Source organism: Amblyomma maculatum, chromosome 5 (assembly GCF_055883805.1).
Source record: "Amblyomma maculatum isolate TAMU_Amacu chromosome 5, ASM5588380v1, whole genome shotgun sequence".
Lineage (NCBI taxonomy): Eukaryota > Metazoa > Arthropoda > Arachnida > Ixodida > Ixodidae > Amblyomma > Amblyomma maculatum.
Genome location: NC_139348.1, coordinates 50,558,548 through 50,630,476, shown reverse-complemented (window position 1 = coordinate 50,630,476; position 71,929 = coordinate 50,558,548). Strand labels below are relative to the sequence as shown.

Below are 71,929 nucleotides of genomic sequence, written 5' to 3'. Positions count from 1 at the left end.
ACCCCGGGAGCCCCTCTGCTTCCATGGACTACCGGATGAAGATGCGGGAGATTGGATGGACCTTTTCGACCGTGTGGCAGATTTCAACGGCTGGAACGACGCTGCGAAACTCAGGCAGGTCTACTTTGTTCTTCAAGGACATGCCCGAGTTTGGTTCGAAAATCATGAGGCAACTATGAAGGATTGGGAGACTTTCAAGGAAGCGTTTCTGACTGCCTTTTCAAGCATCGTCCGAAAGGAAAGCGCTCAGGCCCTCCTTCAGTCAAGACTGCAACTTCCTAACGAGTCTGTCCTGGCGTACGTTGAGGAGATGAAGCGCCTCTTTCGCCGCGCCGACCCTAACATAACTGAGGGATAGAGAGTCAAACTTTTAATGCGAGGCGTCAAAGAATCGCTTTTTGGAAATCTTGTCCGAAATCCGCCAAAAACTGTGGCGGAATTTGAAACGGAAGCGTCTGCCATCGAGAAGACGTTGTATACCCGGATGCGCCACTACGAGCGGCCACTTCAGCCAGACTACTCAAGCCACTACCCCAGCGCATCTGCAAGTGGAGAGAACCTTCGTGACCTCATTCGGGAGATCGTGCGAGAAGAGCTCCGCCGAATGCAGCCATCATCGCAACAACCCCAGGTGGCGACGCTCGCGGACGTCGTCCGTGAAGACGTCCAGCAGGCGCTGGGCGTTCCTGAAGCGACGGCTGCGACTGTTCCAGCACAAGAGGCAACAGCGATGAACTACGCTGGTGCATTACGTCGCCCTCGGCCCCGACGTGATGACTTTCGAAGCCCTCGCCGCTACCAGCCTGTTCCTGAAAACCGCCCCTTGGCTCCCGCCCGCCAAGCCTACCAACGACCAACAAGCCCCAGGAAGTGCGACGCATGGAGGACAGCGAACAACCGGCCATTATGCTTCCACTGCGGTGAGGCCGGCCACATTCTGCGCCACTGCCCGTACCGACGAATCGGTCTCCGCGGATTTGCAGTCGACGCTCCACGACCACACCCAGGTGAACGACCGCAAGAAATCGACAACTATCTGCGTAGCGGTGAGATTGCGCCACCAAGCCGTCGATTCAGGTGTCCATCGCCGTACAGGGCCCGCTTTGCGTCGCCAGGACGTAACTATGATGATAGTGTGCGCGGAAGGTCCCCAAGCCCCCGTAGGGGAAACTAAAGGCAGCAACCTTTGGAGGTGAGGTTGCTCAACGGCGAAAAGACTAAGATCCTCCACCGCCGACGACCACTAACGACGACGCAGCCGTTTCTCCGCCGCTCCAGACGACGTCATCGACGACAACATGACCAAAGTGCAAGCAGACACCGCCGCCCAGCGAAGTAACAACGGTATGCCCCGGCCATGACCTGAAGAAACGACGGAGCCGAGATCGGACACTAAGGCCCACGTGCAATGCGAGGACGCGAACAAGTGACCTTGAAGTTGATGTCGACGGTCGCAGAGTCACTGCCCTAGTAGACACCGGAGCTGACTATTCAGTCATTAGTGGACCGTTAGCCTCTCAGCTAAGAAAAGTTACCACCGCTTGGGATGGCCCGCTGGTTCGCACAGCAGGTGGCAACCTGAACCGTAAATGGGCGTACTTACCCCACCAGCTTCGTGGTCTTGCAGCTGTGCTCCCGCGACGTGATTTTAGGCATGGACTTCCTAAATGAACATAGGGCTATCATCGACCTGCGATCCAAGCTCATCAAGCTCTCTGCAGACAAAGCCATTCCTGCTACGACGACGTCGATGCAACACATCCCTCTAAACATCCTCAACGAAGAATTGAACGTCCCGCCCCGATCAAGTATTGCAGTCTGCGTAGGTAGCGCCAACATCGAAACCGCTGAAGGCATCGTCGAAGGAAATATCAAATTGCTCTTAGAACGAAGTGTCGGCATCGCAAGAGGCATCACGAAATTCCGGAGAGGTCAAGCTCAGCTTCTGGTAACAAACTTCACCGAAGAATACCGGCACCTCAACAAGGGCACGACGATCGCCTTTTTCGACAAATTAGCGGACCTCAAAGATGTATTCACCTTCCACGACCAAACGCTGGAAGACGCACCGGACCTATTCCGTCAGCCCACATTTGACATCAACCCGGCATTGACCCACAACAGGAAAGACCAGATTCTCAGTCTGCTTCGAAGCTACGGGGAGTGCTTCTCATCGTCATCGAAGGTACGACAAACACCACTGGCCAAGCATCGCATAATAACGGACGAACACGCCCGACCTCTGCGCCAAAGCCCTTATCGTGTATCGCCGCGAGAACGCCAGGCCATTCGCGATCAAGTTGAGGAAATGCTGCGTGATGACGTAATCCAGCCATCGAACAGCCCCTGGGCAGCACCAGTCGTTTTGGTCAAGAAGAAAGACAGCACACTTCGCTTCTGCGTTGATTACCGCCGCTTGAATAGCGTAACGAAGAAGGATGTCTACCCGCTTCCCCGCATCGACGACACTCTCGACCGGCTCTGCAATGCAAGGTACTTCTCATCGATGGACCTGAAGAGCGGATATTGGCAAATTGAGGTCGACGAAAGAGATCGCGAGAAGACCGCATTCATCACACCGGACGGCCTTTATGAATTTAAGGTGATGCCATTTGGCCTCTGCTCCACACCAGCCAGGTTTCAACGAGTAATGGACACAGTCCTGGCAGGCTTGAAGTGGCAAATTTGTTTGGTATATTTGGACGACGTTGTTGTCTTCTCGTCAAACTTTGAAGACCACCTAAAACGACTACAGACAATGCTGGAAGCCATCAAGTCATCGGGGCTAACGCTAAAAGCACAGAATTGTCACTTCTCCAACGAAGAACTCCGATTCCTAGGTCACATCGTTAGCAAGGACGGTATTCGCCCAGACCTGGAGAAAACAGCTGCAATCGCACAATTCCCACCGCCTGCCGACAACAAAGCTGTGCACCGATTCCTGGGGCTGTGCGCTTATTATCGACGATTTGTCAGAAACTTTTCGCGGATCGGCGAACCGTTGACGCAGCTTACAAAAGCTGACGTACCTTTTAAATGGGAAGCGCCGCAAGGAGAAGCCTTTGGCGAACTTAAGCGCCGCCTGCAATGCCCTCCTGTACTTGGCCACTTTGATGAAAACGCCGAGACCGAAATTCACATCGACGCGAGCAGTGTAGGCCTAGGAGCCATTCTCGTCCAGAAGACTGCCGGACAGGAAAAAGTAATAGCCTACGCTAGCAGGTCTCTCACAAAAGCGGAAGTAAATTACTCAACGACCGAGAAGGAGTGCCTTGCGATCATCTGGGTTACTTCTACGTTTCGTCCATACCTATACGGCCGACCATTCAAGGTGGTAAGCGACCATCACGCGCTCTGCTGGCTGGCTAATTTGAAAGATCCTTCCGGCCGCCTTGCCAGATGGAGCCTACGACTTCAAAAATTTGACATGACTGTAGTCTATAAGTCGGGCCGGAAGCATTCCGACGCAGACTGCTTATCCCGCGCTCCCGTCGATTCTCCCCCGAAGGACGATGACGATGACGCCTTTTTGGGACCGGTAAGCGCCAGCAGTTTCGCAGAACAACAGCGATCAGACCCTGAGCTGAAAGCGCTAGCCGATTACTTGGAAGGAAAGACCGCTTCCCCTCCTGGTGTGTTCAGGCGACATTTATCATCCTTCACGTTAAACAATGGCCTCCTCGTGAAGAAGAACTTCGCACCCAACAAGACCGCACAGCTTCTCGTAGTGCCTAAAACCCTTCGGCAAGAAATTCTGCAGGCGTTGCACGATGAGCCCACAGCAGGCCACCTCGGATTTGCGCGCACGTTGCGTCGAAACCAGGAGAAGTATTACTGGCCGCGACTGCCTGCCCAAGTTTCCCACTACGTGAAGACGTGTCGTGAGTGCCAACGACGCAAGACGCCGCCGATCAGACCAGCAGCACTACTAAACCCGATTCCGCCCCCAATCCTGCCCTTTCAACAAATTGGGATGGATCTCCTCGGTCCCTTTCCATCTTCGTCTATGGGTAACAAGTGGATCATCGTGGCCACTGACTACCTTACCCGTTACGCCGAATCAAGAGCACTACCAAATGGTACCGCGGCAGAAGTCGCCAAATTTTTTGTCGAACAAATTCTCTTGCGACACGGCGCCCCAGAAGTGCTCATCACGGACAGGGGAACGGCGTTTACGGCAGAGTTGACGCAAGCCATCCTGGAATACAGTCACACAAGCCATCGACGAACAACTGCGTACCATCCCCAGACCAATGGCCTTACGGAGCGCATGAACAAAACGATCGCGGACATGATCGCTATGTACGTCGACGCTGAACACAAGACCTGGGACGCCATCTTGCCGTACGTGATCTTCGCGTATAACACGGCAGTCCAGGAGACGACCAGAGCGACCCCGTTTAAGCTTGTGTACGGCAGGGAGCCCACGATGACGCTCGACGCAGTGCTGCCGCACGTAACCAACGAGGACAGCCTTGACGTCGCCGCCTACCTGCAGCGTGCAGAGGAAGCCCTACGACTCGCACGGCTGCGTATTAAGGACCAACAGCGCACCGACAGCCGACGATACAATTTACGACGACTCCACGCAGAGTACAATCCAGGAGACCAAGTGTGGATTTGGACACCAATTCACCGTCGCGGATTAAGTGAAAAGTTGTTGCGTCGATACTTTGGGCCGTACAAAATCCTTCGCCGCGTCGGACCACTGGACTGTGAAGTCATTCCCGACGGAACGTCAGCATCGCAACGGCGACGCGCACACCCAGAAATTGTGCATGTTGTGCGACTGAAGCCATATTACGCGCGTTAAAGAATCTGTGGTGTTTAAACTTTGCAGTGTTTATGTTTAAGTTTCTTTGTTCTGGAACATCGAGGCCATGTTTTTTTAAGGGGGGAGTAATGCCGCGAAACCTTCAAAACGGTAATTGTTGTTTTTTAACAGCCGCCGGCATACAGGCTTATCACTCTGATTCTGGACCGTGTATCAGTTCCGTAATCTTTGTTTGTTAATGCTCGATGTCGCGAGTCACGCCTTTATCAGTTTTGTTGCAGCGCAAGATGCACCGAGATCTGTCTCGAAGGTTCCGGCCACTTGGGTGTCTTTCCACAATGTTCCAGCCCGTGCTGGAAGCTGTTTGCGACGTTATCTAGATTGTTCTGTGCAGCCTTTAAATTGAGCGTTGCCGAGTGTGACGGGCATTCTTTGTTCGACGATCGACGAGCACGTTTGTTTCTATCGCCGCCGCTGAGTTGCTTAGCTCTTTTGCGGGCGCAAGTCAGCCCAATAAAGCGTTAATTTCAGTACCATCAGGTCTGTGTCTTCTTTTGGTGTCAACGGCCTTGTCACCACTACGTGACAATATTTGTGCACTTCTCCCTTGCATGGTAAGCACTTGCACTCGCATTATTTGAAGGAGTGAGCAGAGGTAAACTTCCCTTTCTAAGTAAACTCTCGAATGTGAAGTTGACTTCAAGATGTCTCAGGGAGACATGTCAAAAATGTACAATGGTTGAATACCACTCATTCATATGTAAAAAAGAGGATGAAAGGGGTGGAGATTGTCCAGGGCCTTGCTGCTCCAGTGTGACTGGTTTCGGCCCATTCGTCGCGCTCCCTCCCTGTCTCACTTTCGCGAATCGCCAGCATGAATGCGCAATTGAAAGGCTTCTGCCACTTTTCGTTTCAACAAAGACTGCGAGGGTGGAGTCTGGGAACAAGACCTTTTGGTTGGAAAACAAGCCTTGGAAAACAAACTCCCTCCCCCTATGTAAAAGCTTCAATTGACATTATTGCAGTAGGGCAACTGTTTTGCGACCGCCAAGAAGAGTATGCGTGACAGGACGGGTTACAGAGAAAATGCGCACAAATTCGTTTTCCAAGCAGTCGTTGAGTGCAGGGCCTCCAAAAAGTTTGCGGAGGGGGCTCGCAGTGGTGATGGAAACGCTGAACACAATTTCCAAAATTCATTGCCTGTCGAAACAACTTCTTTCGGCAGCAGATCCGGTTTCAAACACTCTACAGAGGAAGAATTTTGACAACTCTCTCACATGATGCAGAGGCTACAATTCATGATCTATAGGAAAGCAGAGAGTGTCAGTGGATTGAAAGGAATGAATGAATACCTGGAAGCCCCACTCCATCGAGGACGTGGTGCGAAAAGCCCGAGATACCACTGATACTTAGCACAAGAAGACCATCCACTCAAAAGTGACAACACAAACAGTCCATTAGGGAAGGACGGCGGAGTGAAAGTTCTTTTAGGTGATAAGACATGACACGCACGCTGCGTGCACGTGTTTCGCGCATACACTGTGGTTTATGCGGGGGCTATTCTCGCGCACGAAGATCCTGAACCGCATCACCCTTTGCACCTCTGCATTGTGTGCGAACAGTGGACGCTAGCCTGCAGTGCTAAGCCGCTAACCTTCACGCGCAATCTCTCGGGAGCTGCGCGCCGTTTCGTGCTTTCCTGTACTGGCCCTGTACTTTCTTTCTCAAGCATTCATATTTCGCTACCAGGCTCGGACAGCAAGTGACACGGCTAGCAAAAACCAAACAGAATGCGCAGAATCTTCCGGTAAATTTACATGACTCGGGTGTGCTTTTAGGCTGGCGAATTTATCAAAATGAAGACATGCCTTGACAGATTGCAGATTGCTTCCTCGAGGTTCTTCATCCGTGCGCGTGCTTGGTAGCCAGTGGTATTTGTCGCAAAATATAGACATTATGTGTTTGACAGCGAGTGCTACGGATGTCGCCACATTATGCTGCATGGTGTGCTGGCAAAAGGCTCGCACGTGACATCACGATACGCCAGCTTGCATACCACGCGTATGATCCACCGCTTAGATGTTATGTGCGTCATGCGACTTTCAAATATTTGTTCAAAAAGGAATAGGACAGTGGGTCACAAGAAATAGTTTCGGCAAGCGGTATCGAGCTGTTGTCTCCTTTCCATCTTCGTTGGTGCGTGCTGTTCCCTAGAGCTTTCAGTGGAACACGTGCGCCTGTAACTGTCCTCTCGGATAGCACCGTTTTGAATGCAGCTTCGCAGCCGCTACAAGAAAATCGACTGCAAAAAGACGACTGCAAATGCCTAAGAAACAAAGAAAGAAAGAGAGTACAGATGAAAAAAAAAAGAAAAACGAAAGGATTCACGCTGCTGAACCGAATGTCGAGCGTTAGCTGAAGCGAGAATAGGCACTGTATTGGCTTATTTTCCCATTTATTTTATACGTGCATGATGTCTCGCCCTCTTCCTAGCCAATTCCGTTTCGTGAAGTGTTCTGTCCCATGGATTGGTCGGAAGCATTGCGGCATCCATGGTGAACCATACCTGCACGGGACCGAAAAGCTGGTTCGGGGTCCATTTTTTTCATAATACCAAGTGCCCATAGCACCGCGTGGCCTCCGCGCTTAGCCGCAACGACGACAGCTGTTGACGCGTGAGGAGCACTTGGTATAGTTTGTCTGGGCACGATGACGAAGATGACGATGTTTGCTGCACAGCGCGAGAGTGTGTTGAAATTTGACAAGAGCTTTACCGGCGATAGCATAGCCACCACAGAAAATATTTTGCAAATTCTGAAGCAGCACGGGGTACCCCCCTAAAAGCAAAAGTCTTCTCCAGTGTTTGGCAGAAAACGGTTTGCATGACTTTCTTTAGTATGCTTTATGGAAATTTAGCGAAATAAACAAAAAAATGAGCACCCCCCCCCCTCCCCCCTTTCTCGCTGGCAATGACTGCCGAATGAGCACTGAAACATCAATAAAAAAACGATAATTGAGCAGTATGTTGTGACAGTAGGTATAAGCACGCGCCCTGGATGCCTCATGCCCACACGCAGTGACGCGGGTGAGGGTAAGTGGGTGCACATAAGCGAAACGTCTCTAGTAATACGTACGTCTCCGATACGCGAACAGAGTCCGTAACAGTATTAATAAGCAAAAATAGTTTCCATGTACATAATTAAGTCCTCATTGGTCGCTGCACTATGGGACAGGATCAAAAATTAGAATAGGCATTCGTGTATACGAAAAAATTCTGCCATTGTACGCTCTCTTTCTCTCTCTCTCTCTCTCTCTCTCTCACTATTTCTAGTGCGTGTGTGTTTTCTTGATTTGCAGGACTATCGGCTGAAGATTTATAGAATGACATCTTGGAAGAAGGCCGCAGAGCAGGCAACAAAACAGAAGAGGCACACACAGACACAAGAAAAATATTGGTTGGTTGGTTTGTGGGGTTAAACGTCCCAAAGCAACTCAGGCTATGAGAGACGCTGTAGTGGAGGACTCCGGAAATTTCGACCACCTGGGGTTCTTTAACGTGCACTGACATCGCACAGCACGCGGGCGCCTTGCTTTTCTCCTCCATCGAAAAGCGGCCCCGAGGCAGACACAAGGAAAACGCTAACCCGCACATGTTAGACCAGCTAGCTCAACGTTCTACTCTATTATTATAGAATGAGAGTATCAGGTGCTTCTTGCACGGATATTCCGATACAGGGCTTTGGACATTCGAGGATTGTGGCACCGGGAAATCGTTACGCAGGCATTGCGAAGCTGATATAACAACGTGGGGTTTTGTGGACGGGTGTCTTCCATATGGGGCATTCGTGGTACAACAACCAGTATTTGTGTTCTAATTTCTTAACAGTGGTTTCATACATGTCCTTTTATTGACACTGCAACACACGGCGAAAGAGTGGGGAAAAAAGGCGCATGGAATTGTGCGTAGGAGTTATGAGCGCTGCTCCTGATATCTGCCCCAGAATTGTCCATGCCGTCGTGATAAAAGGGTTCTCGCTCTGCAAACTAACAGACTACTACTTTCGAATTTTTGCAGACGACCAAATCAGCAATTAAATATAACCGCCAAAGATAATTTTCTTTTGGTGTTTCATTGAATCACTAGTCATGTATAAAAGACATATCTCCGCTTGAAACAGGTGAGCCGAATGGAGAACACAGCCGTGCGAGGTGACGCGCTCAGCTACCGAACAAGCGAGGGCATTGAGACAGGCTATAGACGAGTTGCAAAACCTACAAGTTAGCTTCCCTGTGAGGCAGGAATTCCTGCACAATGGCGGCTTAGACTTACTTTGGAATAATAGTTGGGAGCAGGGCTGGCACAGCGACTGGCGGCAGAGTAACTCCCGCACCCCTTGCCCATTCGTCACAGCATTCCGCACGTGGGTCGCCAATTCTAAAACTCCTTTCCTCACCCAGTGTGGCAGTGCTCTCCCTTCCTTTATGCCCGCGTCAAGAATGTTCGAAAACCTGTTCTCGCATAATGGCGTGTGCGACGGGGACTGCATCCGAAGCTGCGTGGACTGTAGTAGATGCATGCACTGGACCTAACTATTGCCGCGGAGTCAGGTTCTGCCGCAATTGTGCATAATTTTCTGCCTCACAGGGAAGCTGACTTGTAGGTTTTGCAACTCGTCTATAGCGCACCGAGTGCCAGTGCGCTCCCAGAGACGCATCTACTGGGAGTAAATTGAAAATGCTATGACCTTTTGTATCCGGTAGAGCACAGAGTGCAAACAGGAGCGGTCGATATTAGAGAGATTTAGCTTACCGTGATCCGCGATACGCCACCGTGGCTCTCTACCGCGCGTGGGCGGGGGCGGTCAAGCTGATTGGTCCCGGCGCGGCAGGTCTTTGTGCCGACATCCAGTATGTGGCGCCATCTGTCAGCAGCAAGGGGGGTCTGGGCATGCGCAGTGGAACGCGCGGTGGCGGATCCCAGTAGCGGATCGCGGATCACGGTAAGCTAAAACTCTCTATTGGCATGCATACCGCGTACCGTTCTCACGTGCTCGTTCTGGATAAGGTGGTAATTATGCTTTGCTTCCGTACTCAAAAGCGTTTGGAGTGGAGGGAACATGACACAGCACACGTGTATTCATAAAAATACTTAGTCTGAATTCACATAACGATTAAAAACGAAAGGTTTGAGCAACATGCAGAAGTGAAAAATGAACTTGTATTCATACGTCCGGTGAACGTTATCGGGTACTGGAACGCCTATTAGTACGCGCTGAAAAGTCCGGCCCGACACGCGGTAGAAAGAAATATCGAAGTAAATAAACGAAACACAAACGTGCGTGTTTCGTATGCGCACCCACAGGACAAGCATTCTTGCAATTTTTTTCACTGCCTCCATGCCAAGTGTAGCCTAAATTTTCAAAAAAAATATTCGCTGAAGAAGCTGTAGAAAAGCGCAACATCAATTTCTTCAATCGCTGTTTTTTTTTAGGGGGGGGGGGGTGGCACTGCTTTTGCATATGGTTATGAACGGTATAAATTACGTTCTCAGCAGATCATCAGAAGTGCCGGAATTCGCTTTTCTTATTTTTATTTTGATTACTTACAACACTCAGCTTCTATGGTCAACTTTGCAGAAATGCTGCCATGGACCGTACTGCACTGCGTGGAAATAACAGTTTCGAATGCAGACAACATAACATAAGCAAAAGCGACGCCGCTGAGAGAACAGCTGGGAGCATTTCAGTGCGATAATAAAAAGACAGCATAGCAGAGAAGCGCTTGCCTAGAAGTAAACAGAATTACCGGATTCCTTCGGCCCACACGCAGTGGCAGTGATGGGGCTGTGTGTGTGTGTTTGGGAAGGGGGGAGGGGGGTTGATGTATACAAGAAAATCGCGCAGCAAAGTACGTGGTGAGTAAAGCTTCTCGGACTGCAGTTGCAAGACTTTTGAGTCACTTTGATTCTTTTTGTGAAAAGGTGCTGTCATACTGACCATTTCCTATTATGCGCATGCTCAAGAAATTTTCAGCTCCCATACTTGCTCACCATTCCAGGCGAGAATGGAGAAGTTCCCTTCAAGAGCTTTTTACGAAACGTTTCCTTGATCATCGCGCTGACAAGTTGCTGGAGAATAATTAGGTGCAGCGAAAGTCCATTCCAGGCTTTCAGAAATGCACATCGGGTCTCTCTGCCTGTACTTCTCAAGCCAGAATGCCTGGTCAGGTTTGCCAGTGTCCTTTTGTGCCAGAATAACATATAGCGCGAAAGTGGTCTAAGTTGGGTCCGCAGATATCTCACATGCCTGTGCGCACTCTAAATACTGGCTGGCAGGTTTTCGTGCCTCTGCAGCTGAAGGTAGGCAGGCGAAGGGAGACATGCCTTTGTCACACTGCCATGGGAGGCATTGTTCGGAGTAGCGGTCGGGTGGGGTGAAAGGGGGACTTGAATGAGGAGAACCTGTCAGAAAAGGACGAAGAGAAGAGATGTACACAAGGACGACTGAGGTAGCCCATTGTCCACGGGCAGAGACTGAGGCCAATGACCTTCGCCAAGCCCACCGCCCCTTTGTAAATGAATTTTCGCCAAGGTGAGCTTGGGCAATACAGCCGGGCAAGCGCATTTTGTAGTGTGTTTTATTGACTAGTCTATCCACCTCAGGAACAAAGTGATGCGCCGAAGCAAAATCTTCCCGAGGCAGGATAAGCAGATCAACAAAATTACTCATCATCATCATGACTATAAACAATACACAGGAGAAGTCTCTGATATCCTTCAGACATAATAATTTGCCATCTGCATCAAAACGAGGGTGCATAGCCCTCAGGACGAAGCGGCAGTTTGAGCCAGTTGGTAATACAAATGAAAACAGAACATAATAGGAACACAGTGGTTGTCTTGTGTGCCTTTCATGCCCTTGTTCCTTTTGAGCTAAAACTCCCTCTAAACATAATTCATCAAGCAGGCATGTTTAGCCGCATTCGTGCTACAAAATGTGTCAAAACGCGCTCTGAGAAATGTCATTGTTTTTGTGAGTGGACAAACTTCTAATAATTTCAAGCTGATCAGATTGTTGACGAGACTGCTCCTTCCAAAATCTACCACCTGTGGCAGGCTGAGATAAAACTTATGCATATGCATGTAATGTTTCGTTTTTTCTTTCTTTTTTTTTGCAGTACGAAAGCAAAACCTTCATAATTCAACCTCACAGAACCGCGCACCATGTGCTCGTACAGCGCAATGGTCGCCGATAGCCTACATAATGTCCTTGTTTTCGGTAAAAGGAGCCTGGCAAACTGGAAATTTCTTGCTTGTTTTGGTAGGGTATGTCCACACCACTAACCAGGCCGGCTTACTCTTTTCAACTCTGTCCAGGAGACGGTCACAGGCGCTAAGGCTAACGCAGGCACGCCTCGGCGCGTTTTTGCGTGCTTTTGTTGTGCAGGGTTTTACTGAGTTTTATCAGAAAATCCTTTTCCGTTGTTTGAAAGAGTACTGAACAAGGGTAGAGAGGGAGCCTCAGTTCGCAAGAGCAGCCCATGTTCCCACAGGTAGACTTGTGCAAAAAATCATTAGTACTTTACACATTTTTTTTTTCATAGGGATAGGAGCAGTGCGTTCCCCAATGGTGCAAATCTTTTGTTAGTATAAGTATAGTATACAAGGGCCACAGAAATATTTTCCATCATATCGCACCTTTCTATTTTTGGTATCCACTTGAGCTATCGTGAATGTATGTCGACGATGTATCATCAACTCGCTCAAGCTTCCACTCTATCAAGAACAGTGAACAACAATAAAACGAGGTGACGATCAACGTACTTTTCATTTACGTTACGCACATGCGGTCATGGCCGAATCGAGCGGCGGCGGTCCGCGTCGCTGCTCAAGGTCAGCTCTGGTAAGGGAAGCTAGCACCCCGCAATCCTGCTATCCGCTGTAGTCTAGCTAAGAACAGGTTAACCCTTCCCCCTGCGCACGAGGGGAGAAGAATGGGGCTTTGAAAACCCACCCTCCAACAAAAGAAAGTTGCTCTACAAAACAAAGGTTGGGTCGCTCGGCCAACTGGGGGCAAGGCCGGTAGGCTCTTTCTCAGTCCTGAAGCAGTGGCATAGCCTGGTGACTGGATTTGAACACATACCAAGATGGCCGCCGTGGGACCCCCGCCTTAACCCACGGCCGGTCTCGAGAAAGAGCGCGCTCTCTCCCTCGAGACCGGCCGTGCTTAACCATGCTACTTGACAAGCTGTGTTCCGCAGAGGACCTCCTTTACGCTCTACTTCCCTCCGTCTTCTTTAAGGCCGCTGTACGGTCACTATTTGGGCGCTGCGCCCGTCCGCTCGAGGACGCATCCGCCAGGTCCTAACAATGGGGCGGACGGAGGCATGCGTCCTCCGCCCGGCTGCCGCACAGAGTTCGTCAACTTCAACTTTTGTCGCATGCGTTCTGGAGGCGCATCGCAAGCTCCTCCTACTTTTTCAAAGATGGCCGCCGGCCGACCGAGCGTAGGCGAAGCCAACGTTAATAGGGGCGAAGCAAGGCCTAGGCGGGCGGTGCCTGTCGATGAAAGATAGACCATGTCGCTATTGCTCGTTTATTACGATTATTCAAAGCGACTTGGAAGTTTGCCTTGCCATGTGCATAAGCATCGAGTGACAGTTCCCCCAGTGGAGTTGGCCTGCACCGAGTTGACGAGTGGCCGACAAACCTACGGAAGATGTACTACTGCTACACAGTTGCGGTGCCTCGACGTGTTTATTTGGAGCCGTTTGTGATTGCTGCAGGATTTTCACGGACAGCATCAAGAAGCAGTTCCCCGCAGTGAATTAATTCCCTGTGCGCGTATCCAGTTTCATAGCAACAACAATTAGTGGGAGTGTAGCGAAAGTGATACGTTCGGAACGACTGCTGTTTTGCCAAGTTGGTGAAATCGCCTGCAAGTATATCTGTTACGAGTGAAAAGCTCACTGCACACGCTTTGTTTTGCGAATGTTGATATGAATTTTGAGCTGTGCTAGACGCATTCATTCGTCTGCGTGCAGCGATCGCGAGCAATCACTGATATCAATCGTGTTTCGTGTATGTGCTGTGCTTCAGAACTGCCGTGGGTGTGAAGTGCCCTTTCTGAAAACTGTGTTTTACGTGCGCGAAACGATTTTGGCTGCACGGAGAAGCGTCGGGAAGCCGGCACCAATCTGCGGCTTGATGCTTCGTGAAGTATGTTTGCGATGGTTGCTTGTTATCGTTGCTTCGTGTGATGTCTTGACAGATGTGTTTATTGGGTTTAATTGTTGTACTCCGAATGCTCTCATTACAACCGTGCGCGGACGGCATTGTTGTTAGTGTTCTTGGCCTCTTTATATATAGGTATGAGTTGTGGGCACACAACCACGGCGGGCTTGTAACCAAGTTTTAGTGCCGAGAAAAAAAAACAAACAAAACACAACGCATTCTTGTTCTGTGAATGGAACGATTACCTTAGAAATGGCTGAGAAAGCTAAGAGGGTGTGTAAGAATTTTTAGGACAAGTGTAATAGATTGGGCAGTGTTATATGGTACAGGAAGAAAAGTACAGACACAATCTGAAATGAAATGCCATCTTATGTGTTATTCAGTTTGCCCATTTAAGCATTATAAGGTTAGAAGGATGGACGTTTTCTGCACATTGTGCAGGACAGTCCTCATGATATTCGCATAAAAAAAAAATCTCGCACTGTAAGCCATAATAATAGAGTAAGAGTACCTGCAAGCAAGATCTCAGTAGAAAACCACCTGCACGAAAGTGTATAAGGCTCCATGGATTAAGCTTTATCATGCGGCTCACAGAGCATAGTGTGAACCTTGGGGTGCAAATACATGGCACAAGACAAATGTTTACATCTGGCATGCCTTAAGCTGCATGCAGTAACACTTCATGAGAGTGATGAATGCTGGTACTCTCAAGTATGACTCAAGGAGCAAAGATTTTAGGGATATAGCAGAAATTAATGAGTAGAAGGTATGTAACACGGTCACACAAACACTTGCGGTCCTTACTGAACTCGATCTGCATTCAGCTCGTGCAGTCGTGCCCGAGCCTGCTTGGATCGAAGCTGTTTCTAAGCGCTCTTGAGTTTTGAAGCACATCCGAGAGCGGGTGTCGCCACCCTCGATGTCACGTAACGGACACGAAGGAAGCTTCTCAGTGGTCATTCAAAATGGCCGTGCAGCACCGGATGCTTCAATGCTTCCTGAAAACCTCAATGCGGATCACAAGCGTTCGCGTCGCAGAGGTATAAGAAGGAGCAGGTAATTTCAGACTGAGTTTGCTAAGAAATGGGCTGCTACCACAGTTCTTTCAAGTGCATTACAATGAAAAACCAAATGTATATGCAGAAAATAGCATCTCATAAGCTTTTGTACTCTCAAGACAGGCAGTTTGCACATGTAAGCACTTCAGACGTCACGTGAAATCCTGTGAACAGCTGACCAGCGGCATTTCCCTCATTGTTTTATGAACAGCCAAAAACAACAATGCTTTTCATAATGGCAATAACATGCACCTATTATTTACTGCAGATTTCCTGCTCTCATTGATTCATTTCTTTTTTTTTAATATTTACTTCTTAATTATTTCGTGGTTGAAATTGCCTACAAGTATTTGATTCGTTTGAAAAGCTCACTACACATATCTTGCATTCTGAATGCTGAAATAAAGTTCGATCTGTGCAGGTAGTCGCGTTTGTTCTTCCCCCTGTAGTGACCGTGCATGCACGGCTTTTTCCCTGCAACGTGTCCATCATAAATATTGATTGTGGCTCATGTGTACTGTGCCTGAAAACAGCCTTGGGTGCGATGTGATCTTTCTGGAAACTATTTTGTATTAATGAAATGATCTCCACTGTCTGCTTTCTGATGTGACTACAGAAGCATCGGCACCACTCAGTGGCTTGATTCTTCATGAAGTATAATTCTTGCAATTATAGCTAGATTATAGCAAGCCTGTCTTGTTCTGATTAATCGTTATGTTGTGGGTGCTGGGCATCATGATGGTGTGCCGACAAAACTGTTAATTTTCTTGTCTCTCTAAAAAGGGTACATATCTATGATGGGTACCGAAGGTTTGGTGCTGAGCCAAAAACAAGAGGAGAGATTCATGTCCCGATAGAGCACATGCCGTGTAATCAACTTCTGTCGTTCTATCCTTGGCTCAACAGAGCAAGATGCCACCAAATGAATGGCTAAGAAAGATGGTAAGGCCCATTATAAGACTGTAATGAATTGGGCAATATTATGGTGCAGAATTAAAAAAAAAATGTACAATCTGAAAGGAATTTTCAACTTGTCTAAACATTCTTCCAGTTGCAATGATACAACAATATACAGGTACTTGCACACTTTTACCAGGGCAAGGCCCTTGATCACACTGAGGGGAAGACGAATTCAAATAACGAGTTGCAACTGAGCAAGACGAATTTTCAAACAAGTTTCCTTGAGACTAAACCGTGAAGGTTTAGTCTCGGGTAAAATCCATTACCTTCCATTACAACTACATTACCTTGCATTGCCTTGAGCTGCATAAAGTGATGCTTCTTTAGAATGTTAAATGCTGCTGCTTAGTGTAGCAAGAAAATGAAAATTACTTGGCAAGAACCAAATGTTGTGGAGAACCAGAATGGGGAGGATAAACATTTATTTTCTGGCTTCAAAGACCACTATACCGGTAACAGATGCAAGATGCTACAACTGGGGATATGCATATAACAGCTTAAGTTTGCTGCTACAGACAGGCAATATTCATTTTTTGTTCATGGTATAGCATGCAGAAATCTGGATAAAATATCCTTTGCTTTGTTGAATTTCCTGGCTTCATCCAGAGCAGTGCAGCATTACTATCAGGCAACACAAACAGCTTGAAATCTCAAAAAAAGCCATGTTACATACACCTAAAATCACTGGAGTGCTTCTAAGTACTCCACAGATATGGTTGTCAAGTGAAAATGCATGCAGTTGTGCCAGCATGTACCTAATTAGCAATCTCGGACTGACCGAAAGCTTAGTGCGCTTCACGACTCTGGAACACAGCACCTTACAGCATGTTATGTGTCCTCTCAGGGCAATGTACTTCTCTTTCCCTGTTGAGCTCAGTGGCTATTTTTATAATGTCCTCCTAAATGAAGCTGTCACTGTATACACCCATTGCAAGGACCCTTTTGTATTTAAAATTCCACAGAGCCTGTCTCCACATGTGACACTGCACAAGTGTGAAGAAGTGAGACTACAGTACAAGGCTGCATGCTTGAGGAAAACACAATTGTAATGAATGAGCAAGAGTAGTGCTTTGCCAACTTATCTATTTATTCAATTTGTCGGGGTGGCGCAGTGGTTGCGGCGCTCAACTACTGTTCCCAAAGACGCGGGATCAAATCCCGGCCTCAGCGGCACCTTTTCGATTCAGGCAAAAAGCAAGGCGCCCGTGTGCTGTGCGATGTCAGTGCACATTAAAGAACCCCAGGTGGTCAAAATTTCCGGAGTCCTCCGCTACGGCGTCTCTCATAGCCTGAGTTGCTTTGAGACGTTAAACCCCACAAACCAACCAACCAACCAATTTGTGATAGAAAAGAACCCAGCAATATAGTCATCCACACTGCTCAAAGGCAAAACAGCATTGTCTGCTAGTCTACAAGGTGGGATCATCACTATATGTTGTGCATACCACTGTGTATCACTGCTGCATTACAACAGTACCCCCCCCCCCCCCTTCTCGTTTACTTGGGGACTACGCATTAAAGCAGACAGGATCTCCCAAGTGTGAAACTGCATGAACTAGTTTCTATCCAGATTTAAGGGGAACAAAGTGGAAACGAAAAGCACAAAAATAAGGCGCACAAGAATCCGTAGTGTTGGCCAATGTTATTCGACGCAGCCCAAAGGCCTGGAGAGTGAATGAAGGGAAATGACAATGGCAGAGAAGGAAATGAACACAGTACAGCGCAGGTAGGAACGCATCCACAAAGCTTCACAGGAATTTGTGCATGATCCTGGAAACATCTAAAAAGTAACATTGAAACACAGACAAAAAAAAATAAAATCAGGAATGCATATAGAAACCTACACGCATCATCTAACACGGGACAGGATGATGTATCATGCAGCATGAGCTCTTCAGGCGAGCAGAATCTGGTGGGGCGATCTAAACTAAGGGCTATTGAACCATTCACAGACTAGAACCTTGCAGTGGCAGTGAAGCGAGGGCGCTGTTACGCATTCGAGAAATAGTAACCCAGCATAACATGATCAATAAAACGGCAAAAGAACACGATTACAGGGAAAGAAGAGTGATTGAAAGGCGCTCTTTCTTTCCATCTTTTCCTGTGATCATGTCCTTGCGCCGCTCAAATGGTCAGTGTGAACCAACTATAGCATTACAGCAAGTACTACAAGCATAAAATGGTCAGCACATGTAGCATCCTAGTGGCATGTTTCCATTGCAAGGCAGATGCTGTTTGAGTTACTAAATGGCCCGTATGGATGAGTTGCGAATGATTATTGCATATGCATGCATCCTCTGGTAAGTATGCAAAGCCTCACTGGTCCATACATTTACATTCAATGCTTTTGTAGAGACAGACTCCCTAACGAAGGATCCTGCAGCGGTTGACCAAAGCATGAAATGTGTTTTTTTACGGTACACCTGCTGCTTGGTGATATTGTAAAATGACCCAGAAGCCTCCATATGTGCCTGTAAATACACAAAATTCAGTGAGATGAGCAATCCAAAACACAAAGCTACATTAGATGGGTTTTTAAGCATAGGTAGCATTGAGGAAAAAAAACACTGCCAGTTTCAGTTGATTAAGGAAATAAGTAAGTATACAAAATGCAACCATAATTTCAAACGGTTCGATGGTGCGCATAGCCAGAATTTTTTTAATCAGTTTCAAACAGGCCAGGTGATTGTAAACAGTCAATAAAAGCATTTTTCTTGGATTGACAAGATTATCCAGCAGCTTTCTCACTATATGCAATTATAATATTGACCTAGTAAACATCTTGCAGTTCAGTGCTGCTTTCCTTGCCTCTCTGTCTTAGCATTCGTTCCTTGTTACACGAGCCACCGAGTATAAAACATCTGGGTTTGCAAGGCATTTAGCCTACCGTGGCAAGGATGCCTAACATCCACACACACTCGCTTTCTTCCATTTTTCTTTTATTTGATAGTTCAGAGTTCCAAGCACAGTTTTCTTTCTTATAAGAGTATTGAATTCTCAGAGGGGACATTTTATTCGATATCACAAGGTGCAGTTTTGTCGCGACTCTTTTGGAAAACCACTGTGTTTACATGCCACTACAATTGGTTTCTGTTCTTTGAATTGAATGAGGATCTGTGTATTCACTCCACGATGAATTTGATGTATGGGCTTGCAGGATATTTATGTAAACAAAGCAAAGGACTCGGGTAGGTAAGTACACTAGTCATAGAAGTACAGTATTTCATGTTCACAGACAAGTCAAAATTCCGTCAAGTCTGCATGCTGTCCTGGCAACTAAGTAACATGCTATTACACTTGGTCACTGTTTTACAATTAGCCCCTAGACAGTTTTTCTCTACAAGTGGGGACCCTTAGCTAATGCAAGGCAGTGGCCGCTAAGTATTTCTTGATCCCAACTGACCACTCCGGCCATGCACTATTACTCTGTCGTGCAGGGACGTGACTTTTCAGTGCTTACTCTTAGCTGTATTGTTTTTAAGTATGAGAAACAGTGAAATAAAACTACAACAGAAGAATAAAACACTCATTCCACACAAAACATCCAATATATACATATTTGTACTTAGAATAGTCATTTCATATCATGCAATGTTTCGAAAACTTTATGGACTCTTCCTCAGCAGCAGCACAATTGGGCCATAATTCTTGTTTATTTGTGCTCGGCACTAACTGTACAAATATTTCACTTGAAATTTGACTAGTAGAGGCTGTCTCAATTGGTAACAATTCTTTTCAGTACATGCTGCAGCTGAGTAGCTTGAGCTGTGTTGCATGTTAACACTCAATTGCCAGATTTCATTTGCTACTTTCTGTGTCTAAAATGACAAAAGCAGTGCATACACATGAAACCTAGGAAGACCAAATGGCATAGGTCAAGAAAAGGAAGTGTATGCTGCACTTGACATGAAGGCACTTATTAATATAGGCAGCATTGAGCACAGAGATGGAGAAACTAGTATTACGTACTGGGGGGCATGCGAATTGTAGTTTTGCCAACCAAACCGATTATGAATAGCATAGTCTTGCTGCTGAATCAAATATGAATAGTGCTGAAAACCAAACTGAATACAAATAAACTAGTTGAGCAGCTATTTTAAATGTGTTTGAAGAAGTAAACACATTGAATTTTAGAGATAATTTGAACATGCACTGTTTGAATCATTTGCTATGGCATGGATACCATAACAAATGATTCCATGCACTTTTAAAGATTTGTTACTGTCATGAACCTCGACACATTTTCTGCGTGCAAATGCATCTCGTATGCAACACCACAGCTGTACGTTGCAGCCAGAAATGAGGATTACGTGGCGAAATGTACGCCACTAAGAGATTGTTACCACCGGGGAGAACCGCACGGAAAACAGTGCTTCTGTACATGTTACAAATGATGTGCATGTTAGTTTATGCTTTGCAATCTATTTTCTCACAGTAAAACAGGTGTGTTGTAAAATGTGTTTAGGCTGTGATTTCGGATGAAAACATTAAATGACCAGCTCCTGTATCTTTGCCGCGAGTGCTATACCGAAGTGAACGCGCGAACACAGGCAGGGGAGATATGAATATATACATTTTACATTTAAATGTATACGTCTGGGAGTACTACGCTGTTGCTGGATGATTGCATCGCCGGCGACTTAATCGCTCTACTAATGGTCAGTTCATACTGTTTGTGCTGTATATGCGGGGGCTCAATTACTCTACAGCTAGGGCGCAAATTAATTTGATAGCCGACGATCGAGAGCCACCGTGAAGAGGAAAAGTTTCCCGAAACCAGCGCCGCAGCCGTCATATGCAGCGTTTCGACGTTCGAAGCAGCGCGCGCCGGGCGCGCCAATCAGAGCGCTGGAGAAATCCGCCACCCAAAAGATGCCCAAAAGTGACCGTATAGCACCCTATGCGCCTCCCGTGCCGAACGCGTCCGGCAGCTGGCGGAAGGCGGACGAGCGCAGCGCCTCTAAAAACGACCGTACGGGGGCCTTTACTCCTCCATCCCCTCCCAACCCCTCAGCAGCAGAAGTAGAGGGGATGCGGCACGCCGGCAGTTCCGCTCGGACGAATGGTCAGAAGCGGATGGGTGGATTTCGCGCAGTCGGCGCAAGGATCTGCGAGTGCTGGGATGCCTGTGCAGTGCGATGCTTGTCGAATTGGCGCCGTTTGTTGCTCGACGTGCGCCGTGGACTCCGTCGCCGATACACGTGCGTTCGCTGTCGGAGCCGTAAAGTGATGACCTGGCGCAGCAGCTAATGCCTCCTACGGAACACACAGGATTGCGCCGTGCTCCCGTGACTCTGCGGCATCTTCCTACGCTCTCCTCACGTGAGTGACGACACTTTTGGGCACGCTCATTTGTCCGTGCCAAGCGGTAATATCATTTCGAATGTTTTATTCTGTAGCCCGAGAATTATTTCCCGCTCGCGCTATGCGAGCGCCCTTTCCATGTTGTTCTTTTTTCGTTAGTTTAGTACGTGAGCAGATTTGGCTTTTCGCAACCAGAACATGGGGCGGAAATCCAGATGGTGCCGTATATATGATCCTGAAAACAGCGTCAGCCAGAGATAAGCAGGTTGGAATTCACCCTAACTTGTCTCCGTTTCGCTATAAGACGCAGCATGATATTTTTCGGAGGACACTCCTGAATTAATGATTGTTTACGCACGACGTATAAAACTGAGAGCTTGTCCACGTACTACGTTGTTGGCAGCACTGGCGTGCACTCGCGCGTTTACGGAATACAGTTTTCAGACATTGTTCCGTCAAAACAAGGTTCCAGGGACGTTAGAAGACATCTGTCTAACATAGGAGGTCCTAACCTTTACGTCCCCTTTCTCATATTTTTTGTCTTATCATCTTCGGAAGAGGCACGTTCACTTTGGGCCAATATGGCGATTTATTTGTACTCTGGCACGTGTTCCTTTTTGCAACGGTGTCTGTCGGGTCGTCTTAACCCTAATTCTCGCGACGTTCATTATGTTTTCCGTATATGATGTTCGTGCTTTCATTACAAGCACAGAAGCAGCGCCTATTAAGAATGGTTGCCGTAACACTGTTGACGGCGTGTCCACCTTCGCGTCATCTTTTTATTATTTTCGTGCGCTTACCTCGCGACAATGCGGGACAGTGTAATCCTAGCATTTTCTTGGCTATAGTAGCCATCCTAGATTCGAAAAAAATTTTCCACGTGGTGATTTTCTACATGCCTGTGCGAAAGCTTGCGTCAGGTATGTTTCCAGGGGCCGTATTACGGGCCGCTCTACAACTGAGAGCGCTATAAAACGCCCGCTCCTATTGGTCGCAGTCGCCATCTTGAAAAGTTGCGTCACGGGATGCTGCGATTGCGTCGCGGAGGCGAAAAAACAGATGACGTTGCGCATCTAATCATGCCCGTGGTTTTAGACTAGAGTGCGCGTGGTATAGAGCGCGATGAGGCAGCCATAAACGCTTTAGAGCGAAAATGGCGGCGGCGTTCGCGGTGTAGTGGTGTGAGTGGTGGCTGTGGCGCTGAAGCGGCAACGAAGGTGCGAACAACGACGAAGGGCGGTGTGTGAGAATGTGTTCTACTTGTTCGGCGAGTTGTTTCGATGCCTATTTCGACTTGAAAATGCGAAAGCGGAATGGTGGTGCGACGAATCACCGGTGAACTGTGATGAAGCTCGCAGTCGACCGCTCTGTCGGTGCGTCTGCCATGCGTGCTCCGATCTTTGTTTTTTTGCCTCCGGAGGTTTTCCAGTGTCTGAAGGGAATCGGCCTATGATAACTGATGGTGAGCAAGTGCGTGCATCAAATGGCTGAACTCAACTGCTGTAAAGTTGGCGCTGAAGGGTGTCTCCGCAGTGCACCAAAAGCAAAAGGTGGGAGCGAAGGCGACATACAGTACACAACGAATGAAAACGAGCGAGGTTGGTAGTGTAAGCTCAACCGCGTTGCTTTTCCCCGTGTTCGTTCTGGTGGAACCATTTGTGTGTGAGACGTTCATGTGGACATGAAAGTTTATTTTGCCTGCGCTCCGCGGTGATTCTTTCTTTTGTTTCTGTTTCTTAAAGAAAAATAAACAAAGCCACGATTACACTGCCTTCGATATAATTTCTCCACGCATTTAGGACAATCACACAGTACCTTGACTTCAGACGATGTGCAAAAGTCGGCACTAGCCGTGGAATCACCTGTTTTACTGAAAAGAGCCATTTGCACGGTTTAGATGGATGGATGGATGGATGTTGTGGCCTTCCCCTTTGTAACGGGTGGATATTACATTATAACAATATCCTGGCCTGGATCACTTTCACCTACTGCACACTAACACTTACAGGTGCATAGATACAGATTAACATTTTCATCTACTACTTTGGTCGCACTATCTTCCACCACTCTCTCAAGCGGCACTTGGTCTTGGCCACCTCTTTGAATTGTCTTGCGCAATCAGAAGCGTGGCGTATACTGAAGCCAAGTGCCTGTGGGAGTGTAGTGCCCTCTGTCGGCGCTGGTGTGAGGCCTGCACAGTCGAGAACCAAGTGGTCGATAGTCTCCTTACTCACTGCGCACACTCTGCACACCGTACTTCGCACACCAGCATCGTAGCGCTGGCGATAGATCTGAGTTCGGAAGGCTCCGGCTCGTGCCTCGATGAGGAGGCTGCTAGAGACGTCGTTGTCATAGAGGGGTTCTCTGTAGAGCTTAAGTGTGAACTTTCCCTCCATGGCCTTCCTCCAGCGCTCAGTTTCCACCTTTCGCACCTGAGTCTCAACAGCTCTCGCCCACTTTCGCTCCGTCTCCTCTTGTACTGGCTGAGAATAGAAACCGTACTTCCTGTGGAGTTGCTGCAGTCGCTTCGTCCATCTGGTGCGGATCCCATTACGGTGGACGTAATCGAACACTTGTCGCGCTAATCGGTGTGGATGCATGAGTCTCAGCCTGCCGTCATACGACGCCTTGCTTCGCGCTTCTCGCGCCTCAAAACTAGACCAACCAAGGTCGCCTTGAATTGCCTCGTTTGCAACGTTCCCGTGGCAGCCCGGAGCCAGCCTTCCAACAGTGCGTTGACTGCGTTCCAGCCATTCGCGGGTAGGTGCTGTAGAGCATACCACCGCATTGGCAAAGGTCAGGGCAGGGACGTGAACCGCCTTCCACAGATCCCGCACCATAAGAAAACGGTTAAAGCCCCACAAGCATCTCCTGCGAAGGATGTTGCCAGCCCGCTGGGATGATCTTCTTAAATGTAATTCATGCCCAGCAGTATAGTCAGATTCAATCCCGAATGTCACTCCGAGGTAGCGGTACTCTGTAGCTTGAGGAAGCGGCACACCTTTTGGCAACATCAGGGGACAGGAGGGCTCCGGCCCAGAAAAAGCAAGTACGGCCGATTTTTTGGCATTGAACGGCAACCCAAGAGGTGCCAGTGCTTCAGCACAATCGGTGATGAGGGCTTGCAGGTCTTCCGCGTCCCCTGCCAGCAGCACAATGTCGTCAGCAAACACCAACGCTGGCAGCACTTGTCGTTCCCTGATGCCTTCGTTCCTCCACTCCACTATGAAGCCAACACCCGACGACAGTAGCCGCCGCTCAACACTCGCCGTATATAGCATATATAACAAGGGTGACAGTGGGCAGCCCTGTTTCAGACCCCTACCCACTACCACCTCGCCCGACCAGATGCCATTGAGGGTGGCTTTCACCGTGTTGTTGGCATAGAGACGTCGGAGCATCTCTGTCCAGGGTTTGGGCATTCCAATTGTATCCAGATGTTGCAGCAGTTGTTCCTGGGGGACGCTGTCATAAGCCTTCGTTACGTCCAGGAAACAGCTCACCAGCCCTATTGCCTCTCTACGCGCGATCTCTACGCATTGGCTTAAGACATGCAGATTGTCTTCTAGGCGGCGGCCACGTCGGAACCCATTCTGCAACTCGGTTAAGTGGTTGCCCTCTTCCGCCCACCCGGTCATCCAAGCCTTCAGGACTTGCGCGAAGACCCTGTACAGCACGCTGGTGATAGCGAGAGGCCGATAGTCGCGCAAGAGACCGGCATCACCGCCCTTTTTTGGCAGCAGGATCACTCTGCCACGGCGCCAGTCTTCTGGAATAGGGCTGCCTGCCAGTATATCTGTGAAGATAACGGCAAGCTGTGCCCGCGCCTCATTGCCCAGGCTTTTCACAAGCCCCGCAGGGATGCCATCTAGCCCTTGAGCTGTGCGCGCGCTAATCCGGGCGATTGCTCTATCGATGGCTCCCAACGACACTGACCAGGTTTCTTCTTCCTTATTAGCCCTCCCTGGCTGCTCACAAGTTGGGGAACTCATGCAAGGCTCCTCAAGTGCTGGTGGTGCCGCGTATAACATGCGTATATGCTCGGTCAATGCATGATGAAGATTAGCCGTCTTTGCCCCACTTGACTCGACTCGGATTTCTGCCTGTGCCGGCCTGCCATCCTGTCGTGCCACATACATCCAGAATTTGGACGCTGCTCCCTTCCCAGCGCTCTTGATGTCCTGGAGCGTCTTATGGTTGGCTTCGGCTATTTTCCGCTGCGTAACGGCCTGCATTTCCCGCTTTCGAAGCAAATATTCTTGCCAACATCCCTGAACATCTTCGCTGTCAGGATTCCTAACCGCCCGACGGTGTTGTCGGTTGGCAAGACGACGGGCACACAGCGCTGCTCTAACCTCCCCATCCCACCAGTTTTTTCTACAGACCCCTCGACGCGCATTGGTTATCTTCACATGCTTCTGCATAATGCGGCGAAGTTCACTGATGTACTCTTCATACGAGGCTGCCTCTTCTCGGTGGGGGCTAAGCTCAAATTCGTGGGCCACTTGTTCTTGTTTACCTCTGCCAGCGCGCCCTTGCGGCAACAAAAGCTACCCACAAGAGCGTTTAATGGCAAAACTGTAGCTGCTTCTTGATTTTTTTGAATGACGTTGAACTTAAAATGCGGCTTCTTGAAAAAATAAAGATTTAGTTCATTTATTCACACGCTATATGCATATAAAGTTAGCAAACGGCTCCTTGACATGCGAATAAACCTCTTGCCGTGAAAATAAGCGGACCGGGGCGGCACCCTGGCGATCATTGGTTGATTCCAAATCTCGTCACGGCGTTGTCATTTTGACGTCACGCTCTAAAACTTTAGAGCGAGTCCCGTAATTCGGCCCCAGGTCACTTCTGAAGTGTTCATGCTCATCTGACTCTCTTCATTTTATTCATTGGGCACGAAAATCTTGTCTGTGCACCAAGCTAGAGTTAACTCTACACCAACCATTCCAACCGGTCACAACGCTACACTGTCGTCGCGAAGAGAGCTTTCGAATTTTTTCATGGACTGTAAACTCACATTCCCGAAGAAAGAGGAATGCGGATATCCGCGGGCACCTATGTTGTGTTCCATTCCTGACGATGGGGGTCATATTGAGGAATATTTTGTTCGCACTTGGCGCTTAGGTACAACAGGAAAATAATTTGAGACGAGAGAAAGCGGAGATAAGGACTATGCTCCGCTTAGGGGAAAGGAGACGGAAGAGCGTTCTCGAGGGGATAGGGGGTTGCTGTCAGCAACCCAACAATCGAGGGAGGCAGCCGCCTGCAGTCGAAGCTCAGAAATGCTACTTGCTTTCCCGCTGGTCGATTGCGGCGGCGTCTTCAAAAGACGAAGTCTGTCTATAGGGACCGGGCGCCCGTTGTATGGCGCCACCGTCGCCTCGGTGGAACAGCGCCGCCCGCGGCGGAGTGCCAAAACAGCGGAATGCCGAGGCAGCTGAGCGGCGGAGTCGTTTCCGTTCTGCGAGGCGTTTTTGAGCCTGTCCGTATACCCGCCGTTTTGCGGTGTGGCTTTAAGAGCTTTGAGCTGCTTTGAGTAATCGCAAGGAGTATTTTTTTGACCGGGAAATCTTGAAAATGAAAAGGGCCGTTCTCGGCAGGGCGTGCGTGTTTTTTGTTGTTTTTTTTGATACCGCCCGGCGCATGGTATTTCTGTTATATACTCGTAAATGCAGTGCGCGTGATTTCACCATGCGCTAGGAACACCTTCGTTAGGCATTTGTAAAGGCAACTGCGCGTCCATCTTATATTAGGTCTAGTCGAAACCTGCCTGAAGATCAAATACCGCCGAACCATGTAGCCGTGGCGCCGTAGTAGTGGTAGCTGTAATGGTCAGCGTTCATGTCAAATGAAGAAGATGCTGCACCTGTCTTTTTTGATAATAGTATAGGCTCAAACGATTCAGAGTAGAATAATAGCAAATGACATTCCAGTTTCAACCTTGCAACGAGAGCTGTAAAAGGAGAAAAATAAACAAGCAAGACAAAAGTAGGATCCTATTTATGGTTGGAATAGCAAACACACATATACTTCCAGGACTTCCTACACAATTACGCTACAATAGCTCACTGAACCTGGAATTGAGACTATCAAACTTAATCATAATATAAGCCAAATGAGTAATACCACCTCAGCATCATTTTTTCATATACGACAATGCTCTTGTTGAACACTTCAGAGCTGCTACATATAATTGACTTAGAAAATACTATACTATACATGCCTTTCTCCCGACATGCTTCGTAGGTTGTGAAAAGAAAAAAAAATTAAATTTCCTGCTAGCGTTCTCTCAGCGCAGGAAGTTCAATGCGATTGACCGCACCTGCCTTGAACATCTGAAGCCAATAGTCCAATACTGTCAAACTGTTAAATACAATCGAAAAAAAAAAAACACACGCAGTGTGATGTAAGATAAGCCACCGACAACCAAGAGGGCTTTCTATTGTTAAATGAATCCCTCTGATGGCTCGTTCGCTAAGATGGTCTACTTTCTCAGCGTACCACGAACTTGCGGGGCCGATACCTACCTGACCTCGATACCTGATGTGTGTAAGGGGACACAACCATGTATGTAGTTTTCTATTTGCACGTAAAGGAATCCGGATAACTGAAAGCCATTTCTTTTACAACTTTGTCACTGCATCTTGCCGGATTGCTGCTAAATCTGTGTACATTGGCCATAGAAGGAATTTCTGAGAGAGGTAAAACGGTCTTGTCATACTACGCCACACTCAGGAAATCTCACGTTCACTAAAACGCCGATGAGAAACACATGTATTAAGGCGGGCCAGGAAATGGACGCTGATGAGAAAATACGTAAAGCCGTGTCAGGTGCAACGTGAATGCGAAAAAAAAAACTGCTACACGGCCTTCGAAATTAAAAAAAAATGCTACGTTGATGCTCGTTTCCACAAATTAAATTGTATTTTTTTTTCTTGTTTGACTTTATATGAAGCCAATAGCAGATTTTGTGACCATGCGGTATTGATTGAGCTGTGAAATGAGTGATTTTATTAGTCGAAACGGATATTAACAAATTCTAAGAGTATCAACGCAGAGCTCTCAGCGCATTTTCATTGGTTGACAAACAAAAAGAGAAAAAATGACAAGATCATGGTAATAGGAATCGTTCATGTCTCCTATCTGCTCTTTCTGTTAAGAGAAAAAAGTAAATTATCTTTGACTATGTAATCGAAAGTATCTGCACAAACATTGTCTCTGCCCATCACTGAAGATCGTAACGCAGCCCGAACGACGATGGTGGAGCTGCCTTTTCTTTTTCCGCGCTGGGGTTTTCTTGTACACAGGCGGGGAAATGCTAGCGTTGTAACTTACGCTGTTGGGTTACTTCGATTTCTAATTGTCAATAAAGTGACTACAGATGAAGGAGTGCGGCTTCGACTCCGAGACTGTCGTGCCGTCACTCCTGGGGAACAGAAGGCACACAGCATCCGGTAGCAAGCGGAATTTTAAAAATTCAGCACTTTCCATGACCACACAGTAACCAAATACGTAGATTCGTGCCTTTGCCTTTCAAAGAACCATGCTTAGGTCACCCGCCACTCATGCTTCTGTGGAAACCCGAAGAAATGAATCGATTTAAAAACATCCGACGAGTTTGCGTAGCTGCCAGTGGAGCCAACAACGCACCACGTTTCGCCAGCCTTGTTTGGCCAGACTTCATTTCAATGGACATATTCACACAACTAACCCAACTTTCTGTTCCCTTCAGGATATATTCACGCACAACGTCATCTAAACCTTAGGATTTCCAATTTCCACGCAAACCAACGACAAACAGTACGCACCAATGCGCTGGCAATGCGCCGGCAGCGATGCGTACTGTTCCATTCCAGAAGAGTTCGAATGCGGGCTGGTTGGTAGATGTCGAAGAAGAGAATAAAACAGGGCGAGGCAAGACCGGCCAAGTGAACGACAGACACATGCGCTGAGTCAACGCATGTGTTTGTCCTAGAGCAATGCACAGGCCTGATTTTACAGCCTGGACCCATTGTTTGAAGCCTGGGTCTACGCTGACATGGAGCAGGCACGAACATGCGCTACCAAAACTCTGCTCAGATCTAGTGGTCAGTCTGCGAGCACTGTTTAAAAATGTACAGGTGATACAAGGAACCATACCCGCTTTTTCATTTCATCATAAATGACCTAGTTTTGATTGACATGCAACCACATACGAGAGGGTCCCCATCCCGAATAATTGCAACAAAAATTTCCAGCATGTAGAAGAAAAAAAAATTTTCTCAAAAGACTGTATGTAGCATAATACAACATTTTGGGCGAGTTTTTTACATACATTCATTATTACAGCGCAAAGACGGCACAGAAAAAGAGGAGGACACAACAGCGCTGACTGTCAACCGAATTTAATTCGAGAACAGTAGGGTTTTTACACCGCCTGGCGATCAGAAACGAAAAAAAAACAACAGGAAAACATGCACGATTAGCAAAAGGAATGTGCAAGGGTACAGGAACTGTGGTTGGCCGACACGTATCAGATTTCGCATTCTAGATATTTGACCTCTTTCTGGGACAATGCCACTGATGGTGCGCTTATGCAATCGTCCTGCAATCTTATAATCATACAAGCTTCTATAATCTCTCTTGTTAATGCGTCTCGGTGTTTCCCTATGACACTGCATTTCCTGTACATAGGTTCACATTGATCGTCACTATAATCTTCTGCACAGCAGTCCCTGCAATGTTTGGCTACGTGGCCTAAGGTAGCAACACGTGCGACATTATCACTGTGCTCTTTTAGCCTTTTGTTGAGACAGCGGCCAGTCTGCCCGATGTACTTTTTACCACAGGAATCCTCAAACGTACTAACAAGGCTAGAAAGGTGTCCAGATGTATACAAAAGACCATTTGAGACAAATTTTTAGCTAAACTCTGACCAAGCATCGGGCATAGGGCAGTCTTGTTGGTCAGACGTCTGGTGCAGGCCTCACAGCATGTCTTTCACTGCATCTTACGAAATGCATATTCATCCATGTAATAAACTAACGGTCTCGAACTTTTCCTTATGTTATAATTATGCTCTGCCTGGAGTAGTAAATTCACTCAGCCTTCTTAAACTTTCAGTCATCGACAAATTTGTCGAGTTGTGCGGCTCTGAACTTGTGATACTGAGGCTTGGCACAGTGCACTAATCATCTCAGAGCTACATTTTCCGGTGCTAGGCGGGAGCGCGAGGTGATAAAAAGAAAGCGCAATAATAGTGTGGGGCCCCACAGCCCCTTTTAGTGTTTCAAACCGCGCGCGTTTTTTCTTGTTTGTGTTGGTGTCCGCCCCGGCAGCGCGAGTACGCATGAGCGAGCTGCCCGGAGCGGGGGCGGCATGTTATCCGCGCGAGACCGAGGGTAGATAAGCGCGTCGGAAGCATGGCTCGGGGCATTTGCATTTTCGCCGGGCGGCCGGCCAGCGAAGGACGGCGAGGCAGCGTCCCTGGCCGGCGGGATGTACACGGACGACGGAGCGGGGTCCCGCCAGATGAAGACGGAAGCGGTGCCTACAGAATGCCTTAGGAGTATTAGCGTGAGTGCTGCCACGCAAGAAGCAATGCTTTTGTACCGTCGTCAACTCTTTGGCCCTATTACTCGCCCTAGCCGCAGTGTGTTTTGTGTTGCCGCATTGAAGCCCTGACCCATGCTCCGTTTGATTCTGCATAGTCCATTGTGTCACACTTCGACAGCATGTTTTAGCGCAGTTTTGACCAATGCTGTCTCTTTTTTATTTTATACTTTTCTGTTGATCCGGAATAAACCGGCGTTTTTAAAGAAAGACTTGGTTTTTCACTCGTCGGGCGAGACCATCGCTCGCGGACCCGTATTCCAGAAGGCGGAGCCTTCAATGGTTGTTAAATACTCTGCTGAAGTGGGCTGGTCGTTTGCTTCATTTGCCTTCCTCACAAAATCGAAGGCGCTTTCGAATTTACCCCGAGAGAGATGCGAGGTCAGAATATATTTGAAGCTGCATTTATAGCAAAGGTAATTTGCAATCTCCATTGTTTGTAGAATTTAAGGTCACTCGTAGTCCTTCGGCTGCGCTGTCACTTAGGAAGGCAGTTATTTAGTTCTTTTTTTTATGCGTTCAGTCGCTATTCATTAAGGAAGCCCAAAATTATTTCGGGGATTTTCCTTTCAAAGAATCGGGCTTTAATCCCTGCCCTGGAATTTTTATTTGTTTCAAAAGCTTTGCTATAAATTCTTCTGTCTGACTAGCTGAACCTTACGCCTTTTGGACCTCACTTCGATATAGAAAAAGGCTTTTTAGGACCTCTTGCCGTACAAGCTCTCATCTTTTCAAATCCATTTGGAAAACGATGAATTCTATTAATGTGAGGCATAATTTTAAACGTTGTACTTTCATCGTAATTCTTCCATGCCTCTTTAATGTATCCCGCATGCACGCCACCGTTGGGCAAGTTGAACTCTAGTTTCAACTACTGCATTGCTCACAATCTTCACCAAGTGCGGCAAGGCCGAGAAGAAGTGGAAGGGACGAGTTTCATCCGCTGGATGTCGGCACTTTGACTTGATGTTTGCCAGCGCGGCTGCGCATCGCAAAAAATATGCGTTATTTCAGATAACTGAATTTCACAACAGGCAGCATAAAAAGTTCGCATGTTCGCAGATATTTGCTTTTCATAAATGTATGGACGGTCTTGTGGCACTATGAATATATCTCTCTGGCTCCGCTAGGTTATTTAATATTTTAGGTGTAACGTTAGGGGAATATGCGCATTTTTGTGTCGACCAAAATGCGTTGGAGCTTAAAATAAAGCTAATTCCTAATCAAACTAATGTCTTTGACACTTCAAAACCTGGACACACCAGAGATGTAACAAACAGAACCATTGCAACTGGGCTTCTTATATATTCCAATCTTTTTCTAAGCGTGTGTAACATGACCTCCCTACATAAATAAAATCGACGATGTTGCCACACAGACCAGCATCAAAATTAAAAAAAAATTCTGTCCTACCTTTTATGGTAGAAGCCTGCCACATCCTCCGATTCCAGCTGGTGCCATCACACTTAACTCCATCAAAAAAGAGGCCAGCCTGTTCTCATAGGAGCGTCCCTTCGAGCACTACCTTTGCCAGGACGCTTGCTTTTGCGTTGCCTTTTGAGGCAAAAACGGCCAAGACGAGTTCTCCTGCTTGCAACAAAAATAAAGACTCTGCGAAAACGTTACAACACCGAATCTTTGGCACACGCTTTTCGATCGAAGAGAGTAAGAAAAACAATGAGGCTTCCGATAGAAAATTACCTTTAAAAGGCTGGAATATAACCACCAAGCCGTGGTCAGGTAGTTTAACCGCAGAACCTCTAGAATGATCCGAAGTGGAATATCCTAAACCAACGAACGCCTCCAGCGGTCCTGCACAATGTCAATCAAATAACGCTAGAAAAGTTACAGGTTACTTAACTTCAGAGCTATATATACTGCAACATTGCCTCCCAATTAGTATTTCTGATAGAGTAGGAATAATGCATACCTGAAGTCGTTACATCGATCTGCTCTGAAAGCTTCATCTCATCGGAGACGATAATTCCGTGCCGGGAATACTCATCTATTGTTTGCATAATCTCTCACAGTGCCCCAATAACATTGTTGTTGAAACCAAATCCACTCTTAAAATGTTGCGTGGCTTTCTTGAGGCAGGTGCGGCTGGGCAGCGTCAGGCTCAGGTGTCTGTTCAAGTGTTCATACACCTTCGAACTACGCATCGATATGCATTCCAAAAGCCATTCATTGTCGTACCTCATCCGGTTTTCTTCGGCAGCTTCGAAGCATGTGTGCATAGTACCCCGCCGGCGTGGTGCAGTGGTAAGACGCCCGACTACTGTGCCGGGGTACCCGGGTTCGAACCCGACCTCGATGGCTGCGTTTCGATGGAGGCGAAACGGAGTGGCGTCCGTGTGCTGTGCGATGTCAGTGCACGTTAAAGAACCCCAGGTGGTCGAAATCGACCATTTGCGGAAAAGCGAGCGCCACCTGTCGTCCAAAAAGAAAAGCATCGCCGGCACTTTTGGTTGGAAAGGGCTTCTCGAACTGGCATGCGCAAGGCAGCGTTCGGCGCTTCATGTGCGCTTAAATCGTTGTTTTAGTGTTGCTCTTTTTCTGAAAACGTGCATATGCTGGAGAAAGAGGATGACATAGAAGGAGAATGATGTAGAGCGCCTACTTTTCGGGTTGTAGCCAGAATAATGACCACGTATGAGCAATATACGTGCAGTTTGGGTCCTGAACTGCTCGCCAGGCTCATTCCAGCCTATGCTTAAAGGAGGAAGGCCATGTCAGGAATTTGACTAATAAGTTTTGATGAGAGAGCACCATCCATGAAGATCGCAGTGTTTATGAGACAATGCCATGGTTTGCGGTTCATTCGGGCCACATCGTTTGAACTCACTGCGATGCGTTGCAGGGTGAGATATTTTGGTTAGAAACATGTGCATCTCTCTTGAGCAGAATGCTGATACACAAAATGAACGTGTATTGCATGGGCGCTAATGCGCAGACCGTGTTACAATGACATGGGATGCACTATTTTGTAACACGACCAGGCTTTATTGATTAGTAAACGACTCGTATTATCTCAACCACGCTTGCGCTCATACGCGAGAGCTTCGCTTACTGAGGGACCGCTTCCTGCATAGGCTACACTCTGCCGTGCTCCCGCTGTTCAGATATAGCGCACCTTGCTATTGTGTTGTTGGATTTACGATGAATGTTCATACAAGTATATAAAATTAATTTCCCACCAGATCTGTCGATGGGAGAGCTGTTATAAAACTGATATGTGTTCATTTGGCAGCAAGCGCCAAATACAGCAAGAACGCCCAGCTACAGTTCACTGTAGCCCAGCTACTTCGGAAAGGGCCGGATGGGCACAACCGACCCCATCAACGGCTTCGTCTTTCGCGCCTTGTATATCGTCGTGGTCCTCATTATATATATACATACAAGTGTCGCTGTTGCATGGCGCATGCTTAGCTTAGATAGAAGGTGTTCCAGTCAAATAGCTGTCTTTAGACTGCATGCAATATTGAACAATGCTGTGCGTTTCTTTACTCCTTATTGAAGGCTCAGCGAAACCTGTCAGCATGTAGCAGGGCTGCTGTTGAGTGTTTCTGTGAGGGCACTAGGATGCTTCTTCTTGCACGGGCGTACTCTGCAAGTCGATAGTTCTTGGTGAAGGTATAGAACTCACTCCAGCAATTTACGTGTCAAAAGCAAGCTCTACACTACCTTGTCTCAAGGCAGAGATGGCCCCTTTTCCGTAAATGGTGCGGTTGTAAAAGGAAACAAAACTCATAAGAATAGATTATGGCACCGACAAAAAGGAAACAGAGAAAAAAAAGGGGGAGAACAAAAGCGCCTCCACAAAGCAGCAGCAGAAGAGGACACCGAGCACACTACCACTACTTCGTTAGCAGACGACGCGCGCTCGGGGGCCTGTCATGCAATATCCAGACGGCCTTTTTTCATGTGTCCGACTTTCTTTTTTTTTTTTTTTTTAATGCGTGATAAGTTTTCCCGAGCCAAGGGCACACACACACGGCAAAAGCGAGACAAGCAACTCAAATCATCCACCGCTCAACAGCGCAAGAATGCATGGCTAGGCAGCGCTGGCGCGTCATGTTTTCCAACCGAAACCAAATCGCCTACAGAGGGCGCGAGTTGCGCCTTTGTAGCGCATGCGCAGGAGCTTTTCCGCAAATGGTCCATTTCCGGAGTCATCCACTACGGCGTCTCTCATAGCCTTAGTCGCTTTGGGACGTTAAACCCCACAAACCAACCATGTGTGCATAGTAGGTTGTTGCTTGCTTGGAAGGCCTTTGATTGTTTCTGAAAGTATTGTTCGGGCAGCTGCTCGTTTTTTACCTCCATATCGCTCAAACTCACCTCGGCTTTTTGTAGCTTCAATTGCAATTTCCTCACAGACCGATGTATTCTAGAGGCTTTCGTTTCCTTCACAACTCTTTTACACCTTTGCGATAGCTGGTTTAAAATAAGCTTTCGCCAATACTTGCTAGGAACACATTCGATGCCTGGATTCGTTACCAGGTGACTATACGTTTTGGAAAGGAAGTTTCCATTACATTATGAGATTCTCCTGGCACAGGCTTTACACCTGCTCCAGGACACGATTGCTGATGCGATCGATCAATGCTTCTGCATCAGCTGGTGTCGGGACATTTCGTTTCAACAGTGTTTGTCATCTTATGAAGATTTCAGCTAGAGGAGTCGCTTCAGCTGCTGTAGGAACGACGGATGTATCAATTTTTAGCAACTTCCTCTAGACTAATGCATTCACCTGTTTAGTGGCATAAGTGCGCCTTCAGCGTAATAAAAAGCATCCTCACGACTGGCAGCTCTGATTATCGACCACAGTGCTGAAATCTGCAAGGCGTCAAACAATGAACACTGGTTCCGTCCAAAATCGTCTTCTTTGACTGATCTTCGCCTATCACTGTCATTTGCATTAAGCGCGGAGACTGAGGTGCTTGGTTGCTCGCGCTGTTGATTCGTCTAATGCGATCGGATCATTAAGTAGCTCACACTTTTGCGCAGGTAGCTTCTGTTCAGAAAGATTTCTTGGCTTCCTCTTCTTTGGCAGGGACTTGGAATTATAGCTTGAGGCGTCCGGAAAGAATGTATAGAATGGCATCGTTTGGTAGCAGCCTCAACCCCCGAGGAATTTTCACGATCACGCCCTTAATTGGGGTCTGATATGTCTGTTGGACGAAGTGCGCATCGAAGTGACGTTCGCAGACCACGCTGGCTTCGTCCAGGGCTTTATCGCCCCTCCTGATATTGCGGGACCATACCTCTCGCCGATTAGCCTTCAGCGGGGCACGAAAAAGGGATCGGCATTCCTTACAACTCCGATCGCCGCGTTTGCAGTCTAGCACAAAGCACGTCCCGTCCTTGATGTCTCGACTACGTCCCGTCATACTTTTATTCTAGCAGTGCGAAGGAACTACGCGCAGACTGATAGAGGACAAAGAAAGAGACTCTGGCCGAGCGCTAAGTAACCACTGATGTTTTTTCTCAACTAGTGAAGCTTAATAGGTGAATAGGAGAGTAACTATCACCCTTTTCAAAAAGGATGTAAGGAAAATAGGGGGCGTTCAATGCGCCAACTATGGCCCACCTCTTGCAACCAGAAGAAGGTCACAAAGCGTGCACGCACGAAATGATGAAAACGTGCTTTGGAAGTCGAAACTATGCCTCACATGCGGCTATAATGGCCAGCGATGCGCCGTAACTTTAAGAAAAAAGGCTCCAGTGGCGGGCGTGCACGAGAGGCGGCGAGGAAGGAAAGCAAAGCAACGCCCAACGGGAAAGTAAGGATCCTAACTTATTTAAAGTTCTTTCCCTACCAATTTTTGGCGTCTAGCTTTCACGATTCTTATCTGACATTTTTCCACGTGCATTGCTTGTTTTCGGATTTCCAAAGCGGCGAGTGGACGTGGGCGGCGAGGAAGAAGGAAAAAAAAAAGCAACACCCACGTGGGATAATAAATTTCTGAATGTATATAACCTTTCCTTCTTTAGTGCCTTTTTTTTTTTTTGGTGTCTCTTGTATCATTAAGTCCCACCTACCTCACGGCGCTTCGGCCACTTTGTTGCCACGTGCAGTGTTTGCTTTCGGATTTCAAAAGCACTTACTTTTCTCGCGCGGAGGGCGTGTTCGTTGTTTTTTCTTTTGATATAGCAGTGCGAATACTTTACGTGAAGTGACAAACAATTCCTTTGAGCGCTGACTAACAGGCGGATATTCGAAAGCAAGCACCATAGCCTGGATATACTGTTCTATTGCAACTAAACGATGACTGCAGTACATTCCGCGCGAGTGTACCACCCGACAGAGGTAAACATATGGTGAGATAAAACGCGAACGATGCATTTCCTTGTAAGCAAACAAATGAATTACAGAACGTACGTGGTAATGTCGAGCTGCGTTAGCAGGGAGTCCGAACGTCTTCATAAAAGGGAGGGAAGAAAGGGCCTGGTGGGAGGCTGCATTGACCTTTCGCGAGATGAACAAAAGGATAAAATCATGCGGTGCGGCAAACAACCGGCTAACGAACGGCCAAGCAAGACAAAAAAAAAAAAAAGACGAAGAAATATGGAGGGAAAGAAAGGGCTGCAAAGATATTTACTGCATTTTCTTTTCCTCCGCATTGTCTCTGGAAGCCAACGGCTGTATGCAAAGAACTTTGCAGGCTAGGCGGTATCGGGTGTTTATAATAATATGTAAAGCGTACTGCAAAACTGTAGATATCGGTACATGAGGTACGTTGGGAGTAAGTTTCCTATTGTTTTTCCTGTTTCAAAAAGCCTGAAGGACTCATCCAGCCAGCAAAAAATTTGCCAGCACCCTTGCTGTGCGAAGTATGGGCACCGTGCATGAATAACTCGCGGCGCGATGCGCACGCCCCTCGCGGCGGGAAGAACACTTTCATGGTGGCCCGTGCGCCAAGCCGTGCAGCGGAGACGCGGCGGATCTGCTGTGCGTTGGGCGCATTCGCCATTCGTTCTCTAATCGTGGCATTCTGTGGTCACAAAGGAATTGCTAGGTTGCAGTCCCTGGGTTGCTGCTGTTGCAAACATTTTCACTGGCCTGATAAAATATTTTCACGCCACCGAATAAGCTTTACGAAGCGAAGCGACGCTAACTTTGGATCGCTGCCCAGTCATGCCCGTGTATTGCCGCGTCCAGATTTACCGGGAAGCGTTTGCTTCCCGGTAAATCTGGACGCGACAATACCCGAACATGATGTTGGTGCAATCCTGCGTATGTGCTCGAGGTTATAAGTAATTGGAAAAGTTCAATATTTTATACACAGTGACCGTGGATATGAAATAATTCAACGCCCGAAGGCGACACGAGCTATGAGGGACGTCCTTAATGGTGATCCCCCAAAGTGTCGCCTCCCGAGAAAGTTTTGTGCGCTGACATCGCGCATTTCACGAGCGTTTTTTTTTCCTTTTTCTCTTTGTACCTCGTCCCTGGGTTCAGAATTAATTCAAGTGCCCTAATCACTTAGCCAGCGTGGCCGGGCAAAGTAAATACAGCGGAAATGACAAATTAACTTTTTATTCTCACTTTATTGCATCAGCTATATTTTCATTTTTCTGTGGGACGTCCTAGAGGCCTGCACATTCATGCAATGCCTTTAAAAAGTGCTCGAAGTAAAAGCGTCTCAGATTTGATACCGCAAATCACAAAAAAGCCGTCGTCCTTTTTTACAGGTATCGTTAGAGCGTCGACACTTGAATACACATAGAAGTGGCAAAATTCCAGTCCTAGCACATGCATGCAAACTTGAACTTGCGTGTAGTATTGGTGGCTCCGTCTCAGTGAGGTCTCCTTGTCAGTGCACAACCCTATTGAAAAAACCTATTTGCGGTTTTAATAGGTCCTGTATGAAATAATATGGGAGTATGCTCGAGCCGAAATGGGGCATAAAGGACCCATAAAGACGCATTCAGGACTAGTAGGAGGACGCGCAGGATATGCATGTAGGTCCTGTTACTCCTTTTCAGACTCCTTTATCTCCTGTATATCACATGTGGGATATATATTAGGAGTTATCGGAGTTGTGAATAGGTCCTGTGTACCATGCTACAGGAGTTGGATGGGCTCCTTAATCAAGATTTGTTTATGGAAGTTTGAAAAGGCAAAGTTTCATATACGCATGCGGTGTCCCCGCTAAATTCAATCAAGAATTAAAAACCAGAAAGCCTTTTCCAAATTTGAGTGAAATGAACATGAAAGTTTGTTTTACATTTCGATTTCTGCATGCGCTGCTGTGAGCGCATGCTGTAATTACAATCAACAATCGCTGCACGTCTTCCGACCTTATGACGCACGTTCATATCTGTAACTGATGACGAGTCTGCAATACGGAAGTGCAGGGAATAAGTTCGCCTTTCCACATGAACATAAGTATGTTCGAGCATAACTCAAAACACACGTCGCCGCCTACCGAACCATTCATTGATAGCTGCATATCAACAGCGATGCTTATTTAAGGGTTTGCATATTCAAAAGGAGTGATGGGAAGTAAAATACTGCCGCCGCTGCTCCGCTGGCAGCATGTGAAGTTAAAAGGTCATATATATGACAAGCGGATCTGTACGAGATATCTCTGTAGTAGAAAGAAAAATGCGCTCTAACACGGCGAAAAAATAGCCAGTACGTAACATATTCGCATATTCTTAGGTGTACGTGCAAAACACTGATACGTTTGAATGATAGATGATATTGCCTATGTGTATTGATAGAAAAGAAAACGGTTCAGCGTGTTTACAGGGTAATCGTCGAAGGACGACCGCAAGTAAGAAAAAGATGCAAAGTGCGAAACAGAAAATCGCAATAGAAAATGACGAATATAAGCATACAAACTATCTGCCGCCGTGGTGTAGTGGATAGCGTGCTGGGCTGGTATATGGTTTAATCCGTGAGTACATGGTTCGATTCCTGGTGCGGCAAGGTTTTTTTTTTCATTTTTTTTTTAATTACGTGCATTTTTTATTTACCTGAACGTCTTTTTAGCCTGCATCCTCATTTTCCCCACAACGAGGGGCGCTGACCACATTCGACAACGCACATAGCCTGCGACTCCTACTACTCCTTTTACTCCTACCACTCCCTCAACTCCCACAACTCCCATGTCCAATAACCCCATATGAATAGGTCCTATATACAGATTTTTTTCAATAGGAAACCCTATTGAAAAAACCTATTTGCGATTTGAATAGGTCCTTTATAAAACGATATGGGAGTATGCAGGAGTCGATATGGGGCATAAAGGACCCGCAAATAAGCATACAGGACTGGTGGGAGAAAGTACAGGACATGGAAGAGGTCCTGTGCACTCCCATTAGAGGCTCCTATAACTCCTGCATATTGCATGCAGGATACGTTTTAGGAGGTAAAGGAGGTTGAGTAGGTCCTGTCCCACACATGCAGGTCCTGAGTACTAGATTACAGAAGCTGGATGTGCTCCTATATCACCGCATGTAGGATATTATGTACATGTTCGCACGACGTACGTCCGCAGGCAAATCTTTATATACACGGTGTCGCAGCTCAATTGGATCATGATTTAAAAAAAATGACTGCAAACAACTGTTCTGCAATCGACTCTAGTGGATATTGTCTCGATCGAGATATGAATTAAGTCCGCGAATACATTCGTGTATATTATAGGCGCGCGCGCACCACAATCGCACAAAAATATGAGGCCGGAAAACACCGGGAATTCCACGTGATCGCGTACGTTGCTGTATATCATACATACGTACGTGCACCTATACTCTTCACGCACGCGCTCACTTCGTTCATTTTCCTTAATTGTCCGATCGATCGAGTGCTATAGGTATGTACAGTCGACGGCGCATGCCCGCGGTGCACCACCATGTCGCGCGGGTATAGTATATCTGATGGATCGCCGCGGCGAATTTATAAGCATGGATCAAGCAGCTGCATGCGGACCGCGCGGCGCATGGAAATGTCAACTCGCTGCGGCGCGTACATTGCCGGCCGGTGGAGGCCGTGTACATATATGCTACGCGGTTACGACGGCGCAATCCGTGTCGCGATCAATTGCTCCTACATGGCCTCGTGCCGTGGGAGCGCCGACTGCCCTGCAGTGAAGGCAGCGGGCTTCGGTCGAGATACGTACGTATATATCTCAATTAAGCAAGTCGATAGACGCGCCTATTTGTCCGGAACAAACTTGTACTTTATCTCCTGCACGAACCTAAACTCGAGAGTTGAGGCACATATAGCTTTCAATATATGTATGGCATTATTAATTAATCGATCTATGCTTATTGCCGTGAAATATAGTTGTTGCCATCGAGCGCCATAAAAATAGGACGATCGACCCTGATCTTGCGGAGCTTCGCGGGCGCACGACCGGAACAGCTGCCAGCTTGTTTACAATTTTTTTTTTGGCATTTCATTTCTACCGAATAATAGGGGATAAGCTAAGACAACTCCATCGGAAGTATCTCGGTGGGGTCGACATTTTAATGTCGTGCTGAACAACTTTGCTACTCCTGCATATTATAACCATATTGATGTCAAATAATAGTAATTACCTTCCGGCAAAAAAATTACTATTGTCGTGATGTATCTCACGGAACTCCCCGAAATATTCACTTGACTTAAAATTGGACTAAGACTGCTGTAGTTTTCACTTCCTGTGCTATTTAATTTTAGGGTAGCGTGCAAATGCCGTGCAATTTTTTTTTTTATTTACAAATACTGCAACCCATTTTGGCCCAAGCAGGAGTGGCATAATAAAAGCTAGATACCAGCGACTCGAGACACATGGCCCAAGGCCGAAAAAGCATGTATGCTTCTTTGCAAACTTATTTCATTTTTCAATATGCAAAAGGTGCTAACCACCTGCGTTACCTGCAGCAAAGTCAGAGAATGTGATATCCAATATGCACTAGTGACAGCGCTGCAAGTGGTTGAGAAATATGGCATAAGAAAAATGTTTTGTTTCATACAAAATTTCATGTTTCTTTATTGCATACTGTACACTGGAAAAAACTGATAAATATGTATCCAAAGAAAAAATTCTATTTCAAACAATGTCGCACAATGCTAAAACTATGGGCAATGACAAAATGTTGGCAGACACAAAACCACTAGTCTATAGACCTTTGCAACGAGGGCCCCCTAGAAGTCTCCGCAATGCTCACTGTGCTGTTGTGAGCGACACAAAACCACTAGTCTACAGACCTTTGCAACGAGGGCCCCCTAGGAGTCTTCGCAATGCTCACTGTGCTGTTGCGAGCACTTGACGTCAGTACAATGGAAGCGGCAGTGGAATCTGTTTGCAACAGCCAAGAGAGGAGGCGTTCTGACCTCCTCCTCGCCCAATGAAAAAGTCTATAGGCTACATTGTTTAAAATAATAAACATCTTATACATGCAGCACTACTAATAACTGCCACATTTGTGTATATAGTATCACCATTAAAGATACATATGCAAACTGTACCTATATATCTAGGCAGCATAAAACTTGCATAAGGATAATGAATATGAGGAAGATAATGAAGAATAACAAAAGCAAAGAAAAAAATAGTCCCCACCTTTTTTTTATTGACATGAAAATAACGCAATAATATGATGGTTGTGAGTGTCACAAACACCCACCTTTTCGGTCAACAGAGGCGCGGGATCCCCTTCATAGTTACCCGCTATACCTCTATCAGGCTTAAGGACACAGTTAAAGGTTAGGCTGGTCAACCCGTGAAGAATGTTTGTCAGTTTGTGATTGAGGAACATGTTCTAGAAAGTCACTTTTTGTTTACAAACAATTGGATATTTATAACTAGTAGTCCAAATTACACTGCATAATAATAAAAAAAATTCCAGGTCATGATAGTGATAAAAGATGACTTGGTAAATGACAAGAGGAAAAACTGATAATGAACAAACACTGCGATAAAAGAAGACTAAGAAAAAAAAGCAAGTATTCCAGATAAAGTAAGTAAGGGCAAGAGTTACACAGAGCGTAAAATACTAAGCCAGATCAAGGTTTAAACAGAGACAAAAACAATAATCAGTTAACCGACAGTCTGTTAAAAAAAGGCATTCTGACGGCCTTCATGTTCCATCGTAGTCGCAGAGTTGATCAGTAGTGGCGGCCGTACAAGATGAAGAGAAACGAGTTGATCGCAGGCTCAGTGAAAAAACAAGACACTTTCCCAGAGCAAGCGGCCACGAGAGTGGGCCGAGAGACCACATCTCCCCAGAGCGTACTGCCGCGGGCGTGCTGCAGTCTGCCTTTTTATACTGTTGGCTGGCTGTACTGCGGCCCATCGTCAGGTATGCGCGCTGGCCAGTCACTGCCCCAGAGAGTCATGTCGAAGCATGCTCAGAGGAGCGAGGAGACTCTGTAACTTCTGCTCTATTGTGAGGCAGCTTGTGACATACAGGTAGCCACAAAACTGGCTATCAGATATAAAACAGAGTAAATAGTAATTTAGTATTTACACATTTGATTTTATTTTTAAACATCCATCAAACCATACATGTAATCAACGAATCTGAAAGTGCAGAAATAAGTTGAAAGGGAAACAAAACATTGTGTTCCCATAGTATCAATTCGTTGCCACATCATATATATGCACCTCATGCAATCAGCATTACTCTACAATCAGATGCAAATATTCTAGTATAGTAAACTATCATTCAAGTCTGTACTAACAGCATGTTGGATAAAAACAAAATATGAATAAGTCTCTTAGCCGAAAATTGCAACTTTTCCTTTCCAAGCACTCCATTTCAGCAAATGGCAGCCATACAAAAAAATATCCAAGACAAGTGAACAACTTCCCACACTTTTTCATTGTTAAGGCTAGAAGTGGGGCGAGTTGAAGAGATTGAGGACACTGGCTTGTATCTTGGACAGCCGTCGGTCGGAAGTGAGTGTCTGGATGGGAAAAAGCCACATTTTTGTTGATCTTAACTAAGCTTTAGCCATTCAAACAAAACCTTTAATTCTTATCGCAGATAGGCAACTGCATCTTTGAAATCCACAAAACGGCTCAGTCTCGTTCAACCAAGTTTGGAATAGAGCAGATGTACTGCTCTCTGCTGCTGAATGAAATGAAAACACAAGGTTTAGCAATGTCAGAAACACTGAGTGCAAGCAAAGAATACACCAAAGAAAAAAAACATCCTGAAATATGCAGTGGGAATTCTGCAACACTGCCTTCAGCCACTATCTCAGAACACATCAAGAAAAGTTTTCCATGTGCTGGAGATGAGGTGTCTGAGACTTCAAATATTCTTTTTATCAAGTAAAATTTACCATCTCTGGATTCAAACACTGCACAGTTTTTTTTTGCTGGGTCGATATTTTTCACTATGAAAAATGGTTCCAAGGAAAGAAAACCTGAAATGCTCCTGTAGATGAGGGACACCACAGAGCAACGACTCCAGGCAGGCAGCCTCTTGTGGGGAAAGGGAGGGCACTCGTTTTGGCACACCAAATACACATGTACCACTGACATGCCGAGCATTTTGTGTATCTAAGTGGCCGAGAAAGCCCATGCACATATCTCTCACATTTGTTGGCATAGGCATCACTGTAATCAGCAGGCTGAGTTCTTGTGAAAGAATTACTCTTTCGAGAATTTGCTCTGGAACGCCTTTAGCCGCATTCACAAGCTTTACAATCTGGCCATTGCCGCTCTCGAATGTAAAGGCAGAATGCACCCAGAGAGGGCCAAAGTTACGCGCTGCTTGTGCCAAGTGTAAGATTTGATGCAAATTGAAGGTCATGCAGCGTTCCCCATAAAGGCCAGCAGCACGCTGGACAAATCTTCCAAGAAGTTGTTCTGAAATGAGATTCCATGCAGTGTGAATGAGCACATTAAGTGATGCACTAGCCCAACAGGACCATAATACTGTTAATACATACAACACAAAAGATGGTTATATTCAGTTCATCCAAAATGGACAGTTAAGAGATAAAGTCGTCAAAGAAACAGTACCCAAGGAAGAGATTAAAGTGTCATCAACACTTTTTTAATGTCGCAATTCTCTTTGCGCATGATTCAAAAGTTGTGCTGCAGCACATTACATAGTATATCAAAGTTAGCAGCTCAAGATCTGTGTTAGTCATATACTTGTGCATAAGAAGCTAAGAACAGATAAAAAGCTCTCACCTGCACGATGAGTTTGCTCCAGTGAGAAGCTTTCTTGTAGCAAAATGAAAATTGCTTCTGAAAGCAGCCCGAAGTGTCGAAGGTACCTCTCTGGGAGAACAAGGCGACAGCAAGGAATACAGTAAAAGAGGAGCCAGTTTCTCCATTCATGAGCCTTCCAATAACACCTCTCCACCTGCACGATGAGTTTGCTCCAGTGAGAAGCTTTCTTGTAGCAAAATGAAAATTGCTTCTGAAAGCAGCCCGAAGTGTCGAAGGTACCTCTCTGGGAGAACAAGGCGACAGCAAGGAATACAGTAAAAGAGGAGCCAGTTTCTCCATTCATGAGCCTTCCAATAACACCTCTCCCTAAGGTTGCGGGGCAGGCGAGTGATGTGATGAGGTGGACGTATATTCAGTAGGCGCTTGTTGAGGTCCTCGAGCAAGCTTGGGCGTCCTGCATATAAAGGTTTGCTTTATTTTATTTTTTTTTTCACATACCCTAAAGGCCCTTTACGGGCATCTGATGATACAATTACTTCAAATTGGGCTGAAGAGCAATGAATACTAGACTGCACCATTCAGTGTTTTTTAGACGACACCGGTGTGGTGTTAGCGCTTCAATTTCAGTGCATGTTCTAGCTTTCATACTTTTCATGTCATATGTAAAGGGGGAGAAAAGTGGCCACGCAACTTTCATCGAAGGTTCACTCAACACCATAGTAAAAAAATAATAGGCACATTTGAAGTGATCTACCATGCTTTGACATATCCTCATTCTGGCGGTTTCTACTGTGGCGCCTGATTTCAGGTAGTAAAGTTTAAAGCCTCCTGAGGTTTGTTCACAATTAGCACTGCATACACTTACGCACTTACCAATGTAGTAAGGCTCATGGCTGTTTGATGGATCTAGCCAATAGTCCGTGAATTGTCTGGTGACACCCAAAAGTACACAGTGCATATATTCTACTGTGTAGCACCAGACAAGGTCGAGCTGAGGGAGTCTGACTAATGGCGATGGCCCTTTGAGTCCATTCACTGTAGTCGCAAATTTCAATGCTAGCTTCATGTCTCTACAGACACCTGCAGTGGTTCTTTCGGTGCCAGGCGCAGAGTCCAGGTATAACCATCTCCCTGTGATATCGGAGGAAAGTAAAGAGAAAAGTAGTTATTGTAAAAGCCGCCAATAAAGAAGAGCATTTGGCTATTTTGATTTCTGCGAACAGAAGACTTGAGAAACGAAAGAAAGAATTTTACTGTATTTTACAAGTAAAATATTCTTTTCGACCCAAACTTGCTTTTAGGGAGATGCAACAGTAGAAATAAGCAAGTGTTACATTGTAAATATAGTAATTCATCACAACTGCCGTAATTTTTTCAACTCAATCTTTGGCACAGGATAGCCTTAGTTGTGAACAATAAAAACCAAAACACACACGAATATATAGTCCTGTTTACATAGAACTGATGGCGAGGGGTCAAGTTGAGAAGTTGGATTTGAGTGGTCTCGACACTACCGAGTTTACATGAACCCAATAAGATGAGCGCAGAACCGACTCTGGACGAGCGGCAAGTACAGCGGCACTTCGCGTCGAGGCAAAGACATAGCAGATGGCACATGATTCTGGTTTTTCCCCTGTCCATCTCCAGTGTTTCCTGTACTATTCTTCTCTCCCACTGTGCCCTGACTCAACATGACAGCGTTTACATGCTTCCTGAACCGGAGTCAAGTCCAGTCAACCCACTTCCTGCGCCGGAGTTGACTCGACCCCTCTACCCAAACCGACAGCATTTACACGAGCCCTGTAACCGATTTTCGACCCGATAACTCAACTCAACCCCCTCCTGTCGAGTCCATGTGAACACTGCTTATGAAAGGCAGCATTACTGATATTGAAGGGGGAGTATTGAAGCATGCATGCTATGTAGACAGAATGATAAAAAGGACAATGGCAATAAATCAGCTACTTATAATGCTGTGAACCAAAATTGGAAGGCAGTTTAACGAAGAAAAAAAAATACAGATCAGAACCTTTATTAATGAAACAGATGAGAGCGAGAAATACATTGTAGGCAAAGCAGAAGCCGTACCATAAAGTAGACACAAAAAAATATTGATTTGCCAGAAAAAGAAGGCAGAAATTTGGATTGCAGACTTTAGCCATTTACCCTGGTATGTCTTTGTTTTGGTTTTATATTTTTAAGTGGATTTATGCTGTGGTGAAAATTCCTGCCTTTCTTTGATTATGTTCTCAATGGTTAAACAAAGCAATGAGCTGCCTTCTATGTTGTTGTATACTTAGCAGTTGGCCTACCTTCCTTTCTTGTTCCACATGAAAGGCACCATGGGCAGCCGAAGTATCCGTTAAACTGGACATGGTTGCCCACAGATGCCCTCGCAGGAGCATCGACACAGATGCACGTAGCATACACTCTGGTACGGATTGAAATTGACCCGTACTCCCAGACAAGTTGTCCGAGATGTCCCAAAGCATCAACAAACTTGGCCAAGAACAGCAACATGTCTGGATGCTTATGGCCAAACCACAATCCAGCCAATATCGTGTTTTGGTGCCTCAGGGGCAGAGGCAGCTCATTCACTGTCAGCTGAATCGGCCAAATTGATGCGTTCGATGATTTATATAATGGGCTGCCATCAGTGTTCACAGTAACTGTGAGATCACACCAGTTCAGCGCACCTTTGCGATGGAGGGATCGATGAACAAATCCGCTTGTTATGTCCTGCAGCTCTTGTGAATCTTCTTGAATTTGCTGCCTCAGATGGCAAAGGTTTTCATAGAGGATGCCCTTCAGTTTACCAATTAATCCCGAAATTTGCTTTTTGAGGTCGAGAATGACAAAAAAATTGCCAGCACTTTTCACAACTTGAACAGTTGAACTGATTTGACACATGTCACAAAAAAGATGCACTCTGTCTGTCACGGGTTTGAGCAATGATGTGCATACCTCACAAAAGTAATGGTAATTGACCACAGACGCACATTTGTGCGACCACAGCTTCCTCAGGAGGTACTTTGTCCGAGGCAGACCGCTTTTCTGAAATCCAAAGAGAGCATCCACAAGTTTCAGGAGGTCGTCTGTCGCAGACCAGGAAAGGCCATGAGCTACAATAAAGGACATAATAAGGACTATTGCCACTGCCACTGTCGTCTTTGAGCCAGGTAAAGTTTTCGAACCGAAGTCGCCAATACACTTTGCCAGAAGCTCCGACTGATCAAAATCCGGAACAGCAGTAGCTTCATGGAGCAGGTCGTCTTCCTCGTCACTCCCTTGATCGCACACACTATCGATTTCTTTTGCTTCGCTGTCGTTTTCCACATCATGTGCGAGTGATCCGTTATTGCTGCCGATGGAATCGTCATGCTCACTACTGGAGTAGTCCGAGCTTGTCGAAGACGATTCGTCAACAGCCACAAAACTTTCTGCTCTACGGAGCTTGTCATAGTAGTAAGTCGACCGAGGCACGATTAAAGGCTGACCCGGGCCCAAATACAACTTTCTTCTCTTCTTTTCGACGCCGTCATTCATGACGACGACCGGAGACACCGTAAAAACGCACAAGTATTTTATATCCTTGGTGTCTCAGCAAATTGTCGCAAGCAGAGCTAAGCGCGAAAGAAGCAGACAGCTTTGCAGACCGCACTAGAAAGCAACAAAAGTACAAGAATGCAGTGGCTGAGAAGGACACACCGCAGTGCCGTAACTGCTGTAACCATGCCTCATGGCCTCAGGATCACCGTGCTCAAGATATAAAAAATATTTCATACCCAATATATATTTTACAATTACAGAACTAACCAAAACAATAACACTAGAGCCAATCATAAAGTTTATTTGGAATCAAATTTTTAAATCTGTAGTTTTCCAGAAAGGAAGTATCCAAAGCAATCCGAACTTCTATCGGGCAGTCTGCATGTGACAAGCATGGTACTGTTGATAACCACGTTACTAGTGTGTGCTACTCTAAACACGCGTATGGTTTTCAGGTTCTGGCTTTAGTCAGACAAATCAATCATAAGCACTCGACTTGTGCGTGTTTGCATGTTTGGCCAGCTTTTTTTTTATTCGAAATATGTCAGGGCATACCTTCGCATATGTAGTTTACGAGGACGGCTGGCGAGCAATTGTGAACCTAAGCCTGATCAAGGACTACGAGCTTGGAAGTGAATGTCTCGGCAAGTTCAAAGAAATATATTGGCGGTCAGTGGAGGATGGCAAGGTACTGGAGGGCCATTACCCGGGCGAAGTGGTACTTCTCGGAGGTAAGTTGATCTAGTAATTTTTGCCGCGCAGTCGCTGTGTACGCTGCAGTGATAAATTCCCGCCCATTTGAGATATTTGCTGTGCACCTTCATTAACACGTTGTTCTGTTCGTGCACGCATGTCCGTCGAATTTATGTAGAAGCAGTCAGAGACTACACTTTGCTTCTGCGGTGGCCGGCTGTCTGGGCGAGCGAGTGAGCGCTAACGAGCTACTTAATCAGTCGATCTCTATCGCAAATTGCTGTCATTCCCAGCTTTGCGCGTAGGTTCTGCCGGCTGTCCGAAACAGTGCGCTTTTTTCACTTGACGGTGGTTACTCCCACATAAGCATTCAGCAGACTGAAGGCAGACTCCTCGTGCAAAACTCACTTGTTTCAGTCTTCGCCGTAGCAAAATAGCAAAACTTTGGCAGAGCCCCGCAGTGTCCCGGGATGTGCACATCCATTCGGCTACGCTAGGGGAAGGGGACTGAAACAAAAGCCCACAGGTGTAGTTGGCCGTGGTAGTAAATAATTCTTTGCCTCTGCTGTCGCTTTTCTTTTTCCCTTTGTTCACAAGTGGTCCCATTTTTTTCAGCAAACCTGCAGGACCTTATCAAAACTATGAAGAAGAAGCACATTGCTGTGCCTGACAATATATTTGGGGAATGCCGAATGGAAACTGCCGAGAAAGACACACTTTCGCAAAAGGTAATTGATTTTACATCATTTATTTCTCGAAGATGCGGCATGACGTCGCATGTAAGATAAGATAGCTTGACAAAGATGAAAACAGTATTGTGGCAGCATACTTATGAAATTAACTGGAATAGGCTGCATTTTGTTCAGAAAAAGTGCTGTATTCACCTATTCTGCCTTTGAACTTTTTTGGTATTATAAAGACAGTAATGCATGTATCACAAATACACAACAAAGCAGGGCTGAGCTCCTGACCTGAAAGGCACAGGTTTGGCGCCATGCTAAGGCCTGTGTACTGTGTGATTCAGTGGCCATTGAAGAACCCCAGATAGTCAAAATATATGGGGCCCTCCACTACGATGTCTCTCATAGCTTGAGTTGTTTCAGGGTGAAGAACCCCCTAAACTAAACCAAAGTGCAGCAACACCTACCTGCTTTTTTGCAATTGTGCTGTGTTTCGACCTCATCTTCAGCTTGTACATGTGTATGCCCATTGCGCTTGTCACTGGCTTGCCTTTGGCATTTGTCTGAGCAGTACACAAGCACTATAAAAGGGCTACTAGTGCACATCGTCTCGGTTTGTGCGGTGAACATGAAAGCATGCACTACTATTGTTTTCTTTGCTGCATTTGTGGTTTATTTGTGTCTGTGAATTTTGTCAACCTTTTCCATTAACAGCACCATTTATCAATATGATTAGTTATCTACTTGGTGATGATGTCATATTTTCCTCCCATGGTGCAGAGCTCGTTCACAGTCAGCTTAGCAGGTTCATAGATTGTTTGGATTCTTCGTATTATTGCCATAACTCCAATTTAGGGGTCACCGAGATAGAAGGGTTTTGGAGGCGCAATTCCTGGCATGTGCGGCTGGTGGAGACGACCGGAGAGAATCACGGTGGAGAAGGGTACAGATGCCCTTTCTGTTGCACATACCGTATGGTTCTACTGGGTGGTGCCCCGGCAACGCTCGTTTTCTTTGGAAGCGTCGAAGCGTGTGCAGAAACACCATGCTCAAGAGTTTGTTTACTCGCGATCACAGCATGTATTTCTGAAGCCGTTCAAGCTCCTCCCATAGAAGAGCTAGACTCAGTAATCCCAATGAACAGCAATAAAATAACAAAAATGCGCTAAAAGGCCGCGTCCATCAGCCGTGCTTGTGGTAGAGACACACGGTTCTGAATTCAGTTGGCAGTCGGCGGGGTGCAAAAAAAAAAAAAAATGGAAGTGTCCCACTCTCTTGTGACTGTTAGCACATGTTGCTAGCCATTGATATATGCCTGTAGCCTTCCCTGCGCTACGCTCTTCAACCGCTCAAAAGCAGTTCTCTCCAAAAAGGCCATAAAGGGAAATCATTATTTCAGCAGTAGTTGAAATCTCGCATGTGATCAATGTCATTTAATTCTTAAAGGCCCACTGTCCACCCTCCGGTAAAACTTTTTTTTTCCTCGGTGGCTGTGAGGCTTCGTCCCCACAACGCAAGGCCACCAGAAGTTTTTGAAAAGAGTAATTAATAACGGGAGTTACAGCCACCGCAATCAACCGATTTTGCACTTCCCTCTCCTTCGGTCCCTTCTCAGAGGTTTTTCACTCTCCTGCTCGGTCGCCTAGCCTCTGTAAGCCATATTCCCCTTCCTCCTTCGCGTTTGACGGGAGGTGGGGTGTCTTGTGGAGAACGTCACTCGCGTGCGTCATGGCCCCGCCTTTGAGACTTTTCTTTTTCTTCGCTTTTGCTGTGTCGTTGACGTTGGGCCGAGTCGCCGAACCTCTCTCCTAAAAGGGAGAGAAAACGAGAGGTCACGTCGGAGTGAAAGCTTCAGGTTGCGCAAAAGAAGGGAAGGCTGTAGAAATGGCGTAGCACACAGAACGGACTTGGAGCAGGGGGGTGGTGATGGTGGCACACTCTGCTGCGCGAAACGAAATGGGCAAGGGAAAAGAGTGCAGAAGCGATGGGTGGACACAATTAGTGGTGTACGCCCATCCTAGCTTCTCCCGTCAGTCAGCGAGACGGACCAATGGATGTCGTTCTCGGCAAGTACGTCATAACTGTGGCTCGACGAGCCAGCGCAGGAAACGGGGAAGCTGGCTTTCTGAAGGAGAGCATGAGAGAGTTTTGATTTGTATTTTCGTTGCTTTGCGGCGCGCTTGTCACTGTAACATTTTCCACAGACTATCTCCGGTACTTGATCGAAACAGTGGGCTCCTTTGCTTAGAAGTTCCTTTCCTGGACAGTGGCCCTTTGAGCAGATGAAAATTTGGCCGAGAGTTCTGACTCGTGCGTAGCTGTTGCTTCATATGCTCATTTGTCAGTTGGCCTAGAGCAAGCAGTGTTGTAGCTCTGCACCCCTTCTTACACTGCAATTTATGACCACTCGAGACTCTTGGCCAGCTGTGGTTCCATCACCTTAACTTTGAATCTGGATGATGATGTACAGTGCTTGAACTATATGTCCTGTATCCAGATTTTTAATATCAACCTGAGAGCTCAGCATTTTTCTCAAGGGTTGATTCATGTTTTATCTCGAAGCCCATCTTTATGTCCATCCAGACAAGTTTGGTTTGGTTCAGTTTATAGGGTCTAACATCCCTAAGTGGCTGGACAAGTTTCCCAAAAGGAGAAGAGTTTCCATGTTAAGTGATGGTAAAGTGCAGATCAGTGGCTACATGTTCACAATAGACAAGGCACAAGCCAGCTGTGTAGCTGTGAAGGTGCTTGCACTTCATGCTAAAATTACAATTTTTGGCAGTTCTTGACAAAAAAAATCAGACCACAAAAGCCACAACTGCAGTGAAATACCGTGCCACCACAACTCAAACTTATAATAGCTGCAAAAAACGAGCTGGTGATACTGATGCGGATTATGGACAGCAGGTGCTCGTGAGAGAGAAAAAGGTTGATACAGATTATGACCCGTGGCATTGAGTGTCATCTATGGGCGGCACCTTGAATTTTCTATACACTTTTGTTTTTTGGTAGGCTGCTTTGTGAGCTGTGAAAAGTTCAGATGCCGCCCTTACAAGGAATCCAGGGGGTGGCACTTTCATGCGTTTACATGTATACACATGTAGAGAACTAAGCTGTGTTAGGGAAAGATTGTCTTAGTGCACAGCGTCTATGGCAATGCTAAAGTTATGAAACTTGATTGCTAAAGTGCATTGGTGGCAGACGGCTGTCATGTACCTGTCATTTAATGGGTGCTTTTCCTTGGGGTCTGGCTGCATGCATGAACACCAGCATATAGCGTGGTATATAAACAGCCTCATTTGTCATTCTATCAGCATTGACAACTGCACAAACAAGCTCGTAATTTTGATTGCAGACAGCAAAGTTTCTGCTTGTTATTAGGTTGAGAAAATCATGGATAAATCATTGTGAGTAATTATGGTAGGAAAGGAAAGCAGCTAATAAGTCGGCAGGCTTTCTATATTGGTATTTAACACATTGTCATTGCATTACCCCACACTTGCATTGAGGTTGGGTTTGATATTTGCATGCTGTAAAGAAAAAAAAGCTGGAAGCTAGAATGCATCTTGCTCTTACTGATATATCATAATATTCTGGTGAAGTATTCTCATCTGTTCAGGAGTGTTTACTTCATTCTAGGCAATGGTTTTATGTTCACAATGAAGCCAAAATTACTGTGTTGGTACATGCAAGTGGCACTGTGTATTTCACACATTATATATTAGACAGCTGTAGCTTTTTAGTTTCTAGTTACTGATATGTCAGTGATTTTTTATTTTTATAGTCCGTCTGTCTGAAAGGAAAAAAAAGGAAGGTGGCCACATCGATGAAAAGAAAACAAGAGCTGTTCTTTAGCGATTAAGAAGAATCAGATGACGACTTGGTTTCAAAAAAACAACTCAAGGAAGAACAAGAGCGCTGCAGATCACTGAAGAAAAGGCTGCGCCACGCAGAGGACAAATTGGAAGCTGCCAATGACCGCTCCGAACGCCTACAGGTGCTCCTGGAAAAGTTCCAAGAGCGGTACACCAACCTCCAAGATCTCCTGGAGAATAAGCTGGGTGAGTTAGACTTTGCAGGTTTAATGGGCAATGCATTCAGGTATTGCTCTGCGCTTACACAAGCAAGTGTTCTTTTGTACTTGAAATTATGTCAGTGTTGAAGCTGAAAATGATTATTATTTGTTCACTTACTTTTCTGCAGAGGCTTGGTTCAAATCTGATAGACAAAGCTTGGCATTTGGCACAGCAAATAACAGTGACAGCGACTGCTGTTCAACAAGCACGAAGTTTCTCCCGCGTGAGGTAATGCATCCTGTTTGTTCGTGTTGCTCTGGTTTTTTTTAATGTCAAGTGCTCATCTTTCACGCTGACCATAGTTTGTTAGGCAAAGCCAGTCAACTGCAGTTTTGATCTGAGATGCCCAATTCGTGGTTTTCTCCTGTTCTCTTATGGCATTCAGGTGCCAGCCACCTGGCAAGCAGTTGCGATACCAGCTGCTGTGCCACCTGTCCTCCCCAACCAGGTAAATACAGTGAGGATGGAAGCTTTAATGCATGTTTAGTGGCGTTTTGATATTTTGCTGTTGAATATTTTTTTGCTACAATGACAGTTTTCACAACCTAGACGTGCTTCTGCGATTGACTCACTATGGCACTTTTATGAATGACTGTCATCTGAGGCCAGCTTATGTATACTTGCACTTGTTTTTGATCGTGGTAATTTCCTGTAAGCTAGAGAGTCCAGTTTTTTATGGAGTAAAGAACAAAAAAGACAAAATTCTGTCTGTTATTAAGTTGGCTGACGTGTCTTTCAAGAGAACTCAGAATGAATGACAGCAGTGATAAAGGCATAGCTAATGCTATAGTTAATATATTTGCTATAGTTAATGTTCTCATCAAAAATAAAGATGCAGTCTAGCATACACAGTTTGTAGTGACATGGTGCATGCAGAAGTATTATGCCAAAGTGAGCAAACTTCGCAAACTTCATGGGACTGATGAAGAATTGCTCCAAAATCAAAAGTAACACCGTGGCCCTTTTTGCAGCAAGACACAGTAGCACTTGTTACAAATAACACCTTTGTGTTATGGTGGTAATTCACCGCACGACTTGTGACCCCTGTGATGCAGCATCCTCAAAGTGCAACGGTATTGCAAGAGTGGAAGAGGCATGTGAATGCAAGAGATAAAAGTATGAATGGGCATTAGAACAGCATCATGCCATCCCGAAATAACCACAGAGTCATCGCCAGCCTATAGGAAGCTCGCAGCCAAGGCTTCAAATTGAGCTTTTCTGGAGCTGCCCTTGCACGACACAAGCTGTGGATTTAGGAGATAGTAAAACATTGTTTTATGAGTCTCGCAAGCAAGATTAGATCCTGGGATTAAGGTTGTAAAACTGCGCTAGATGCAAAAAAAAATGCATATTCTCTAGTTTTTCTCAATTTTTTTTTTTCGATTTCCGAAGTTTGAAAAATGAGCCTCCTCGTTTTTATGGCTCACTTTTTTTTTCAGTCTTATGCATGCCTTGCAGTACAAACCACTTATTTGCAAAGATAGGTACACGCAGAACCGCTGATAGGCGGCCCTTGCTAGATTTCCTTTGGATCACGTTCATACGGTTCGATGTTCACACCTCTTCATTTTTTGTGCTGAAAGTAAGGTTTCTTAATGAGGCAAGAAACAGCGCAACAACGGAGACAAGAGGGCAGAAAGAAGACTGGACCAGCGCTGACTAGCAACTGAAGATTTCATTGAAAAGAACACAAATATATACTCCATTCACAGCCAAGCGCACGCATGGGCAGAACTAACAGCACTGATACCTGAAAACGTGAAAATTAACAATCAAGATACCGCAGTTCACAATCATGAATAAGAATAGATGGGGTGCTAACACGTGTCGTGATTTTTGTGAATGTGAAATGCCTCGCTGATTTCCGTGGTTAATTTATCGCCGGGCTTGTAAAGAATCCCGGTATCATTAAAGGGCAGACTACATGGATCTGAGTTGGAACTGAGTTAGAACTGAGATCCGAGTGTAAGGCCAAATTAGAAGAAGGGGCCCCATCCAAAGAAACATAGTGCTCACGTATGCGGGTATTCACGCACCTGCCCGTCTGGCCTATATATCTTTTTCCACAGGTAAAAGGAAAATCATACCATGGCACAGGGTATGATGTTCCCTTTACCTGTGGAAAAAGATATATAGGCCAGACGGGCAGGTGCGTGAATACCCGCATATGTGAGCACAACGATCCTGTTCACGTTTTCAGGTATCAGTGCTGTTAGTTCTGCCCATGCATGATCTTGGTTGTGAAGGGAGTATGTATTTGTGTTCTTTTCAATAAAATCTTCAGTTGCTATTCAGCGCTGGTCCAGTCTTCTTTCTGCTCTCTTGTCTCCCTTGTTGCGCTGTGTCTTGCCTGACTATGCACTAACTCGCGCAACTTGGCGCTTTACTGAAGCTTTTTAAGGTTTATTCAATGTTTAACGGCTCCTGAATTTGAATTAGTGCTGCAAGGTGCAGTATTTTTTCCTCTGAGCTGTTCCAAATATGGATTTTACTGCTCCAAAACTAAAATTTTGCTGCTCCAAAAATTTCTACATATCCTATTTCAGCTGTAGCACCCCTGTGTGCTGGAATTTTGCCTCTTACAATTTATTTGTAGCTGTATTAAAGCTTCATTCACTAATTTTGGCCTGCTGTTTTCTTTTGCTCTGTCATCAGGTTGTGGCACAAATCGAGTATGAAGCTTTTCAGGAGCCGTCCGGCCAGGTATGAAAAGAGAAATTGGAATCGTGCCTGCAGCATGTCATTTGCCACAGCCTAAAAATGTGCACAGTGTAATAAGTAAATTCTGGCTGTCATTTACGTCTAGATTAATAGCTCAGTGTGTGTCATACCAGCATTGTTTTTGGAGGGCTGTGCTACCTACAGGACTGCGTTTTTTTCCCACTGGATGTCTAATATCAAGTTTTTGCCAGTTCACTGCACATGTGCATATTACAGTAACATGATTGGTGTTGAGCTGCTGCTGTATTTGTCATTTGCTACTGCATGCATACAAATTCTTATGTAAAACAGGAAACTGTGTAGTGATTTTAGCTTCTGTGGTGTATTAGTGTCCTAGATGCTCAATTGAGTGCAGTTTTATGTTGTTTCTTTTTAGCTTGTGGAAGAGGCTCAAGGCCATGAAATGAACATTGTGTGTGATCGAGGGCCTGCCGTTCTGCTAAACCAGGTAAAAAGACCAAAAGCATGTGATAAAGACAGTAGTAGTCATTTTAGTTCCAGTTGTGGGGCTTATGTGGTACTCAGCTGGACTTAATTATGAAATAGATGATTGTTTTGTGTCAGTGGTGTATTTTAATCCCTGACAGTTTACCTGGGAACTTATCACAGCATCACTCTTCTATTCTTGGTTCAGGCTACTGATGACACTACAGCAGAGGCTGCCAAAGAGTCACCCGACCAGGTATGGTAGCTGCAGAGCATACTTGTGTCGCATACTATAGCTTTATTAGTTAAGCCTGAAATTATGCTTGCTATGTCACTGATTCAAGTAAATAGTAAAATTTAGCCACCATTCCCACTGAGGTTCATAAATTGACTATTTCACTCATGGCTGCAGTGGATTGGTGGCGAGTGCTAGAGCCTGTAGGGCTTTCAGCATTCTTTGTCAGTGTACATGCGAGTCTCATTTCACGATTGCATCAGCTTCTTGCAAAGATGCAAACATTAGAGTCGCTAAGTCAGGTGCTTCATTATTCAAGGCTTTCTTGGTTGCACACATTTTTAGCCCCTAATGTATATTGTACAGACGGGGCAGCTTTTTTAGTCACGATATGCAAGACAGTTTTGTGCGGATAAGTTACCTGGTGCTCTTTTTTGTTTAATTGCAGCCTATGGACCACAGTCTGCCACCAGCCCTCTTTGCCAACGTAAATGGCCAGGTAAGAACATTTTTGTAGTCCCATAACCACTAGCTGAAATTCTAAAGGTGCTAGTTTGCGTGATGGGTATGTTTTCATGTGAACTTTCAGCAGCATAATGCTTTGCTTATGCAAATTCCAATGGTCAGCCTGATGGAGTGCTTTCACATGATCCGATGAGAAGACTCAAATTTTTTCCGGACTCCAGGAATGGCCAAGCCATGTGTGCTTGTTTTTAGGGTGGTTTAGTCTTTAGTCTAGTTAACGAACTTTTTAGAAATCGCCAACAGATTTCCTATGTTTTTAATGTAAAAATATTTCAGAATTGTGAATTTCAATATAGCGTATGTTTCAGAATAATGTACATTTTAAAATATTTTCTTCTATAATATAGGAACATCAGTATTACGAATTCGGCTAAATTAACAGCGCCGCAACTTTTGCGTGACATAGAAACTGACGTTTCAGTGTATGGTCCGTGGGCTGTAGCTTCCATCATCACTAAAACTGGTGCCGGCTCCTAGGGCCACCACAAAGCTACGGTTAATGCGCGGTAGCCAGCAGATCTAGCCTTCTTTATTTTCTGTTTTGTATGTCGCTCGCTGGTGAGTGGGTCGTGCCATTCATGCGTATGGGAAGATGTTTTTTTTTTTTTTTGTAACAGATTATCTTATCTTGCTGCAAAGTTTTTGCGAGGTCTGGCAATGACTGCAGACAGCGATGGCGCCAAGAAGATACGAAAGAAATTTTCACTGCAAGAAATCGATGCAGAGAAAAAGCAAATTCGGCCTCTGCATACTGCAAGCATTGCCCCATCGACTGCCTTGATCATTTTGAAAGACCGAGACAAGCTTTTAAAACTTCAGGGAACTCTGAGATGGTGTCTATCGAACTTTGATGTTTTATATCGAGATTTGACTGTAGCTGTTTTTCGTTGGCCACTGCAGAGTGATGAGGTTTAGTCTTGAAGACATAAGTATGGCCACAGTGTTATATCTGTAGGCTTAATTTCTGGCTATATTGACTGTGACTAACACTTCATTCTTCACAACCCAATGGGCAAAATTAAAATGAGAATGATGTTTTTCAAAAAGCACTTGAGTACACCTTTAGTGCGTTCGCTCAGTTCACATCTTGACTGGCTTGTACGCTTCCCTTGGTTGGGGTGTCCGATACAATCAAAACTCGATATAACAAAGTCCTACTTGCAGGTGAAAATTTTGTTAAACCACGAATTTCGTTACGGCAAGGTTCCCATGTTCTAGCTGCCCAAACAAGGTAAAAGGTTAGTGGAACACTTCTAGTAGGTGGGAATTTGTAAATTATGAATTCAGGAAATGAGCAAGAAGTTCTGGCAATAATAGCACTAACAAGGGTACCAGATGTTTTGTACATCAAGAGGATAATGGGTGATAGCAAACGGACGCAAATGCATCATTTTTTTTCTGGGCTACCTGTGGCTACCTGTGCGTGGCAATTGTTCAGGCCTCACGTACACATACTCTATTTACATGCTAATGAACTTGCCTCCCACTGTTCCCGCCAACAAATAAAAAAAAAACACTCGTAGTTAGCATCTCCCTTCCTTGCGCACCGTCATAGTCCAGTGTACTTCTTGCAGGGTGCCAGGATGACGTGCAGTGATAACTTCACTGGTGCATTCTGTGGGTGTTAGCTCCAGTGAGGGGGGGGGGGGGGGGACTTGGCAGAGTGCCAGTGGCTTAGACAGGAGTGCGGGGTAGTGGCTTGCTCAGCTGGTTCGGTTGCTCAGCGCCATCCAAAGGATGGGCCTTGATTTCTCTTTACCACACAGTGATTGGGGTGAGCACTGTCCGCTGCCATAAAATCATTGGAATGTCTGTATCAGTAAACGCCTTTGGAGCAAATGACGCTAAAAGCCCGCATTATGATCGCGGCTGACCGCATGCCTTCTTTGACGATTGAAGTGTGGAGGGATGGACAACTGTCATGAAAAAAAAAGTCTCTCGCCTATTGAACCTTCCCCTCAAACTTGCGTCGATGTCGTAGAAATGCAAATTGCGCTGTGTCTCGGCTAAAGTTCTCATGTTAGGATCTTAACGTGGCTGCTGATACATGCATGTGATGTGCGAGGACTTTGAAAGTGTGGCATAAAATTACTTTGTTAAATCACGAAAAAACACATGGTTTTCAATAGGGCAGAGATTGGGAAATAAAAAAAAGATGAATGTGGTAGCTCACGAGTATAGGCTAATGAGTAGGTGTGAGATGATAGTGTCGCGAATTCAGGAATTGGTGATTGAGCAAGTTGTAAAGTAATGAGGATCTGCAGGGGAAGCCGTTAAAACTATTGCGTTAGGGCTGATGGCGTTACATCGCGAATTTCGTTACATTGTGGTTCGTTATTTGGTGCAAGGCCGTACCGTGGGGCCACCCACCTCTTGTAAGAGCCCGCATGAAGAACTAAGTGGGATAACGCAAGCTAAATTGCTGCTTTAGGGTGGTTTCCTAGGCAGTTCAGCTGCGCGTTAATATTGCATTCATTTATTTAATGTAGGCCTTGATTTGGGCCTTTATAAGCTTAATTTGATGCATTAGACCCAGTCAATCGGCAAGAAAGCACTTCACCAAATCAGTGATATTGAAGCTGGCGAGCTTTACACACGACGACGCAGACTGGCTGCATCATTGCTGCTGTTATGAAAAAAAAAAAAAAAAAAGCTGCCACACAATCCCAATATTGATGTTCGACTGTATCAGAATGGGAGATGTGTGAACATGCTGAGCAATACTAAAACAACCACACCTTGAATGTTTGGTTCTCAGTAGTTTTTCTCAGGACTCTTGATTTTATCTATTTCCACGGTGTATTTTACGTCCTAAACCTATAACATCTTTATTTTCATAATTTGAAAATAGACGAAGAAAATACCAACTTAAATCACTGTTCCTGTGCTAGTGTTATTGCTGCTGTTATGCAATAACACTTGCTTGCCCCATGTAATTGAAGCAAAAAGTTGAGACCTGTTGAATTTTTCTAATGCATCCTGTTTTTCTAAATCCAGTGGTAATCACTGCACCCTAATGATAGTTATGTATTATCTTTTGCTCATATCTGCAAAATGCTTCTTTGATACAGATCCATCTCGGAAAAGGAGTTTTCGTGACCTCAGAGCAGTGGAGTTGGCTCTTGAGAAGAACAAGAGATTCGCTGTTTTGCAAGGAGGCTACAAAGGTTCTTTGGGGCGTGCCAGCCCTCAAGAATCGCAGTGTGACAGGGAACCCCAGCCGGCGGTTTTCCAACAAAGACGGGCCAGCTACGCAAGGAAGGAAGGCCTTGACTCCAGTGAAACTTGAAGCTGTTGCAAGTGAGTATGCACAACTGTGGTGCTTCATCTTGGCTCATAAGATCCAATTTCTAAGAGTGAAGTCATCATGCACTGTGTGGTTAATGGCATTTACTGTGCCACTAATTAGGAAACATGTCAAAAATGGGGAAGACAACAGAAATGTGGCATAACTGGGTAGCTTGAGCAGAAAATTCTTATATCAGTACGTATCAGTGACAGAAATTGAAGCATCAAGAAGTAAAATCGCAAAGTGACTGGTTTTATTGCTTCAAAGTTGTCCAAATAATTGATCAAGCAATTGCATGAGAGGGTAGAGCTATTAGTAACTGTCAAATCACCTTTAATGGGGGCGGGGGGGGGCAAGTTGCCAGTTACCTTGTTTGGGACAATCTCTTACTGAATGATATCTTGAAACATATCGTGTTAACACACAAAATGGTGTGTGGCAGCCGCCCACTGTGAGTGCACTCTATGGCTATATCCAGTGTAACTTTTACTTCAGGCATTCTGTCTTCATCGGAATTTTTCATAGAGGCACTGAACGGCGCAGTAAAATACAGTCGAACCTGGATATATCAATAATTCGATATACAGAAATCGGCTTGAGACACCACTTGAGATCGTGAAAAATGATACTGTATTTGTCGCGTAATCAACCCCCTCGCATAATGAACCCACCCCCCACTTTTGCCCCTGAGAATTAAAAAAAAGTGTTCGGAGGCGTGTCCCTTCGTTTCAACCATCACGTCCCTCCATTCATCCACAGCTCATTTATTGGCAGCGCTCCAAGATGCTAAATGTCACGGCCGTTTGAAACGAACAATGCTAAAAGTCGGTGTCATGATCGCAGCTGACCGCGTGCTTTCGTTGATTCATAGATGTAAGAATGAACGTCTGTCGCAAAAAAAAAAAAAAAAAACGCCTGCCAGTCCTTAACGTCTGCAGTCGCCATGGCTTACACTGCACCGCATGTTCAGCACGATGGCAATGATCAGCTCCCGCAAAAAAAAAAAAAAAAACACTGCCGCTTTTTGCATCCGCAGCCGTCGTAGATAACGCACGTGCAGCGCGAGGACACGAGACACGCGTCAGCCGCCGCACGGAGAGCGTTCACAACACACTGGAGAACTGGAAAAAGCGTCTGCCACGGGCTGAGCTGGCTTGTCCGCGCATGCGTAGTGCAGGCTGCTGCGAACACAGACTGGGAAAGGGAGAGGAAGAGGAGAGATAAAGCTCGGCAGAAGAGTGGGCACACTCTTGCACTTCGCTCTATTGCCAAGTTTGCTCCCTGCTACTGCAGTATCTATCAAAAGTATAGTCAAAAGATAAACACGGCGTGATGTTATCGCTGCATACATCTTGGTGCGTTGCCAATAATGAGCAGTGGATGCAAGGGCTGAAACGGAAGGTCGTGCCTCCGAACGCTTTTTTTTTTTTTGGTTTTCAAATTCTGGGGGCCAAAAGTGGGGGGTGGGTTCAGTATGCGAGTGTGTTGATTTCGCAACAAATAGTATAATTTTTCACGGTCACTAGTGGCGTCTCAAGTCGATTTCTGTATCGAATTATCAATATATCGAACTGTTTTGCGATCCCCTTTGAGTTCGATATATCTGGGTTCGACTAGTGTGGAATAGCAGTTCCAAAAGAAGTTGCTATCACCTTCTCACCAGCTAAATTTTGTTCTAAATATAGGGAGGGGCCAGGATTGCAAAAAGTTGCAAATAGCACATGCCACTGTAAATGTACCTTAATTCACTCTTTGTTAGTGCTTGCCAGAGAATTAAACCAATCTTGCCACACTTCATCTATGTTCACGGCACATTAATACAGGGCTGCTTCATTTTTGCATGCTCGCCCCTGTAATCTTAGCTATTTAACATATTGGTTTCCAGAGAGAGAGGATCAATAACCGCCACTTTCTCAAGGTTTGGCAAAAACTAATTACAGGAAGTAGATTGTTTTCTGTGTATTGCAGCATTGTTTAGCACTGATGCACGGGAGATTTCAGAGGTGTACAGTACGTCAGGAAAGTTTTGAAACCCAATTTACAATTACAAGAAATACAGTCGAACCCGGATATATCGAACTCTAAGGGGATCGCGAAATAGTTCGATATATCGATTATTCGATATACAGAAATCGACTTGCGACGGCACTTCAGTTCAGTTCAGTTCAGGCGTTCAGTCGTGTCCGACTCTTCGTGACCCTATGGACCATGTCACGCCACGCTTTCCGGTCTCTCACTATCTTCTTAACATCACATAGCTTCATCTGCAATGCCTCGAGAATGCCATCTAACCATCGCGTTCGCTGCCTACCCCTTCTCCGGCGACCCTCAACCTTTCCCAACATCAAATCTTTCTCCAGCGACTCCTCTCTTCTCATTAGATGACCAAAGTAGCTGAGCTTTAACTTTAGAATTTGACCCTCCAATGAGCAGTCAGGGTTTATGGTCGACAATATCGACTGATTTGATCTTCTGGCAGTCCAAGGAACTCTTAAGAGTCTTCGCCAGCACCACAATTCAAACGCGTCAATTCTTCGGCGGTCAGCCTTTTTCACAGTCCAACTCTCGCATCCATACATCACAACTGGAAAGACCATAGCACGGGTTATACGGATCTTGGTTGGCAGACTAATGTCTCTGCTCTTTACTAGGCGGTCAAGGCTAACCATTGTTCTCTTTCCCAGAAGCAGGCGTCTCCTAATTTCATGGCTGCAGTCTCCTTCCGAGGTAATCTTGGCGCCCAAGAACAGAAAATCTGTCACAGCTTCCACTTCTTGTCCATTGATGCTCCAGGACTTGATAGGGCAAGACGCCATGATCTTCGTCTTTTTAATGTTCAGTTTAAGCCCAAACTTCTCACTCTCTTCTTGTACGCGCATCAGAAGTCTCTTGAGTTCCACTTCACTTTCTGCCATTAAAGTGGTATCATCCGCATATCTAAGGTTGTTGATACATTTTCCAGCAATCTTCACTCCAGCTGAAGACTCGTCCAGGCCGGCCTTCCTCATGATGCACTCTGCATATAGGTTAAATATGCAGGGCGACAGTATGCAGCCTTGCCTCACCCCTTTCTCAATCGGAAACCAATCAGTAAGACCATGCCCAGTTCTGACTGTGGCCTCTTGCCCTTCATAAAGGTTCCTGAGGAGACAGATGAGGTGAATTGGAACTCCCATCTCTTGGAGAGCTTGCCACAATCTGCTGTGATCTACGCAGTCAAACGCTTTCGCATAATCAATAAAGCAGAAGTAAATGGGTTTCTGGAACTCTCTTGCTTTTTCCATGATCCAGCGAAGGTTGGCAATTTGGTCTCTAGTTCCTCTGCCCTTGCGAAACCCCGCTTGCACGTCCGGAAGCTCCCGATCCACATACTGCTGCAGCCTACCTTGCAGGATTTTTAACATCACCTTGCTAGCATGCGAAATAAGCGCGATTGTGCGGTAGTTGGAACAATCTTTGGCACTGCCTTTCTTTGGAATGGGGATGTAAACTGACCTCCTCCAATCCTGTGGCCACTGCAGGGTTGTCCAAATCTTTTGACATAATGTATGCAGTGTGTTAACAGCGTCGTGGTTGAGGTTTTGAAGCAACTCAGCTGGAATACCATCAATTCCGCTAGCTTTGTTCTTAGCAAGGCTGGCTAAGGCCCATTCAACTTCACTCTTCAGGATGCCCGGCTCGAGATCAGTAATCACAACCGTCCTATGTTGGGTTTGCACATCCGGGTCCTTCTTGTACAGTTCTTCTGTGTATTCCTGCCACCTCTACTTTATCTCTGAGGCTTCAGTGAGGTCCTTGCCTCGTTTGTCCTTTATCACGCCCAGCTTAGCACAGAAGCTTCCTTTGATATCTTTGATTGTCTTATACAGAGCTCTTGTGTTCCTTAATTGGCTGTTGTCCTCAACTGCTTGACACTGTATGTTCAGGAAGGCATTCTTATCTCTCCTTGCTATTTTCTGAAAATTCGCATTGAGAACCTTGTATCTTTCTCTTTCCCCCATACCTTTTGCCATCCTCCTTTCCTCAGCTATTTGCAAAGCCTCTTCAGATAACCAGTTTGCTTTTTTGCATTTCTTTTGCTTTGGAACTACCTTAGTAGCAACTTCTTGTATTATATCACGAACATCAGTCCACATCTCTTCGGGCTCTTTGTCTTCTAGATCTAATTCTTGAAATCGATTCCTCACTTCCACAGCATATTCTAATGGAATCTGATCCAGATCATACCTGAAAGGCCTTCTAGTTTTCTGCGTTTTCCTCAATCGAAGCTTAATTTTGGCAACAAGAAGCTGATGATCGGTGCCACAATCGGCCCCAGGCCTTGTTTTTACTGCTTGTATAGCGCTTCTCCATCTCTGCCGGCAAATAATATAATCGATCTGATTCCTGTACAGACCGTCCGGTGAAATCCATGTGTACAGGCGCCTCTTGTGCTGTTGAAAATGAGTATTCGCTATGGTCAGGTTGTTTTCTTGACAGAACTCTACTAGCCTCTGCCCAGCTTCATTTGGCTCACCAAGACCGAACTTGCCTGTAATTCCGGATATTTCTTCACTCCCGACCTTAGCATTCCAGTCTCCTATGAGAAAAACGACGTCTGATGATGGGGTGCGGTCTAAAAGGCATTGTAAGTCCGCATAAAATCTCTCTACGTCAGCTTCTTCAGCAGCAGTGGTCGGTGCATAGACTTGAATAACTGTTATGTTGAAAGGGTGACCTTGGATCCGAAGAGAAATCATTCGGTCGTTTTTGGGGTTGTACCCTAGCACTGCTTTGCCCATTCTTCTGTTTACTATGAGAGCGACCCCATTCCTTCTCTTGGATTCGTGCCCACAATAAAAAACGTAATGGTCGCCGGAGTTAAATTCTCCCATTCCGGTCCACTTGAGCTCGCTGATACCCAAGATATCAATGTTCAATCTGTCCATTTCTCGCTTGACGATATCCAGTTTACCTTGCGTCATAGATCTTACATTCCATGTTGCTATGTGATATATCTCCTTGCAACATCGGACTTTCCGGTCGCTTCCCGACACATTCACAGCTGAGCGTCCTTTTGGCTTTAGCCCAGCCGCTTCATTCGTCCTGGAGCTACTAGGAATCGCCCTTTGTTCATCCCCAGTAACATATGGGACGCCTTCCAACCTGGGGGGCTCATCTTCCGGCGCCATATCGATAAGGGTATTGTGACTGGCCATAGGGTTTTCTTGGCAGGAAATACTGGAGTGGGTTGCCATTACCTTCTCCAGTGAATCACATTTTGTCAGAACTCTCTGCCGTGACCTGTCTATCTTGGGTGGCCCTACACAGCAGAGCTCACGACTTCATCGAGTTTCGCAAGCCCCTCCGCCACGACAAGGCAGTGATCCATGAAGGGGATCACTGCCTTGTCGATGCGAAAAACGATACCGTATTTGTCGCGTAATCAACCCACTCGCATAATGAACCCACCCTCCACTTTTGCATCCGAGAATTTAAAAAAATAAAAATGCGTTAAGGCTAGCTCGCTCACATGCAAGCGACGAGCGGCAGCGACAGAGCGAAAATTTTCAAACTTACGATGCGAAAAAACGATACCGTATTTGTCGCGTAATCAACCCACTCGCATAATGAACCCACCCTCCACTTTTGCATCCGAGAATTTAAAAAAATAAAAATGCGTTAAGGCTAGCTCGCTCACATGCAAGCGACGAGCGGCAGCGACAGAGCGAAAATTTTCAAACTTGTTGGAACCGCTCGAGCCACCGCGGCAGCTCAAAACAAGGTTTCTGTGTCGCCGCGGCGGCAGGAAATCGCGAGCATCTTTACTTGCATGTCGATGGCGCGCGTCAGTCCGTTTCGGTCGTCTCATCCACAGCTCATTGGCAGCGTGCCAAGATGCTGCGCAGCAATAACGTCAGGGCGCGTTTATCTTTTTATAGCTCCTGCGGTGGCGGGGAGCGAACTTGGCAGAGTGCCCGTGATGGCTTGATTGCACAAGCCTGGTTCGATTTATCATGCCGCGCTTGGGGCGGGCGTCATGATCGCAGCAGTTGACCGCGTGCTTTCGCTGATTCATCATGCAAGGAGAAACGATTAAAAAAAATATAAAATAAGCATCCCGCAAAAAAAAAAAAAAGAAAAAATTCCTGCCGCTTTTTAACGTCCGCAGCCGCCATATCTTACGCTACGCCGCGTGTACAGCCCAACGATAGGAAAGAATGACTCTCGAAAAAAAAAAACAGAGCTGGCGCTTCTTAACATCCGCAGGCGCCATAGCCACGTCCGCCGCCGCGCTACGCTGCCGCACGTAGAGGGTTCGCAACACACGCTGGAGAAAGCGTCCGACCTCTGTCTGAAAACGGGCTGAGCTGGCTTGGCGCATGCGTTGCGCGTGCTGAAGGAGAGAGATGGCTCAGCAAAAGAATGGGCACGCCCACGCACATGGCTTGCAAGCGTCATGTGTTGGCGCGCGGGAAACGACAACTGCAGATGCGCGCGCCTTTTGGGGAATGGGTGTGGCGCTGCCCAGACCTGCTGTCGCCGAACTGTCCCTTCTCATTCCTTCCGCACGTGGCTTGAAAACGTCACGCGGCAAACGGCCAAGGGTGATGCGATCGTCTTTGGGGAAGGCACACTTTCCAGTGCGTGGTGCGGAGTTCGATATATCGAACGACCGGTGAAATTGAGTTCGATATATGACTCTGCTTTCCTATACTTTTACATAGGATTTTCAAGGGGATATTTCGTGAGTTCGATATAACCAAAATTCGATATATCCGGGTTCGATATAACCGGGTTCGACTGTATAATATTTGCTGCATATTGAAACATTGTTTAGGATTGATGCTAGCGAGGAATTCAGAGATGTAAATGAGCGTTCCGAAACCCATCGGTATGTTACAACCATTTTGTGCTTAATCTTTTTCAGATGCCTTTCAAGCGTACGTCGCTGCAAACCCATCAGAGCTCCCAGAAAATGCCCGCATAAAAAAATGAACAGATACATCGGAGAGATGTTAAACGATTTCAACAAGTGATTTTGGAAATAAACACACGGGCACGTCACTCCTAAGTTGTATGTACACTTTAATTCCTCTACACCGAGCTCGCTGTAGCTGGAGCATTTGTGACAATTTTCATCCATGAGAAGTAAAAGCTGCTTATCCGTTTCATGCAAAGCAGTTAGTACTGCAGAAACAGTGCACCTGGAAATTTAAACCATGTTAGGATATATATATATATATATATATATAGGCACACTGTTTCGGCAGCATTGCTTGCTTGTCCCATATGTCCTTTATCCCGCAACTCCTATCCCACATCAACTCCTATCCCGACTCCTGTCCCGCAACTCCTGTTTCCCACAACTCCTGTTTCCCACAACTCCTATTTCCCACAACTCCTATTTCCCACAACTCCCATGTCCAATAACCCTATATGAATAGGTCCTATATAGAGTTATTTTCAGTAGGGAAGTTAATAAACAAGGGCTTATCCTTCACTGTCTTGTTTTTACGGCTGTAAGGACACTTGATTTCGAGCAGGACTGTTCTCTCTTTATCCCTGAAAGAAAACACAGAGGGGTGATCGGTTCAAAAGTGAACTGATTGAAAAAACCACTTACCTGAAAATTCCATCAGGGGAGCATGCTAGCCATGGGTCCTCAGGGTTCGCAACAAGAACAAACTGTGTGACTTTAAAGCTTTTTTTTTTTTCAAATTCTGCGCTAACTCTCGGTTCCATTGAGATGCCATATCGAATTGAGGGAGTGCTGAATGGCGCCTCTGTTACAATGCGCCTTGTGCGGTCATGAAACCGCATCTCAGGGCAGGTCAAGATCCTGTGTGCCTGTAAAAATTGAGTGTCGAATATAAATGCCCATTGATTTTGCAAAAGGGTGTTTGTCTTTTCGAGCAAAACAAATGAAATGAGTTGTACCTTTGTGGCGGTAATTCCGGGGAACGTTTCATCTCCCCAAATAGCTTTATTCCACATTGTCTCTTTCAATAGACTGGGAATATCGTCTCATAAAACTGCAACGTTGTCCTGGTAGAGTTGCAATAGGGGGTCGGACAGCCTACATAAATCAGATAACGTAAGTTCGTCGAAGAGTATGAGAGAGCTTTTCACCCTGATAAATACTAGCCCCCCCCCCCCCCCCCCCCCCCCCCGCCCATATCCGGTTGTATCAAAAATTATACTAGCACAGCAGGCATGCAGACAAATTCAGCTACGTGTTAATGAAGTTGATCCTCTTTAAAACCAGACTGCTATCCTCCTGTTCCGAAGAAAAACAGTGAACTTTATTGTACACTCTTTCTAAGTGAAATAATTCAAGTCGCTGGCAGTCAACTGCAAGGTCTGGTTGGCTCTTTGGAGGAGAACTTTCAGATTCAGCTCGCATTGTATCCACTAGTGTGCAGTCAATCTCGCCCCCCAAAAAATCTAAGACATAAGAGACACGGAAGCTTTTGGCCCGGGCTGAAACAAAACATAATCGCAAGTGGGTGCAGCTGTAATGACGCATTTATTTTCATGATTTAAGAATTATTTTCTGATGCTATGAGCAACTTAATTCACACCAAGAGCCATGACGTACCCTGACCTTGTTCTTTTAGGGAAGCTCCAATCACGGAATGCTTGGGATAATGTTTTCAAGGCGACGGAAAGTCCCAAGCTCGCGTCGGCTCGTTTTGCTGTCGCAGGTGGCGGAATGCACAAATAACGCAGTAGCCGCAACATGCTTGCACTTCCCGGATACTCCGGCACGGCAGTCGCATTCCGCCGAAAGCAACCTTCGGCGTCTGGACCGCAAAGAAACGAGCGGTCGCGTCGCCGGGAACACGTGCGGGTAACCGAAACACTTCACCGAACGGATGCCGGCTAGTAAACACGCACACACTCTGTCCTGCGCAGCAACAGGCCGCTATTCCCATAATTCAGTCGGTTTGGTGCAAACTGTCGAAATTCTCGACCAGTCAAGCCCAACAAGTTGTAATGTTTTTTGAGCCAGTGTTATGATTGGTCGCAGTCAATATAAATTTTAAAACAGATAAATCAGCAATAGATATACTCATTTTAAAGTGAGAAATAATACCAAGCCGTGAGTACATATAAAAAAAAGACAAGACATTGCCGTCCTATGCAAAGCATAATTCTATAGGTCATAATGTTCTAGTCAAACTACGAAGGGCGTGCAGCTTTTTTTCTCAAGTAGGCTATTGCACTACAATGTAAGACTTGCAATAATTGATAACAAGAAAGGGTATCATAAGAATTTGAGACCTATCACATTGGGTTAATGTTCATGTTGAGAAACGAAACAGCGGAAAACTGGCAAGAGACAAAGGAGAAGAGGACATAAGCCCCTAGTAGCAACTGAAGATTCATTAAAAAAAACAAAAAAACTTGAGGCCATATAATAGAGAGCATGCTAAACTGTAAAAAAGGCAAAAAATCAACTAAATACAGTAGAAGGCACTTATTCAACAAAAACATATTTTTCTGTAAAGCAACAGATGGTTTTGCCATAAGCATGTCCAGATGCAATAACAGAGTATGCCTTGAAGATTTATTTGCCTATGTGTTGCTGTTTTTACATCCAATTGTTGGTGTTTTATCTGTTTTGTATTGTGTATTGCCAATTTAGGTACTACTGCACTTCTATTGCAATTAATCATCCCTTCTTTCTACACATTATCCTGATGTGAAACACTCAAGTACAAAGACTGGTGTGCCAAACTAAGTTTTAGAGCCTATGGAATTAGGCTGTACGTATTATTTTAGGTGCATTTTTTATTTTTGTTCTCACTGCTCTGTTCTCGATTAAAACAACATTCAGAGGCAGAACAGTGATGTATGCAGTCCCTCACTCAAGCCCTCATTAATTTGCACCATAAAACATAGCCTAAAATTATTTTCACTGTCCGTAGTACTAGATTAATGTAAAAAAAACAACTGAAGTTACATATAAAAACATTTCAATAATTTTTGCAATCAAAAAACTCATTCATGACAATTTCTGTCGGCCGCTTTACGTTAGCCAGCAGACGTTAAGCCATGTAGTCGGAGCTGCAACGCTTCATTTTTGGGGCCTCCTCCCGTGCGGGTGGCTCCGGATCCTCGCATAACAATAGAAGTTAGTATGTAATCCACAAACCTTCAGAAACTTCAGAAGAGTAGCCATAATGGTGAAGAACAATGCAGGCATTCCACCAGAGCTTGGCAGAGCACTGGAGACATTCCCAGGCTGCAGGCTTCAATGTGGCGTGCAGAAATTGTCAATGACTGATGAGGACAGGCTAAGAATTCAGCGCTATAAGAGGACAGTTCAGCCATGCAAATACCACTCTTAGTTGGAAAGCTTTCCTGTAGCTGGCCCTTCAGCAACACTGTCACCAGTAGCACTGATGCTACCGATTTGGGCCGATGAGCCCAGGCGTGGTGGATATATATTTGGGCGGCCACTCATGTCATCGTGAAGGAGCCTAAAATAGGGGAACTCGAGCTCCCCATGCTCACTGCCTGTCCCAGATTGGGGATTCTTGAGCTCCTGGGAGCAAGAAGTCTTGGCACTGAGCATATTATTTGCAACAATAGTCCTAAACTTTACAGGCATCTTTAGCAAGTGCCAACAGAAAGGTACACTCGTGAGAAAAGTGGTATACAACACTCAGCCGGTGGCAGAGCTCGAGAA

The 71,929-nt window shown here is 45.9% G+C and overlaps 3 protein-coding genes and 1 pseudogene across 4 annotated transcripts; 2 read left to right on the top strand and 2 right to left on the bottom strand.

The window, feature by feature from the left end:
• Positions 1-43,807: 43,807 nt before the first annotated feature.
• On the bottom strand, positions 43,808-45,241 carry LOC146188284 (uncharacterized; annotated as a pseudogene). The gene is made up of 2 exons (XR_014707720.1): positions 45,076-45,241; positions 43,808-44,745 (listed from the first exon to the last, which is right to left on the bottom strand). The product of XR_014707720.1 is annotated as an uncharacterized LOC146188284 (transcript).
• Position 45,242: 1 nt separating this feature from the next.
• LOC146188283 (uncharacterized) lies at positions 45,243-48,603 on the bottom strand (the record flags this gene model as incomplete). The annotated part of the gene is made up of 3 exons (XM_084605020.1): positions 47,370-48,603; positions 45,931-46,188; positions 45,243-45,511 (listed from the first exon to the last, which is right to left on the bottom strand). Coding segments are annotated over exons 1-3 (1,761 nt in total), but the record flags the coding sequence as incomplete, so codon positions are not given.
• A 435-nt stretch (positions 48,604-49,038) lies between these two features.
• Positions 49,039-53,900, top strand: LOC146188282 (uncharacterized). The gene is made up of 3 exons (XM_084603722.1): positions 49,039-49,337; positions 49,915-50,027; positions 53,764-53,900. The coding sequence occupies exons 1-3, from the start codon at positions 49,148-49,150 to the stop codon at positions 53,839-53,841; spliced, it is 381 nt and encodes a 126-aa protein (XP_084459848.1). The 5' UTR covers positions 49,039-49,147; the 3' UTR covers positions 53,842-53,900.
• Positions 53,846-61,222, top strand: LOC146188281 (BEN domain-containing protein 5-like; the record flags this gene model as incomplete). Its single annotated transcript, XM_084605019.1, has 7 exons — positions 53,846-54,040; positions 54,183-54,283; positions 54,441-54,503; positions 56,711-56,758; positions 57,411-57,458; positions 57,886-57,936; positions 61,034-61,222. Coding segments are annotated over exons 6-7 (237 nt in total), but the record flags the coding sequence as incomplete, so codon positions are not given.
• Between the last annotated feature and the right edge of the window lie 10,707 nt (positions 61,223-71,929).

Bases quoted from the DNA above. Each gene is read 5' to 3' on its own strand.
- LOC146188282 (XM_084603722.1), top strand. From the start codon at position 49,148: ATGTCAGGGCATACCTTCGCATATGTAGTTTACGAGGACGGCTGGCGA. The intron at 49,338-49,914 runs GTAAGTTGATCT...CATTTTTTTCAG, and splicing joins CGAAGTGGTACTTCTCGGAG to CAAACCTGCAGGACCTTATC. The intron at 50,028-53,763 runs GTAATTGATTTT...TTATTTTTATAG, and splicing joins AAGACACACTTTCGCAAAAG to TCCGTCTGTCTGAAAGGAAA.